The sequence below is a fragment of the Quercus robur genome, chromosome 5 (assembly GCF_932294415.1).
Source record: "Quercus robur chromosome 5, dhQueRobu3.1, whole genome shotgun sequence".
In the NCBI taxonomy this organism is placed as follows: domain Eukaryota; kingdom Viridiplantae; phylum Streptophyta; class Magnoliopsida; order Fagales; family Fagaceae; genus Quercus; species Quercus robur.
The window spans coordinates 88558039-88618170 of NC_065538.1; the positions used below are offsets into that span (position 1 = coordinate 88558039).

At 35.3% G+C, this 60132-nt stretch overlaps 6 protein-coding genes across 10 annotated transcripts; 1 reads left to right on the plus strand and 5 right to left on the minus strand.

Annotated features, from left to right (window-relative positions):
- Nucleotides 1–5571: 5571 nt before the first annotated feature.
- Nucleotides 5572–8964, minus strand: LOC126727660 (reticulon-like protein B22). Its single transcript, XM_050433584.1, has 4 exons — nt 8653–8964; nt 8432–8573; nt 7522–7591; nt 5572–6001 (listed from the first exon to the last, which is right to left on the minus strand). Exons 1-4 carry the CDS (start codon nt 8868–8870, stop codon nt 5892–5894), a joined length of 540 nt encoding a protein of 179 aa, XP_050289541.1. The 5' UTR covers nt 8871–8964; the 3' UTR covers nt 5572–5891.
- Nucleotides 8098–21793, minus strand: LOC126727659 (pumilio homolog 5). 2 transcript variants are annotated; one of them, XM_050433582.1, is made up of 10 exons: nt 21546–21784; nt 19430–20176; nt 16094–17544; nt 15825–15966; nt 15598–15705; nt 13405–13617; nt 13206–13316; nt 12917–13111; nt 11482–11653; nt 10259–10562 (listed from the first exon to the last, which is right to left on the minus strand). In XM_050433582.1, the coding sequence occupies exons 2-10, from the start codon at nt 20075–20077 to the stop codon at nt 10504–10506; spliced, it is 3099 nt and encodes a 1032-aa protein (XP_050289539.1). In that variant the 5' UTR covers nt 20078–20176; nt 21546–21784; the 3' UTR covers nt 10259–10503. The 2 variants fall into 2 exon arrangements, with proteins under 2 accessions (XP_050289540.1, XP_050289539.1); XM_050433583.1 differs by lacking the exons at nt 10259–10562; nt 11482–11653; nt 12917–13111 and adding an exon at nt 8098–8130 and having other exon boundaries at nt 21546–21793.
- A 1629-nt stretch (nt 21794–23422) lies between these two features.
- On the plus strand, nt 23423–29460 carry LOC126727661 (uncharacterized). Its single transcript, XM_050433585.1, has 2 exons — nt 23423–26641; nt 26990–29460. Exons 1-2 carry the CDS (start codon nt 25273–25275, stop codon nt 29383–29385), a joined length of 3765 nt encoding a protein of 1254 aa, XP_050289542.1. The 5' UTR covers nt 23423–25272; the 3' UTR covers nt 29386–29460.
- A 7189-nt stretch (nt 29461–36649) lies between these two features.
- LOC126727662 (uncharacterized) lies at nt 36650–41121 on the minus strand. Of its 2 annotated transcripts, none has more exons than XM_050433586.1 (5): nt 40659–41121; nt 39662–40135; nt 38326–38742; nt 37945–38150; nt 36650–37203 (listed from the first exon to the last, which is right to left on the minus strand). In XM_050433586.1, the coding sequence occupies exons 2-5, from the start codon at nt 40101–40103 to the stop codon at nt 36958–36960; spliced, it is 1311 nt and encodes a 436-aa protein (XP_050289543.1). In that variant the 5' UTR covers nt 40104–40135; nt 40659–41121; the 3' UTR covers nt 36650–36957. The 2 variants fall into 2 exon arrangements, with proteins under 2 accessions (XP_050289543.1, XP_050289544.1); XM_050433587.1 differs by having other exon boundaries at nt 38326–38730; nt 40659–41116.
- A 5642-nt stretch (nt 41122–46763) lies between these two features.
- LOC126727663 (uncharacterized) lies at nt 46764–50681 on the minus strand. The gene is made up of 5 exons (XM_050433588.1): nt 50550–50681; nt 49173–49433; nt 48077–48228; nt 47451–47587; nt 46764–47129 (listed from the first exon to the last, which is right to left on the minus strand). The coding sequence occupies exons 2-5, from the start codon at nt 49424–49426 to the stop codon at nt 46962–46964; spliced, it is 711 nt and encodes a 236-aa protein (XP_050289545.1). The 5' UTR covers nt 49427–49433; nt 50550–50681; the 3' UTR covers nt 46764–46961.
- Nucleotides 50682–54941: 4260 nt separating this feature from the next.
- Nucleotides 54942–59833, minus strand: LOC126727664 (uncharacterized). Of its 3 annotated transcripts, none has more exons than XM_050433590.1 (6): nt 59420–59833; nt 59183–59230; nt 57753–58669; nt 57200–57400; nt 56763–56958; nt 54942–55493 (listed from the first exon to the last, which is right to left on the minus strand). In XM_050433590.1, the coding sequence occupies exons 3-6, from the start codon at nt 58638–58640 to the stop codon at nt 55312–55314; spliced, it is 1467 nt and encodes a 488-aa protein (XP_050289547.1). In that variant the 5' UTR covers nt 58641–58669; nt 59183–59230; nt 59420–59833; the 3' UTR covers nt 54942–55311. The 3 variants fall into 3 exon arrangements, with proteins under 3 accessions (XP_050289547.1, XP_050289546.1, XP_050289548.1); XM_050433589.1 differs by having other exon boundaries at nt 57753–58730; XM_050433591.1 differs by lacking the exons at nt 59183–59230; nt 59420–59833 and having other exon boundaries at nt 57753–58757.
- Nucleotides 59834–60132: the final 299 nt, after the last annotated feature.

Sequence of the window (60132 nt, forward strand, 5' to 3'; positions counted from 1 at the left end):
AATAGACTCTCCTGCTAGTATGGAGGGCTTTCGAGCCAAATACCACATCCCCCAGGGAGTTGGTTTGAGATATTGTGCCCCAAACTAGATACATACCAATAGGCGAGAAGGTATAATTGTCTTCTTGAAATATTCAATTTTTACATTTAAGGTATAATTGTCTCCTCAAATCCCTCTTTTTAATTATGCCAGAAATGTACAATAAGTAGGAGTCCAAATCTTCTATCCCACTCTTTCTGCTCCACTATATACTCCACAAATAAAAACATGCCACATGTCCATCTATTTTATTAAATACTAAATTTATGCCTTCTATTATTTCAATTACCTAAATATGATAGGTTATTTATTTGTTTATTTTTGGAAATTGTAATAATAGAAGACATAAATTTAGCATTTAATAAAATAGATGGACATGTGGCATGTTTTTATTTGTGGAGTATATAGTAGAGCAGGAAGAGTGAGACAGAATATTTGAACTCAGTAAGTGGTGCTTAATTACTCTATTTGTTAGATTCTACTTTCATTTAAAAAAAGAAAAAGAAAAAAGAAGGAAATTTTAATCTCAATTGGTGATAGTTTGCTGACTAATTTTTTCAGCCATTGAGATTCCCTGTAGGCTCATAATAATGACTCTCTTGTCCACTTGGTTGGGATATTTACCATAGAATACATCCAATGCTAAAATGATAAATTACATCCAGCCGCCTTTCAAATGTTTTTCAAGTTATGAAACATCATACAATATGATCGATTGTTAATATATAATTTATTGATGAAAAATGCTAAAATTATTACCAATTTTATTGTGAAAAATTATTGACTTGACAAAAAATGTGATTAGAACCATATTTATTAATATACATATTTATAAATTTCTTAATTACTTTTCCTTTATAATATTTTCAAATTATGATTCGTTGCCAATAGAATTTTCTTTATTATTATTATTATTATTGTTGTTGTTGTTGTTGTTGTTGTTGTTGTTATTGTTGTTATTTTGAATTTACTGGTTACAATAAAAGATGGAGGATTTGAATGACTCCATTGAAAACACCAAGAAGTACTAGTGACAATAAAAACTTAATTTGTTGAATTATTCAAATTTACATATTATCTAAGTGGTTTTTGTTAACAAATCTATACATAATTTTTCGCTAAGTGTATAAATTATTAATATTTTTCATATGTTTAAATACAAGTGTAAGGACTCAATTTGTAACGATCCCAATCTGGTATTGGATTCGTACGTTAAAGGCCCAAACAATAAAATTTGTAGAGAATGGGCTGAAAGGCTAGGCCTTGGTCACCGGACAGAGATTAGTCATGGGGTACATGATGGACACATAGAGGTGAACTAAGTTTGTCCATGGACCTTGTCTGTTGAGCTTAATGTTCTTATTATTCCTTTCACTTTTTTGGGTACCATGGTCCTCCTTTTGGCGCATAAGCCCTTACATTATATAGCCTTTCTTAGTTGATCCTGACCTTCCATTTGTTGATCAAGCAGGTAACTACTCGAGTACCTATCCCATCAACCGTCTTCCCCCACTTTCTGTTAGTTGCAATAACCGAAACCACACTGTTCAGGAGTCTTTTCTCATCAATGTGACTAGGACGTTTGTTGGCGCATTCAATGCGGAGGTGACGTCTTTTCCTTGAACCATCCCCACACCGCACCCCCGTGCGAGTCCCATTCCACTCGCCTTTTCCTTTAGGAGCGCTTTGGAGGCTGCCTTTGATAACGTGCCGTTATTCCCTTTTAGTCCTCAGGATGCCGAGGACAGGATCATCCTCGGCTGCATCTCTGGGCCATTTGGACTTTCGCTACTTGTCCTCGGCAACTACTCTCCTCGGTGCGGGCCTTGGGCCCTAATGGAAAGTGGGCCGGGACCACAAATTCTCTGGCCCCACAACAAGTTTATGTACATATTTTTATTTTATAAAATTATTAGTTAAATTCAAGAAATATTTAAGATAAGAGTCTAATAGTAATATTATCATAAAATGATTCCATTCTTTTCTCTCGCTTCTGCTCCTGCATAAAGCTCACTGTGGATCAATATTGAGCTCCCATTGTAGCAATATGTCCTTTGTGGTGATTCTATTTTGAATAGCTAGCCACCCTATAAAAGCATGCTTAGGAATATGGCTAGGAAACCAAACCAATTTTCACATTAGCTTCTACACGAGAGTGATGATTAGATGTGGATGTGCTAAATAAAAAACTATGGGTCATATAGACACATACTTTCGGTGGAATGAATCACCAAATTGCCGAATCTTGTTCTTCACTTGCTTTACTAACTCCTCACAATCACTTCTCCTTTGTGGAACACCTTCAAGTCGCAGAAGAGGCTACGTCTCTCCTAATTTCCACGCTCCAAATTATAGGGAACAATAAATGTTGCCCCAGAGAGATGGCTTATTTTGAGAGAGTACTCAAAAAATATACAAATCTTCACTCATAGTAATTCACATCTGACTGCTATAGGAGTACTTTAAATACTAGTAGAGATTCAGATAAATGATCCCCAAAAGTACTCAACTGTTAAGTTTAAATTACTTCACTACTGATCTTGACAACTCATATCAATATCAGATAATTTAAATTCAAACTTACTTATCAGATAACCAATGTGGATGATCCTATGTTTATGGGTTGGGTCAAAACCTACCCAATTTCTAACAGGAGGGAATCCATATTGGCTTTTCTTCCTCTCCCAATACCACTAAACCAAGCTTGCTTTGTAGGTTCACTAAATTTTCTGATCTTGCAGGTTTCCAAATCCAACTCTTTCCTTGTAACTTGTAAGACACTTGAGAGTTGAGACATTGGCATTGAAGTTACTAGTAGCATCATATATAGCTCTATGTCCATATTTTTGATATAGAGTACTATCTGGATGCCACCAATCATGCCAAAGAAATATATTTTTAGCTGAACCTACTTCAAATTTAATGAGGGTTCTTACCTCTTCTCTAAGTTTTAAAATTTTCCTCCAACTCCATGTGTTATCTCCGCAATTTGAATCGAACCTAATTGTTGTGTTGTTTAAGATTATATATTAATAGGAGTGCTTAAATTGCTCCCAAAAAAAAAAAAAAAATGGTTACCGTTCTTATTGAATTTCTTTTTAATGGGACATGTTGCAGAATGTAAATAATTTTTTGAGAAACTTGGCTCCAAAAAACTAGAAATGCAAAATGCATTTCATTTTCTAGAAAGATGTGCGCAAATGCATCTTTGGTAGAGTTATAAAGATGAATTTCTGTTTAGGACAAAAATTGGAATCCACCAAGATTATTAGCAAAGAGATTTAATACTGAGTCCTTGAGTTGAGCCTTCCTTTTGTTGCTAGTGCCACTTGAGATTTTAGTTTTACTTCTCATTTGATATAAATTAAAATAACACCTTTTTGTCAATTTTGAGTTTTTACTTGGCTACCATGAATTATCCTATTCCGTTGGAAACGTCATCTAAAGTTGTTAAAGTCTTACCTTAATAGTTAATACCTTTCCAAGTATTTTCTGCATAAAACACAAGCTATGTCACCTTTGAGACCCTATTGCATAAGTTTCTCTTGTGGATAGATCATAGATGATTTCGTTTAACATTGTTAACCAAAACATGAATGCATATCTTCAAATAAAAATGGAAAACCTGACCAGTTTGGCAATTTAATGTCTTGCCTCTTGGGGTAAATCATAACTCTACCCCTTGTTGTAATGTTGTCTAATTAAGATTAAAAAAAAAAAATCTTATTTAATACAAGTTTTTGAAATATACAAAAGAACATAGACAATGATGAGATACAAAAGAATAAGATTAAAAGATATGAGTGAATATTTTTCACTTACCCATTTTGGTCTTTTGGTCTTTTGGTCTATTTCGGTCCATTGGTTTATTTAGTCCATTTCAATCCAATTTGATCCACTCAATCTATTTTGGTCCAATTCTGTTTTGGAGTGTAAAAATTATTAAATGAGTCTTTGAAGTACCATTAAAAAATAAACGCCAATAGGTATTGACAATTTAGGCTGTGTTTGTTTCGGTTATAAAGGAAATTGGGGAAAACATTTTACACCATTGAGGATGTTTGGGTACACATGAAAATATGGTTAAACTGGAAATAAATTTCAGATAACCGTAAACTAGAGCCTCTAGGAGTGTAAAACGGATTACATAGTCATTTTACCTTTAACCTATTTCCATCCCACTCACAACTCAGCCACCTGGAGAGAGAGAGAGAGAGAGAGAGAGCACAAAAAGCTTCGGACACCCGGTTCACCACACCACCGTCCCTTGTGCAAGCTCTGTTTGCCATCCCTCTGTCTTCCTCCTCTCTTCATCTCTCTTCCTCTTCTCTTCCTCCCTTTATCTCTCTCTTTCCCTCTAACCAACCAAATGCCAAATCTTGAACCGCATGTCACCAATCTACAACCTGCCACCCATCCATGCCATCTCTGTCGCCTTTAGATCGAACCACCAATCTTGTCACTGTCGCCTCAAGCTTGGCACCATCTTTCACAATCTTGCCACTGCCTTTACCTATCTCTTTCTCTCAATCTATCTCTCTCCCCCTCTCTCATTATCGATGTCCCGTTTAAGGAAGGACAATTTTTTTTCTTATATTTTTTGGTTCTTTGGTTTATATATTGAGATTTTCTATTATAATAATTGTCTGGAAGCTGAAAAAAATGTGAGAACTAGTAGAGAATGTGTTTTTTAGAGGATGTTCAAAAACACAACCAAACACATTAAAATATTTTCCAAAGCATTTTTTTGGGATGCAATTAAATACTTGAAAATATTTTCTTTTTAGAAAAATATTTTTACTTGAGAATATTTTACATAGTCAAACATAGCGTTAGAATTTAAAAATATCTTAAAATAAAAAGTGTCTTTTAAAGTACAATTAAAAGAAACATCGATAGGTCTACTATTTATATATTTTGCTTTCCCTTATAATAAGTGGCAGGAAATTCCAGCCTAATATCTCCCTACAAAGAGAACAGTCTGAAGCTAACATCACTGAGTTACAAGATATACATAAAATACTAACTGAATGTTTGATTTGTCACATTCATATGAATAAAATTAATTTTTTCAAATAAAGACTCAATTGGTTAAATTAATATTTTTGTCAAAATTCCAGGATGGTATTTACAGGATTTCATTTATGAAATACTAATAATTTTAAAGAAGACAGTGAAAGAAAGAGCATACTATAAAATGCAAAAAGAGCATATCATAAAAAGGACAAAGAATAAAAAAGGTCTTGTTAACAAGCACCTTAAAGGTGTAGGTTGAGAAATAATATATATTTAATAATGAGCCAAAATGTATATTTTTTGAAGATAAAAATTCACTTATCAATAATTAATTGATTTGCAAGTACAAATTCAATGTGATCTTTTAAGCTTTTCTGGAGATTCATATACTATTTAGTATATAGTTTGATTTTATTTTTATTTTTAAGAAAATATAAAAACATCATTAAATGAAGTGTCAAATGCACCTTAACTTGTGCTTGCAGGACACTCATTAACCAATACTTAAAAAGAAAAAGGGAGAACAGTAGCATCTCCATTGGGTATTAGGATCATCCACATTTAAAATAGCTACATTTCATTGCTAAGATTAGATATTACAAATATAACAATGTATCAAAGTACCACGTTATTTAAAATTTAAATAATGTGAGACTTTACCCATTGTTAGATCCAAAAAAATATCTTATAAAAAAAAATCCAAAAAAATAAAATCTTAAACCTGAAATTGGTTCTCTACAGCTAACTCTTTGTTAACACTTATCGAGTGAGACTGCCTACATGGTAAATTACAAATATAACAATGGCCATACATGATAAATTAAAAAACAAGCAGACTACATGATATCCTGCTCCGAAGTATCTGTATTGCCATTTCTTCCCCTCAGAAACTGAGACACTGATTGAGACGTCTCTGCTAACATGTACAGACAAAACAAGCACAACCCTGATGCAAGAAGAAAAAAAATATACAAATAAGTCGCTGGAATTTCAAGCGAGATTCAAAGATACATAAAAGCTTTGAGATCTATATATGTAACGTGGATATATCAGAAAAATAAGCCTCACTAAAATGGAAGACAATCCAAACAAATGAACTTTGAATATTTTAAGCAAGTTATAATATCTTCCCTAGTTTATGTATGATTCCTTTTTGAAGAGTTTTTTCTACACGTTTAAGAACCATAATAGGGCTTCGGAATTTTCCTTTAACCTACACAAATATTTTCCTTTAAAAAGACTGCCATAAGACCAACTATGCTCTATGATATTGAATATTGGTCTATTTAGAAACATGTTCTAAAATAAGTGTAGTTGAAATGAGTATTGAAATGAATAAGTGAAAATACAAGACAGAGATATTCAAAATGAAGAGATTTGCTTAAAGACAGCAATGACCCTTATTAATGAAAAGATGAGGAAGAGTCACTTAAGATGGTTTGGTCATGTGCAAAGAAGAGCAAAATATGCATCAAAGAAGAAGAGTGAGTTGATTCAAGTCGAGGAAATGTAAAAAGATGGGAGGATGACCTAAAATGATATTCATAGTAAAAAATGACGTGTCAGAGAAGGAGCTTACAAAAAGTGATTTTGCATAGGATAGAATGGCAGGAAAAAATAAATATGGCCATCTTTGATTAGCTTGTTGAAGAGCCATAGCTGACCCCAAAGTTTTAGGAGTATAGCATCCAAATTTTAACTGTTTTGTTAACTAGGCATTAGACATTACATGCACGACAGCATGGATGGTATAGAAATAAAATTCTTAAAGCTAACACGGACAGTTTGACATGGAAACTACAACAAAATTAGATAAGGCTTCAGAATTGGCAGTCATAATGATATCAGAAAAAGGGAGTATTTCATAAATGGTGAAATCTAAGTATGATTCCTACTCAGTAGGCACTCCATGAGTAGCAGATCAAATTGGCTAGCATCAATATTGATCTAGGACAGCAGGAGGTCTCAACTTTCTAACCTTATTTATTATGGCCAAACATTACCATGCAACATTACCCAAATATATGTATAATATAAAATTGCACTATGCACAGCATGTCCACATCCAGGAAGCCAGCTGCCTCTCAAGCATTTGAAAAAATGATTCTTCCTTTCATTACACGGTTCCTAGCAACAATGTAACATATTCTTCAAGAGAAAATGTACCAGAACCATTTCCCACTATTACAAGGTAGCAAAAATGATGGCATCATAAAATAATAAGAGTAGACAATCAGACTCACCACAGACATGTACAAACAGAGATTTAAACCACAAAAAGTAGAATGAGCTAGACAGATGAGTCTAGGGCATCAACCACAATGTATCTACAAATTAAAGACTTCATTGCATCTTTGTTGAAGAAAGTTATTAAAATCATGCGCCACCCATAAAAATTTGCTAACATTGATGTAAAACAATTCAGATTGTCATCAAGTTTTAATGCACATGTAAGCAGCAACATACCAGCATAGGCAACTGTAACACCTGAAACTAATCTTCCCAAAGCTGATAGTATGTAAAGACAAATCACCACCTGAAGAAAGAATTACATCATATATAAATTATCAGGTTAGCTATCCACAACAACCATAACTAAAAAGGAAAAAAAAGAAGTTATTTATTTCATTCTCTGATGACATTAACTACAATATTACTAGTATGAAATGCTAGGAAGCATAGACATAGGTGCAGGTACAGGTATGACATGAGCAATCTCTGAAAAATTATAACATGACATGGCGGGTACGACACCCAAAATGAAGTGTCCGTGCTTCCTAGATGAAATGAGCCACCTCCATACCTAATAAGAGAAGAAGAGGGGGAAAAATAAAGGGGGGGGGGGGGGGGATAGGGTTCCTAATAATTTTGTAGCAGGGTTTGAGTGCTTCACTAAAATTCCATCTTGCAAGTGGCACAAAATTCTCACAAATAAATTCCACCATTAAAGTTGATGTTTAGGTTCACGTTGTTGCTTACTAAATGATGATCAACAGGTGCACATGCAATCTAGGGAATCAACTATTCAGATGAAGAAGCTACCAAAGCCATAGCATTTTAGCATGCCAAAACATGCTTCAGTATGCTTAAACCTATTTCACCTGCAGCAATGTTATTGTCACATACACAGGAATACGGTGCGCAAATTAGAAGATCAACTTGGAAAGTCTCAATTAAAAATGAAAAATATTTAGTTGCAGGTTCTTCAATTAAGTTTTTAAAGTACAAAAATCTCCCCCCATCTGAGAAATCAATTATTTGCAAATGGTAATAAAAATAGAATGAAGTAGAAGGTGTTCCTTCCCCCAATTCCCTGCTGCTAATCTTACAAATCAACAATCATCATATAAACAAAGTAAAAGAAAGAGAGAGAGACCTTGAAAAAGAGGCGCTTGTCATGGCCAGTGGCAGCAACCCTAAGAACAGACTCGGCAGCACCAATGGTATTAGCTAACCAAGCCACTATGCTATTGGCTGTGTCCTGAGATATCTGCCACTCCAGTGGGTCTACGGGAACCCTATATATATATATCAATTAATAAATTATTCGTAAAAAATCATAGTAATTAATTAAGCAAAGAAAAAGAGAGGAAGTACTGGATGGTGAGTTGGCGGAAGAGGAGGCCGAGAATGGCGAGAGAGCAAAGGAGGACGATGAGTACGTCCGATATCAAAGAGACGACGCTGGCTCCTCGATAGGCGCAGTGATAGTAAACCAAACTACCGCTTACAATTACTCCAATCAATATCAACGCTCGAGATTTCTCACTCTGCCTCCTCCTCTTTTCTCTCTTTGCTGTGCTGCTATCCATCATCCTTTGACAGCTCTCTTTCTTTCTTTTCTTTCTGTTACTGTTACTTCTTCTTCATCTTCATCTTCATCTTCATCTTCCTTCCTTTCTTCTTCTTCTTCTTTCTATATCTGGACTTTGGACTCATTCAAACCCCAATATATATATATATATAAAATGCCGCAGTGGGTCGGGTCAAATAATCAAACTTTGACCCACCCACCTATGCAATAACATTGTCTACTTCTACTTTTATTATTCAGCCTATCTAATTTTTCATTCTAGAAAAAAATAAAAACCTATCTAATTTTTAGCTCTCGTTTTTTCATTTTTCACAATAGAGGGAGGGATTTAAACTTGGATGTCTCCAAATTTAAAAACATTAAGATGTTCCTATCACATTAGCCCAAATTTCAGCAACTTGTCATTCTTGGAGGGTGATTCTTTGGTGGTTTCTAATGCCAGTTATGTATGGAATTGTTTCTCCTTCTCATACTTTTCGTAGGTTTGAAGTTTCTCATGTTCATTGGAATAGCAATAGCCTTATTCGTTTGAGAGCAAAACATGCCCAGGGTGTTGAGCATTATGTTACCTAGATTAAAGTGAACTCTTGTTTTCTAGAACACACTCTCTCAAAACGATGTATACTCTTTCAATTAATTTTTAAAAGTTCCAATTTCCTATCCAAAAGAAAAAGAAAGAAAAAAAAAATCATACTTTTTCTCACACACACACACACACACATATATATATATATATATATAACATTAATTTTTTAAGATTTAGGCAGAGTTTGGATTCAACTTATTCTGCGTTTGCGTTTTTGTCTCTTCTTTTTTTTTTTTTTTTTTTTCCTGCCGTAGTTTTTGACTTTTCAACCTATTCACTGTACACTTTTCATCAACTCATGTACTGTTTACAACAAAATAAGCCGTGAAATGCACACCAGTGGGTCCCATTTATTGTTTACGGACCCACAAACTTCACTTTTCACCAACTTTTTCATTAAAAATGGGTCCCACGATACTATTCACACATTTAAAAATTATTTTGCTACAGTGTTTTCAGTTTTCAGTTTCAGCAAAATAAGTTCTATCCAAACAGACCCTTAGTATATTTTTAGAATCATAATTTTATATTACAAGAAATTCATACTTCATTCCATCTCGTCAACCATTACCAACATCATAAATTCATCAAATGTTTGTTCAGAGCCGAAATTGAACATTCCCTATTAATATAGTTTCTTTTTCTATATTTGATTTATATAAATAAAAGTCCAACTGACTGATCAACTCCCATATTCGTTTTTTTCCTCACTTCAATTACCTAGCAGCCACGCAATGACTTGCAAGAACAAGCTTTACTTTATAGCATAATAATTAACGGAAATTCAACAACAAGGATAAAGATTATTGCACAAGAAACCACATAATTTCCGGGCAGTGAGATTACTTTGATCATTGATTTATTGATAATTTCTATACATATATATACATAGACACACTTTGATGATATTTAATTACATAAATATACTTGGCAGCCAACAACAGCAGAAGCAGCAGCAATAATGGGATTACATTTGAAAAAAAGAATGAAATCAGTTTTTGCCCATCTTAAGTTTTTCTACTAACGACTATCTGCTTTCCACCGGCATTTAACTTGGAAGCAATGCTGTCCCATTCTGAGTACCATCAGATTCAGAGGCTTGACTTTCTGCATGTTACAAAATCAACAACAGAAGATATTTATAATCTGATCAAGAAAGCCACTGTTTAGGTGCAGCCCACCATCCAAGGCAAATATTCGTTTCATTTTTAACATAGAAAAAGAGCCTGTGCTTGTGGAGTGCATCAGAGAGAGAGAGAGAGATGCTGTTCTATTGAACTATCAATTTCAAAAGCCCAATTCAACAAGGTGATGTGTGCACAAGCCATTTACCAAAGTATAATGCTAAGATGAATAAGATCACAATGGCAATCAGTATTTACGAGACTTTCTACTAAATGGTAATCTATTATGTCTTCATGAATGATGGTAAGTTATATTGCGTACAACTAGATCAATTGATCAGCCTTTTGACAAAGAATTTTGAAAATATCACTACATCAATTTAAACAAACATTAAGGCTAACTGCAATAAGTCAGTTGAAATAAAAAGAGAACCAAGCTAGTGTTCCTTCTTGTTCAGTAACAAGCCTGTATTCTGACTGGTCAAAGGATAGACTGCAGTGTGGGGTTTGATATACAGCTTAAGCATTAAAATTAAAAATAAAATTTATAGCATTAACAATTATTCTGACTTTGTCAAAGAGGTGAGAGGACAAGCGGATGTAATGGTCAGAGATATGGAATCATACGTTAATTGGCCAATACCTTTCTATTGCAACTGATGTAGAACTCATAGTATGTTCAAAGAGGACTCATGATGACAACTATTTCGCATATTTGGACCCCTTTGGTCTGAATGTTAAATAAGCATTTCGCTCAAGCCATGCTTAATTGCGTGCAAATAAGTGTGTGTACATGTACAAAGCCAAGCTAAGCTTTAGTCCCATTTCCCTTATAGATAAAATGGACGCCAAATAATCATGGATTTATACATGCACATGGATTAAAGAGACAATTTTCACACCTTCACCAATGAGTTGTTCAAATCGAGCAACTATGTGTTTCCCGTAAGTGTATTTCTTCAATGCTTGTAGATGAACTCTTACACGATTTAGCAATATTTCCCGCTGTTTATCATTGCTCATTTCAAGAATCTTCTGGACCACATAATTTGCAAATTGGTCCTTCATCATTGCCTAGTAAATAAAAATTGAAACAACAAAAAGCTTTAGTAACTAGGAAAAAAAAAGTTCCGACTTCCAAGATGCAAAAAAGTTCCAACTAGCAAGCTATGAACAATGTCCAGAAATGTCCATATTTTACTTCACAACAAGCTCATTAAAGAGAGAAGAATATGCAATGACATTGAGTATTCCCTATTGGTAAGTTACACATGCACTCAAAGGATCTTAAACCCATGACCACACCATGTAAGGAGGAAGTAATATTTGAGCTAGAGCTCACTGGTGCATATCAAGTAAAACACAACGTTATTTCATTTTTTCAGCACTTTAAAGAGTTTACAACAAGTTAAGGGAAGAGAAAATGGGTTCACATTAACAATGAAAGTACAAATAAAGTATCATTAGGATATACGGGTAAAAGCATCTCAGCAGTGAAAAGACAAAAGAATTAAGTACTCAATGGAATCGGGAACGCATCAGTATTGAAAACTAAAAAAAAAAAAAAAATTAAAAGTTAATTAATTTAATGTCAAATTAGCCATATCTAATCTGTAGCTGGTGGAGACATGAGGAAAAGCACCAGAATGGTATATTTTATTTGCTACATTGTGAGACCTAAATTTCTTGGCAGTAGTTCTAAAAACTAATATGGAATTGGGTGGGCCAAGTTTGATTTTTTTTTTTTCCCAAGGGGGGGGGGGGGGGTTGGACCTTGGCAATTTTTCTTAACGAATTTGATTTCTTGTAACTTTTTTTTTTTTTTTAAATGTTAAGTTACACATGCACCCATTGGGTCTTTGATCTACGGCCTCACCCTATAGCTTGCTCATATAACTTTCTGTTAATGTTTATACATGATTCCTGGTAACAAAGAGCACGGCTTAAGAGTTGCCTAAGAAAAAAGGCATGATTTGATATATCTTCATAGGTAGCATCTAAAAGCAGCAGTTATAAACATGCCTGGTTTGGGGCCCATATATTTGCACTAATCCTGGATCCGGTTTCTATCAAAAAATAAAATAAAATAAAAAAAGCCTGGAATTAGATCCATACTTAACTGTTAAACCCTGGGAAACAGTTGAAGCCAATATAAACTGGCTTGGGTCAGCTGACCTCAGTGAGTCAAGCCCAATGATCAGGCCAAGCCAAAGCACTAGGTAAGATTATCAGGACTGAAGGTAATAATCAATCTTGAGATATCATGATATTAGCTTCCTATATCTGCTTTTAAGTTGATTTACCCTAGGCAAAAAAAATAAAAATAAAAAGGTTTACCAATAAAGTATCATTTTCCTCAGATTGCCCAATAATCTCCTCAATCAAGAGCTCTTGTTCAGCAGTATCTCCATGCTCCAAACATTTCTCAACAACATTTGAAGCATACTTATGCTGACTCATTTGTACAATTTTCCCAGACAACTTCTTGATAATTTGACTTCTTGCATGCAGCTTTCTCATCTCCAAAACATGCTGCAACCAGTATGATCCATCTTAGTTTCCAAGATTCACCGAGGGAAAGTTAATGCTATTAATATAATTTTTTTGAAAAGTAGATAAGACCAACCTGTGTGACATAATTGCCATACTGATCTTGAGCAAGGACATATGCTGACTCTAAGATTTCATCCACAATAGATTGAATATGCAGCTCATCTGAACAATGCTCCAAAACTCTCTATCACAAATCAAACATAAAAAATTCAATACCAAGATACAACACAGTATGATTAGAGCCTCTGCAACCAGCAAAATGTTTTATTTACCTGAATGACACGGCAACCATAAGGATGGGTAGAAAGTGTGGCAACTTGACCTCGAAAAGCAGAAATAATAAATCCAATTTTCTCTGTAGGGACACATTCTATACATTTCTGTATAACATGATTTCCATTTTGATCAAGTACACATTTCATAACATGTCCATCAAGCTCATGCACAAGTTGTATTTTCTGATCAAGCTCAATAACTTCAAGGGCCTAAAATAAAAATCCAGCACACGATCAAGAGTCAATGAGAATGCTATTGAAGTGGAGACAATTTTACAGTAGGATCAGTGAGGGCCATGGCCCCCAAAGGCCCCTAAATTTTATTTTTTAAGTAGTGAAACTTTATATTAATTTTATTTGAATCCCTTTATAATAATGTTTATACCCCCAAAATTTTGACATATTTCAATATATCCTAGCAACAAATCAATACATTCACTTTGGCACCCTTTGCTAGACCCATCCTTCGAAAAATAAGATTGAATAAATAATGGTAATGTTATATAGCATTCAAATTGATTCTTCAAATTCACTCTCAAACTAAAACAAAAACATTTTTGATAAGTAATAATGCTTCATTGAAAGAAAAACTAAGCTTTACAAAACCCAGAGCACACAGGCAGTGCACTATGGATATCAGAACAAAAGACTAAAATGCATAAAAATTACAAAAACATATGGTGTATAAAGCAAAAATTCTGTTTTTATCACTCCAAAAAGGTAAGCTCAAGAATATACTATACAACCAAGGATATAGATTACAGGAAAATATTTTCTTACACTTGTTTACATCCACTATTTTACATCAATATCCACAATTGATGCAGGGATGTCCACATTTTAGAACATGAAAACGGATGTTAAAAAATGAGTGTAAGAGTATCATTGCTCATTTATTACGATATACTAAATTATTCAAAAAGAAAAAAGAAAAGAAAAGAAAAGCATTGCAACTATCAAAGTAGTCCACCTCTTTTAAAATGTGATTCCTGAGAAGATTCCTAAGATCTATCTAAAAGATCAGCAACACAATCTATACATACAAAAGATCATGCATTTTTTCAGAAGACATCATGCACATGATAATTGTGACAAAAATGATTCTCTATTAATAATATTATATGATAGCAGAATTAATATATTCAAGGGGGGAAAATGCAGATTCAATTAAAATCCAAATATTAAATGTCTTAAATGTATCTCTCAAATTCAGCAATCAGGAACTCAAAGAAACTTCAGGAAAGATATAATGCACTTTTATTACTTCCCCAAAACAAGGTTTCAAGAAAGAAGGCTATTGATATAATTTAAAACTTCTTAATAAATTATTGATTCTCCCAATAGCTTAAATTGTTAGAAAATGATGAATTTAATCACATAACCATAATTCTAACATTCCCCCATATATGTGAACCCAAACTCCCCCTTAACAAGTGGACCCAACACATGGGATTTTTAACATTTCAAATGGGAGGTAAAGTGAAGACAAGGATCAAACTCAAACCTCTTGCTATGATATCATGATAAATTTCCGATTCTCCCAAAAGCTTAAGCTATTAAGAGATGATGAATTTAATCATAATTATAAAGCCTCTCAATCATTCAAGTGCACTCCGAGGATAGAAGCCATAAAACCAACCTTCCTAGTGAGAAACCAATGACTCATTAATCTATCATAGAGATAGTGAAAAGGGAAGATTAATTAGGTTGACCATTGTCAGACTGTGAATTCAACCAAATATGATTGTCTTTCCAGCAGAGAAACATTAAACAAACTCACTGTCAATCAAATACCTCTGTCCCAAGAAAATTCACTAGCCATTATACTAAGCAGCCATTCACAAAACACAAACTTGACAAAAATAAATTTCCATCCCAAATTTACAGCAAAATTAAATTTCTTTGACTACCATATCTCTTCTTCTAAATCCTTAAAGAAAATTCTGTCAGGAAGGAAACTTTAGTGATGCAATCTTGAAATCTACCACTGTTATGGACCCTACATGCTATCTCCATCCCTAAGCTTTTATGGAATCACATGGAGGTCAAAAAGCATCGACTTAGGATTCTTTTTCTTTTTTTGTTTTCTCTCTTTAAAATGTTAGTGCATAATCTTAAGATCCATCAGCAATGGGCAGCAAATTTGGTGGAATTATAAGCCTGCACATCTATCATCACATTCTAACATACCTTCTGGATTACACGACAACCATACATCTGCAAACTTAAAGACAACATCATTCCTGCAAGTTGATCTGCAAGTTCCTTTCTCTGCTCAAGACTTCCATGTTCAAAAAACTGTAAAATACCAACATGACTTAATAATCAAGCCAGCCATTCCAAAAGTTCACGTCAAGCAAAAACATACACGATTATAGAAATCTATAATTTGATGCACATGAATTTGGAAAGCATACCTTTTGGATAACGTAATTACCAAAAACATCTGTCATTAATTTTGAAGCATGTGGAAGAACTTCTTTGAAAACAGATGCCTTGTCTTCACCACTGCAATATTCCAGCTTCTGCTGAATAAATCGACTCCCATGTTGATCAACACTGATGTTAAACACAAATGAAAAATTATTATTTTTAGAATGGAAATGATACATGAATCACATTATTTAGATCAAGGGAAAGAAAAGAACAAAAAATATAATTTAAAATAGATACTACAGAACCTTGCCTGAATTCTACAATACGCCCTGCAATATCAGAGAGTTCAAACTTCCGTGCATTGCTGGACTTCAGCTCTTCAAGAAAAGAGTGCCTTTTGGGTTCCTCCAAGCTGTAGAGTCCTCTTTGCCCTTGCCATCCAGAATATACTCCTGCATTTCTAACTGAACCTTGTGGAAACCTCATTTCATTTCGCTGAGCTGGATGATTCATTCCTCCCACTGGAGATGATGGCAATAGTGGACTAGAAAGAGGTGATGCTGGAAATTGTGTCATGATACCCAAGTTAGGACTTCGTAAATAGCCACTATTAGTTGCTCCCATGTTTCTTGGACTCATTATGCTCAGACTTCCATTTGCTGTATGCTGAAGTTTCTGGTCACTCATATAAGAAGCAACATTTGACTCTTTTTGTAAAGCAAAAGGATCAAACTGGCCCTCTGTGACACCTGTTGATGCCAACCGAGAATGAAATGCAATGCTATATGCATTATCAAAAGGTTGCGGATAGTATTGCATATGATGCGCATCCACAAAAGAAGGTTGAAGCATTATCCCTTGCTGCCCATAAGGCCTATTCAGATGTTGCACATCACCCACAAGTGGGAAACCTTCCCCTGTTGAAGCACCAACAGTTCGACGACTAAAGCTTGGGCCAGAAGTGGCATCAAATGGTAGAGGAATGGCACCATTAGAAGTGTATCCAGCCATATATGGGGGAAGATGTGCTGGACTCACAGCATATCCACCCACACTGTATTGAGGAGTAAATAACCCTGGTGGATAAAAATTGGGGTAATATGGATTTCCTGACGTCATATAAGCTGCTGCTGTTGCATATAAGGGAGGTGTGAGTCCAGGAGAATGCAATGGAGGCTGTACCCCAAGAGAGGAGAAATGGGGATGACCATTTGGAACTTTTTCCATAACAACATGTGAACGATTCATTCCTGGAGAAATTACTTGAGCCTGGACCCCCTGAAATTGATATGGAGTACCGCGTTGTGAAGAAGGATGGTGGTGCAGCATATTCCTCCCATAAGATTGTGGCTCTTCCTGTTTGTTCCTGTTACTCTCTGCATTGGATGCTCTAGTTTCCTTTCTTGAAACATCTGGCCCAAGGGCTCCACTAATTGACGCATCATCCTTTGAAACAACATCTTTCCTGCTTGATTCATTGCTTTCTTGCATTGGTGAGTTCCCTATCCCATCAGGACTCGTCAAAGAGGTCACTAAAGGACTATTATCGGATATCAATCCAACAGCATGTGCATCCAGAGCACAAGACTCTGAACAAACATCAGTAGGGCCTGAATTTGTTTCTGGTAGCTTTGAAATATTAACAGAAGAAACATTCAATGAAATTGCAAGGACATCAGAATCAACTGGTTCCTCTGCTGTTGCATGGCCTGCTGAACGAGACAGATTATATACTGGAGAAGGAGTACGGGGAAAGTCTTCCTACAAATTCACCAAGAAAATGTAGAGGATAAGCTCAGACAGAAATAGGATATTGTCAGTAAATAAAAAGCAAATAGCAAACTATGAATCAAAGGGCTAGTATTCATCATGTAAAATCAGGCATTAAAATCCATTAGCAAGACATTGTTTAAATTGAAATTACAAATATATGTCACAAATGGAAAAGGCTACAATCGGGTGACAAGAACTGATAAAGATTTAAAGCACCAAATGCTAGAAGTCAAAGTAAACAGGCAATTTGACAAGCAAGCAACTAAAATTAATGAGGTAATGGTTGAATAATATAGAACTCGCCATCTTTTGGATGGTTAGTTGCCACCACAAGATCAAAAAACAGAAAACATCAATGAAGTTTTTGTGTTCTATCAATCTCACTCAATCAAAGATCCCAGAAAGTCAGAAACTAGCGATGCCAGTCTCTGAAAGATTATGATATGAAAAATTATATGTTCAATTTTATGTATTCTTTTATCTGTAGAGTACATTGAATGTACAGAAAAATCCCAAGAAATTTTTTTTATGGGAAACAAATTCCCAGACTATTTCTTTGTTTCACCCTTCCGCCATAAACAAATGTCAAACATAATTCTGTATTGATCAAAGTATATAAAACACATGGCTCAACACCAACAAAAGATCATTAGATCTTCTCAATCTTAATGTAGACTCTGACAATTTCCAATTTGTCGCAACTTGTGTTTCAATCCTAGCTAAGAGATTATCTGTGCCAAAAAAAAAAAACCCTACTTGGATCATCTTTTAAATGAAACCAATAGCATTGCACCACACCACACACAGAATGGCCCTCTCTCAATCTTTCTTTTATGTTGGTGTATGAATTAATTGGGACAAGAGAAGGAGTGAGTGATGTGGCTCGGGCTAGGAACTTTGGTTTTGAGGAATGGGATTAAGTTGCTTAGAGAATGTAAAGTGGAAACACAACTCTTCAAGAGGACACTCTTTGAAAGACTAGTTCTGGGCTGTACTTTTAAAACTCAGATCACAACTGATTACAAAATACAATAGCCTTGCCTACTTATAGTTGGAAAGAATGCATGCCATTGCCTAACCTTACAACATAGGCTCCTAGAATCTGGTTGACTAATTGTGTAACTAACTAGCTAACACTTTTTTTTTTAATGACATACGAGAACTTCACTCAGATCAGTTGCACGTCGCAAAGCATACTATACAACTAAATAGCTAACACTTATCTCGAACAACTTTGGTTACAATATGCACAAGACTTAAACCTGTTCCAAAAAATCAAGTACCAAGGAAACACAATGCAGCTGCAAGGATGCACTGCATCAGTTAGATATACTCCTAATGGGCATTCTTATTACTTTCCAATGATACCCTTCTATTTAAGTGCTTTTTAAGACAACTGATAGGATAGTTGTGGAAAGTGAAGCATGATGCCAAAGTCAACACCTTTTCTTTTTATAATACTAGAAAATTTAAATTCACATATATCCCAAAAGAACAACACAAATAGATTCTTTTTTTTTGGGGGGGGGGGGGGGGGGGGGGGGGAGAGTGGGTGGTTTGTTATGTATACCATCTATAAGAATAAATGCATTTCTAGCACTCAAATACAAGTTTTTTGAAATTCATGAGGTAATCCATATGAAAGCAAACTAATAATATTTTTCTTTTCCTATCTCCTTGTTAACTTTACCTACTTGAATTGTTGGATATTAGGAACTTTCTTTTGTGATATTCAAGATGGAAAAGAGGGGAAGGGGTTAAACACACTTAATCAAATATAAACAACAGAACATTCAAAAGCACTTTAAAGCTTAATGGTTGTTGATTGAAAATAATGCATATTAGAATCCAAAACACTTACTGAATTCTATACCTGTATCAGATCAACCAAACTTTTATGACGACTAGCCAAAGAAACTGTGTTCTGTCCAGGTATATATGCAGTACTACTTTCAGCCAAATTGTTGGAAGCTGGCCTTGGTGATCTATCATTCTCAGACTCCTCCGTGTGAGTAGAAAGGGAGACCTGAGACAAATGTAAGGATCCATTGCCACTGTCATCTACTGAAGTTGATCTCCAATTATTGCCAAAAACACCCATATGGCGCATCAGGCGTTGATTCTCTTGTGAGATAAGAGGTGGAGGAAGTCTTGGGTTTAAGTTGATGTTAGAGCTGTAGTATGCAACATATGCTGGATCAGAGCGCAGTTCTTCCTCAGACATGCAATTTTCAATTGCACTGCTTAAATTAGCCAAGCTTGAATTTGGATTAGAGTTCTGTTGCATTAAGATATTCTTAATAGCTGCAAGTGAACCTTCCATGCTTGGTGGAGCGCTACCACTTCTATTGGGTATTATGTCTGCTTGACCTCCATTAACTCTTTGCACCTTCGAGAGTAATCCCAACTGCTCTGCCACCATGTTTTTTGATGGAGATCCAAAAGTCGCAGCATCCTTAGAAGAGTGCCACTTTCTATCTCCGCTGCTTTCCACCATTCTCACAGGGCTCTCAGTTGTCATTTTGCTTTTTTGATTAAATATTCAGTTCACAGTTTACTTTGCACCGTAGTTGAGCAAACTCAATCCAATGCTCCATGTAACAATTTACAGTGTCTGGCTCTGGCCATATTTTAGCAAATTGACAATGAAAAAGAAAGTCAATTTGGTAATAAACTCACAGATTCGGACAGGAAAAATAGCTGCATATAAGGGTGCAAAAAGAACTATCTTAAGACATCACCAAAAGAGGACACATAACATATGCAAAGAAAGAAATGACATCATCAATTACAAGCCAGTTCATATCAAGCATACTTTGAAGACTTGATCAGAGATTATCATACTATTTCACGACTTTGTGGTGATACTGATGCAGAAATTTCAAAATGTTTATCCACATCTAATTTCCTGATGCATAAACTGGATGGCCAGTGTTCCACAGAGGCAAATTTGTATTACAACATCCACAGTAATTACATCACAATGAGTCTACTCGGGAAAAGACTATTACACATCTAGACAACAGTTACCTTAACAACAGCCATAAATTAATACAGCTTTAATGATAATACCCAATAGCACAAACAAAGAACACTAATGTTGAAACATAGCAGCAATCCATCTCAAATATGCCTTCTCCATAAAATTAAAAAAAAAAAAAAGTATCTTTCATAGCAAGCACTGAATGAACAATCACCCATGCAAATACTAGAATTCACCAGCTTTAGATAGAGTGGTCCACCTGTCAACATTATATTATAAACTCAGTTCCTACTTCATTATATTGTCCACTCTTGAGTTGAAATTCATATTTCTACATAATTTCTATGAAGGTCTAATGTGACAGGCAATGTCTCTTATCTTCCTTTTGTAGGTTACATTGATGATATTCAATAGTAATTTGATCACTAATAGTCCATAAGAAACAAGTTCATACATGTTGAATTGTCTCCATTACATAAGTCACTTCGGTTTTGACAACACTATTTCAGTAATGTTTTCACAATAATCATAATTGGGTCTTTCAACTTTGTTAAGTGTACAGCTATAAAAGCTCCTTAAAATCATTAGGAGCAACAAAAACTCAAGCGAATTTAGGTCAAACTTCATCAACATTTTAACACAAAATGGTCACATAACAGTTTTACATTACCCCACACATCAGTTATACACCAAAATTTAAAGCAGCCAACTTGAGAGGAAAGTTCATCAAAACAAAACAAAACCCATCAATCATACAGCTGAAAACATGAATCCCATGAAACTATTAATCAACAACTCAAACCCAAAAGAGGAAAAAAAAAATTCAAGAAACAGGAAATGAGACATAATTTGAAAATATTAGAGAAGAGAAGAAAACACTTTAACCCCCAAGAAGGCCGTAACTGGTTTGAACAAGAAGAACATCACAAAGAAGAAGAAGTACGAGGATTAAAAGACAAAAACCAGAACTTTATAAGACAATCTTAAAGCATTGAGAGAGTCTCACCAGGTAAAGAAGATACAATCCTCAAAGTCAGGAACAAAAACCCCCAAGTCTGTTAGAAGCTCTTTATCTGTATGAAGAAGAAGTAGGAACACGTTTAAGAATTAGAAAGACAAAAGTCTTTGAGAGAGAGAGAGTTTTTTGGGTTTGGAGAAAATAACATAACTTGCTTGCTAGAACCAGAACCATTTGCAGTTGAGGTTTAGCACAAGGCAAGGTGTGACTCTGAAATATGAATATCAAAACTTTTTAATTTATTTTATTACTTTTTCCTTTCTTTTTGGTGTTGCTATTAAAAAACACAAAGAGGAATAAATAAATGGAAGTAAATAATGGGTGCACAAGTTACGTGAAATGGCATTAATGCCATCCCACACATTTCATGGGTGGAATTGGAAATGGCAGCAAATTTGGGTATGGAGTTGGGGTGTTTTTCGTCATAAAGAAATGTAGACATGCGATCATTGATTCAGCTTTGTTCGATGTTTTTCAGTTTTCAAATGCTAGGTTCCAACACGTGTCTGTGTTGAGTCTATTCCTTTCCTGGCTGTGATCAGTAAGAATTGTTTGGAAGTAACCCTGTGCTTTTCGTATTGGACCTATTTAGAAATTGTTTGTTATTGAAAATTAAAAATTAAAAATTAAAAATATTATAATAAAATAATTTTAAAATGTGTGAATAGTATCTTGAGACCTAGTTTTAAAGTCGTTTTTATTAAAAAAAGTATTTACAGATTTCATGAACAATGCATAAAATCCGCATAAATTAAACACAAACGCGCAACATCTATTGAAAAACGCTATCCAAACTATGTCTTAATTGGTCCTTCAAGCCCAGAATTCCAAATAAGCTTCAAACAAAAGAGATTATGTTACGTGTACCTTTTTTTTTCTTTTTTTTTTTCTTTTTTTTTATGAACTGTTACGTGTACTTATAAGTTGTTATAATCATATAAATAATATATAAGCGTATAGAGAGAGAGAGAGAGAGAGAGAGAGAGAGAGAGAGAGGAATCATTGGAATCTCCCTAACCAACAGTGAGTTGGTCCAAAATGAAATAATGTTTCTCTTTCTTAATAGAGTACCCATATGTTTGTAACAATTTTCCTTTTGAAATTTTATTTACTTACAAATTACAATAAGTTAATGGATTATATGAATATGTATGAGCTGGCATATGTAATTTTAAATTAATTTGAAGAAAAAACTATCACAGCTCAAATTAATATTTTATCTTCTTGTAAATTTTGTTTTGGATATGCTAATTTTATGACATTTATATTATTTGGATATTGCTAATTTAGGTCAACCTAAGAAAAAAAAATCAAGAAATGAGAAATCAACCAATATAGGATTATGAGGATTCTATGGTTCATTTTTCGTTGTTTAGCATTTTGATGGTGCTAGGAATAGGATACATGTATACTTAGAAGAAGAAAAAAAAAATACAATATCCCATTTGATGTATATTATGATTACAAAATTTATCAACTCTAATAGAAACATATACTTTGACATGACTACTTCAAAGTTCAAATAAGAGCCCTCGACAATTAATATATCCATGAAGGCAGTTCATAAGTTTAAGCCTTGTAATTAATTTAAATTTAGATTTATGCTTCCTTCCTATATGAATTTAGATCATTCCCAGTTTCTTCCTAACTTATTGCCTTTGCACCCATTTGAAATGGTAAATTTATTTGGAGATTGCTTTGAAATAGCAAGGCAAACAGTCCCTAAAGGATGTAGATAATGCCCACCCAGTTGGGAATATATATATATGTAGGTAAGATTTTCATTCATTAAGTTGATACCAACATGTCAAATTAGCAAACCCCAGGTCTGAGATTAAGCAAAGCTGAAAAGTCGCCTTTCTCTCCCCTGTAGGAGCGTTTCTCTCTCTTCTGAGTGCTCTCTCTCTTTTTTTTGAGTCTTTCCTCCCATGAGTTTGCCTCTGGGTGTTTCTTCCTAGAGTTTGACTCTCTTTCTCTCTCGCCTGAACTTCTTTTCTCAACCGAGATCGACGGGTTTTCTCTCCTGCTCTTCATCGCCTAAGCTTCTTCCTGGTTTCGGTTGGGTTTTCTTTCTCATCAGCTGGGCTTCGCCGACTGGGTTTCTCTGCTCTTCATCTGGGTTTTGTTTTCTACCGATTGGGTTTCTCTGTTCATCATTTGGGTTTTGTTTCCTACCGATTGGGTTTTCTCTGCTTCTATCAGTTGGTTCCATTTGGCTGGTTGGGGTTACGTTGGTGAGTTCGGTGTCCTTCTCTTCCATCACTGTCATGGACCAAACGGTGGTGGAAGGGTTGCTTAATCTGCGACTCACTAAGGAAGAAGAAGAGGAAATTTCAATAAAGACAAGGTGTAAGTCCGATCTGCTTGAAGAATGCTCTCTTAGTCTCTTTGGTCGCCTCTTGACGGATAGACACCAAAATCAGAGGGCATTGAAGAACACAATGAGGGCGGCATGGAAGATGGGTTCGGACCTTCAAATTGTGGATGTGGGAAATAATATTCTGCAGTTCAAATTTGGGTCTGAGTATCAATTGAAATGGGTAGAACAAAATGGGCCTTGGAATTTTGATAATAACCTGTTGTTGTTGAGTAGATGGAGAAGAGGGCTTTCTGCTGCAAATATAAAGTTCACCCATTCTCCCTTCTGGGTCCAAATATGGGGTCTCCCTTTTGAGCTCATGTCAGAAGAGGTGGGTAGAGAGCTTGGTAACAGCATTGGGAGATTCATTGAAATGGATAGGCGAGCAAGGCAGACTGATCAGGCCAAATTTATGAGAATCAGGGTTGATCTTCAGCTGGACAAACCCTTGAGGAGAGGGGGCAAAGTGGCTAGTGTTGAAGGGGAAAAATGTTGGGTAAGCTTCAGGTATGAAAGACTCCCAGTTTTCTGTTTTCAGTGTGGTAAACTGGGACATGATGAGAAGCACTGTTTGGACCTCCCAGACCAACAAAACCCCAGACAATATGGTGATTGGCTCCGGGCCCAAGGTAATACAAGACTGGGATGGGAGAAATCCAAATCAACCAGCAGTGGAGAACGTGATGGAGGTAGTGAGGATAGGATTGATGGAAATACAGATGCCACAAGAAATTTCTCTGCTGGTTCAACTTTCATTGGAGGTGAAGGTCACTCCGGTAGTGCAGACAAAAGGAAAAATTCAAATTCAAAAGAAGGGAGCACAGAGTTGCATGACGTCAGAGGGAGTGATGGGTTTCAGAGTGAAGCAGGTGAACCTACTATTCTAGTGGGCCAGAGTGCTACAGGGATGTCAGGGCCACATGTGATGGGTACTTTCCCCACTTTCGGCGCTCCACGTGAATTTGGGGAATTTAAGGGCTTAGAGGATGCAAATTCGCTCGTGGGCCAACAAGCCCAATTAGCAAAGGAACAAATGGAAGTGACTAGCCCAATTAAGTTCAAGGCTGGGCTTAATGAAGAAAAAGATAATATGCCTGAGCCTACGGGAAAGGAGACAGTAAGGAAAACAAAGGCAGAGGCAAACTGGAAAAGAATTGCTAGAGAGAAAGGAAAGAAAAAAAGCCCAGGCTCAGACGTCCAGCCTGTAAGCATTGGTTCAAAGAGAATGGGGAAATTAGTTTTTGAAGGAGAAGATATTGATGATACGCATAAGAGGCAGTGTATGGAAATAACTACAACTCAAAATCATTATGATGAGGGATCGGCGGTGGCTGCAAGGCAGCACCGCCGGGAGCCATGAATCCCCTAAGTTGGAACTGCCGGGGACTTGGGAACCCCCGGTCAGTTCGAGCGTTGCACGATTTGGTGCGACGATGGAATCCCAAAGTAGTATTTCTTATGGAGACAAAAGCTAAAGTTCGTCGAATGGAGAGAATAAAATGCAGAATTGGTCTTGCTAATGGCCTCATTGTTCCCTGCGTAGGCAGAAAAGGTGGTCTGGCTTTGCTTTGGGCTAGAGAGGTAGACTTGGAAATAAAGAGCTACTCTCAGTACCATGTAGATGCAGTAATTAATGACATGGAGCACAGTTTCAAATGGAGACTAACGGGCTTCTACGGCCACCCGGAAACGCACAGAAGGTATGAATCTTGGCATCTCCTTGCCTTTTTAAATAATCAATTGCATCTCCCATGGTTATGCTTAGGAGACTTTAATGAGATACTGTCTAATACAGAAAAATTAGGGGGTGCTATTCGATCTCAGCAACAAATGGATAGTTTTAGAAAAGTTGTAGATTACTGTGCTTTCCAAGAATTGAGTTACTGTGGTTCTGACTTTACATGGTGTAATATGCAAGGGGGGGAAGACAGAATATACCTAAGATTAGATAGGGCCTTTGCCAACCTGGAATGGGTAGAAAAATTTAGGGAAATGAAAGTTCAGCATTTACCTGATTCTACTTCTGATCATAGTGCCTTGCTGGTTTCGGCCCCTGTTTTTCACCGTCTAGCCCGGGCAAAACGGTTCCATTTTGAAGCCATGTGGACAAAGAATGCAGACTGTAAATCTATTATTGAAAACTCTTGGGGAATGAACCTGGACCTTAGTACTCCGGAAGGGGTAATGGCTAATCTTAGTAATTGTGCTGCGGAGCTGTCGAAGTGGAGCTCTAGTGTATTTGGGCAAATTCCAAAGAAGATTCAAGAAAAAAGAAATGAGCTGAATTCTTTGACGCTCCAAGACAGAAATGGGGCCTTTAGTTCTGAAATTAGCCGGATAAGGAGAGAAATTAATGATCTCTTAGATGATGAAGAGATTTATTGGGGTCAAAGGGCTAAAGCACTTTGGCTTAAGGAGGGTGATAAGAACACAAAGTTTTTTCATGCTCAAGCCTCTGAAAGGCGTAAACAAAACACCATAACGGGGATATGGGATAGTCACGGCAATTGGTGTATTGAACGAGACAGTATTGCCCAAGTTGCCATTGAATATTTTGAGGATATATATAAGACGGTTTCCCCAACCAAGATCCTGGAGGTTACTGCTGCCATTCCTACAAGAGTGACTGGGGAGATGAATGAAAGCCTAAACAAGAACTTCACTAGTGAGGAGGTTGCCACCGCCCTCAAACAGATGCATCCCACAAAAGCTCCCGGCCCGGACGGTATGTCTGCCATCTTTTTTCAGAAATACTGGAATATAGTGGGTGTTAGCATTACTAATATGGCTTTGAATGTTCTTAATGATAATATATCTTTGTCTAGCCTAAATAGAACCAATATTGCTCTCATTCCAAAGACTAATAATCCCAAAAAGATGGCTGATTTTCGGCCCATAAGCCTGTGTAATGTTGTTTACAAGCTCATATCAAAAACCATTGCAAATAGATTTAAGGCCATACTTCCTCATATTATTTCTGAAAACCAAAGTGCTTTCACCTCTGACAGGCTTATTACTGACAATGTACTTGTGGCGTTTGAGTTAATGCACTTTCTAAACCACAAAAATGCAGGCAAAGAGGGCTATATGGCTGCCAAACTCGATATGAGTAAGGCGTTTGATAGAGTTGAGTGGGGCTTTATTAAGGCGGTTATGGAGAAACTAGGTTTCAGCTCCAAGTGGGTGGATCTTGTTATGAGGTGTATCACCTCGGTATCATATTCTGTTTTAATAAACGGGGCTGCTTGTGGGAACATTACCCCTTCTCGTGGGCTCAGACAAGGGGATCCTCTCTCCCCAACTCTCTTCCTTATATGTACTGAAGGGCTTTCTGCTCTTATTCATGAGGCAGCCCGAAACCATAGTTGGACAGGCATTTCTATATGTAGGGGCTGTCCAAGAGTCACTCATTTGTTATTTGCGGATGATAGCATCCTCTTCTGCAAAGCTAGTGTTGTGGAATGTCAAGCTTTGAAGCAAATACTCCAGAACTATGAGGAAGCCTCGGGCCAGAAAATTAATACCGAGAAATCCTCCATTTTCTTTAGCCCCAATACATCTCAAGAAGTCAAGGATGAGATCTTTGCTACTCTTGGCCCTATGCAAGACTCAAGACATACGAGATACTTGGGCCTCCCATCCCTCATTGGTAGATCGAAGAGACAAATCTTCTCTATTCTCAAAGAGAGGATTGGCCAAAAGTTAGCCGGGTGGAAGGGTAGACTTCTCTCTATGGGGGGTAAAGAAATCCTTATAAAAGCAGTTGCCCAAGCCATTCCCACATACACTATGGGGTGCTTCCTTCTTCCCCAAAGCCTATGTGAAGAAATTGAGAGTATGATGAGAAGTTTCTGGTGGGGCCAAAAGCAGCAAGAAACAAAGATGTGCTGGGTGAGCTGGAAAACTATGTGCAAACAGAAAGCAAGTGGTGGAATGGGATTCAGGGATCTACAAGCTTTTAACAAAGCAATGCTTGCTAAGCAAATATGGCGAATTCTACAAAACCCAAGCTCTCTTGTGGCTAGGATTCTCAAGTCAAGATATTTCCCTGCTGGAGATATCCTAAATGCTAAGCTTGGCAACTCCCCATCATATTCCTGGAGAAGCATTCACAGCAGCCTTGACATTATTAGAGAGGGAACTCGTTGGAGAGTGGGTAACGGGAAACTCATTCATATATGGGATGACAAATGGATGCCAAACCCGTCCACTTACAAGGTCATTTCCCCTCCAAATGTCATCCCCGAATTCCCAATGGTCTCTTCTCTCATAAACCCAATGACAAAATGGTGGAATGTGGATTTGGTTAGAGCAACCTTTCTCCCGTTCGAAGCAGAAACAATCTTGAAGATTCCTCTAAGCCGCACCCTTCCAGAAGACAAAATTATCTGGATTGGAAATAGGCGTGGAGAATTCTCAGTCAAAAGTGCCTATCATGTAGCCCACGGCCTGAGGAGAGCAAATGATCATGGTGAAAGTTCTATCGGGGATCCTTGTAAGCCTTTGTGGAAGCGGCTTTGGCACCTTCACTTGCCAACAAAAATAAAGGTGTTTGCTTGGAGAGCTTGTGTCAATGGTCTCCCTACGATGGAAGCCATCTCTAGAAGAGGGATTTCTCAAGATATGGTCTGCCCTGTTTGTGGAAATGATGCTGAATCTGTTGATCATGCTCTTCTTAGATGTGTTTTCTCTTCCTTGGTCTGGGACTTTTGGCTTGAAAATCCTCTGCACACTCAAGGATTTAAAAATTCCTTCCTTGACTCGGCTTTATCTATCCTCTCTCACTCAACTCTTCAAGATTTGGAGATCTTCTTTGCCACGGCTTGGGCCATTTGGTCTAACAGAAATAATATTCTGCATAGGGATGGTGGCCTTTCTCCTAGCCAAGTTTGGCATAAAGCAAGAAATGTAGTGGAAGAATTTACATGCTCTGCTAGTTGGGATTTTGACTTTGTAAGACCTGCCTCTTCTAGATGGAGCCCTCCTCCTCCTGGAGCTTTTAAAGTTAATGTTGATGGTGCTTCTTCAGAACAAGAAGGTTCTTCCAGTGTGGGTGTTGTTATTAGAGACTCAAATGGTCAAGTAGTGGCTGCTCTGTGCTTGCCGCTTCAGTCCTATTTTTCTGCAGAGCTTTCGGAAGTCTTTGCTTTGGAGCAAGGTGTCCTTCTTGCTCAAGAGCTTCAGCTGCCTCGGATTATTGTTGAATCTGATGCTCTGACAGTCATCCAAGCGGTTAATGATAAAGCTACAGGGAGCATTTTCGGCCACCTCATTCAGGGAATTCATCAAGTTTGTGAGTCTTTTGAATCTTGCCATTTCAAGTACTTGAGTAGAAGTTATAATTTAGTGGCCCATGAGCTCGCACAGCATGCTAGAAGAACTGGAAATTGTCAAATATGGAAGGGCGTTGCCCCTCCCTTTATTCTGTCTTTTCTGCAATCTGATATGCCATCTAATATGTGTAGCTAATGTCCTTTGTCCTGCTCTGCAGGCTCTTTGTATGTCTTCCTGGTTGGTTTAATGAATATATTTCCATTTCAAAAAAAAAAAAGAGATTAAGCAAAGCTTAATTGTTCATGCTTAGGGGCAATTTTGTACTTATGGAATATTAGATATTAATGGAGAATAAACTATTTTTAGATTATGAAAAACGTATCAATAAAGCAAAGGTCACCACAGATATCTCCACCGTCTGATCCTGTTTTTAGTCAAATGGTTGACTTACTTTGTTCTTGAGAGAGAATCAATGGCTGATGCTGCATTTAAGCAAAACAGTCCAAGTTCGTCATCGATATTCCATAATATTCCATACATGATACAACAACCTACAAACAAAACAAATCTCTAGGTCTAGGGTTGGTACTTTGGTTCCCCCTGTTTTTGATGTAGGAGGAATAACTTAACCAACACCGTTCACTACATCTTTTTATTTTTATTTTTTATATATATGATACTCCCTTCACCTTTATTTTTTAAACTACTCCTTTAACTTATTATCCTTCTTGTTTTCAAAACATTATCATTTTATTCTTTTAAATTAAAACCAATAAATTTTCAACTTCACCATTGGATGCGAGGAGGCAAAGAAAAGAGAAGAATCATGGGAACAAAGAGAGGTAAAAATATACTACTTAATTATTTGGTCATTTTCCCCTCTATTTTTCACCTATCTTTTCCTCTCATTTTCTCTTCATTCCAAACGTCTAGTTTTTGGTGTAGGGATTAAACTCCAGATTTTTTAACTTTATTATCAGACAAAGATACTAATTAGTTTTTGGTATAGGCAAATACTGAACCTTCTATCTGTTATTCAACCATCTAAAACTTTACCAGTTAAACTAACTGAAACCCACATATAATAAAGGGTTAATAAAAGATGAAAACAACGATTATGTTTTTATTTTTATTTTACTTTTACAATTTGTGTTTATTATATATAGTTATCTACCTTGAAGCTGTAACTTTTGATTATTTTATTGCCTTTCTTATATGAAGCTCAATTATTAGGCATGATCTTTTTAAAGTTAGAACTTGTCAAATAAGAAAAAAGAGAAAGTAGGGTTTTCATTATAAATGTCTAGCCAAGGTAAGAAACTTGAATTTTTTTTTAAAATAACAATAAATATTAAACTATTTAGTTAATTGTCATATTTCAAAACAATTTTGAAAAATAACATCTCGAGTATCTAAAACTCGAGTTCCATCTGGAACTCGAGTTTTTAAGTCTCGATTTGGAGAAAAAAAATTGCGCTGAAAATCGAGTTTTAGAGACTCGATTTTCATAAATTGCAAAAAACGCCGCTATAGGTCTATAAAACGTCACTATAGGGCTTAAAAACGCCACTATAGGACTCCTTAAACCTGTACTTATAAAAAAAAATTTTTGCAGGAAAACGTCGCTATAGGGTTTTAAAACGTCACTGTAAGTCTTAAAAACGCCACTATAGGTTAAATTTTTTTTGCATAAAACTCGAGTTTTAAAGACTCGAGATCTAAAGCGAGTCTTTAAGACTCGAGTTCTAATATGGATCTCGAGTTTCAAAAACTCGAGATGTTAGTTTTCTAAATTGTTTGAAAACGTGCCTAACTAACTAATTTGAATGGTTGAAGGAAGCTGATTTGCACAATACCTCAAGAAACTTTGGTACCAATAATTTCCATCAGAATTTTTTTTTTTTTTTTTTTTTTTTTTTGGATAGGAATTTTCATTAGAATTATTCAACTTATTTAGCAAATTAATCTTTTCAAATTATGTCAATTGTGCTAGTGATGACACTTCCTTTTCTATTAGTTATACTAAAGTTTTCAAATTCTAATATGACTCATTGGTTTGGTGATGAGTGTTAACACAATATAAGCGGACACCAGCATCAACTATAATTGAAACGTGTAACAGTCATAATAATGATTCCCAATTATATACTCCGTATATTGTACAACGTACGGACAATAATAGTAAAATGAGAGTGATGCCAAAATGCCATTTATTTTTAAACTGCACTCTCCACAAGTCCAAATTAAAGACAACTAATAACGATCGAACACTGAAGCAGGTCTATAATTAAAGGCCACCCTTAATTCCAATTTTCAACCATTAAATTAAATTAAAACTCATCATATTAAACTTGGTATGTTTTAGGTAAATCGTACGTACTGCCCCCAAAAAAAAAAAGGTAGAGCAGAACAGATGCCTCTTAACCATGAGCACAGATTAAAAAAAGAAGACCTTGGCACGCATATAAGTATATACATACCCTTGTCCTAGTAAGCTTTAGCTGGAGTATTGACAGATGTGAAATGATTCTTGGATGGGTCCAGTGGAAGGACAAAATGATGATGACCCAAATCTTTGTGTAGGGGAGGGCTCACTGCACTTGGGGTTGGTTTGCTAGGACATTGCATTAATTGCATGTGTGAATTGTGATGGGACTTGTCTGTCTTTTCCATAGGCAATGAGATACCTAGATGATGATCCTAAAGTAATTCCCCCCTATTCCCTTTGGCTAAAGCCTAGTACCAAAAACTTTCGGAAAGCTTGCTTAGATATCATAAGTATTGTAATATATGGGGTTTTTGGAAACGCAAACTTATTTTATTAAAATTAAAAATTTTTAGTTGAAAGTATATAAAAAAAAAAAAAAAAAAAAGTTAAAAATTAACTTTTAGAATTATTAGATCCATTTAATAGTGTAATAAGACTCATTTTAGGAGTAAAGATAAACTAAAAAAATAAAATAAGCTAACTCCTAGCGTGACCACAGGAAAAATTAAACTGTATTGAGATGAATGAATTCTAAACGAGATTTATGTAAGATTTTAGATATATAAGATATCTTCTAGTGTGAAAGGGTTTTGAAATATAACAAAATTAGAACATAGGTGTTACTTTACAAAGTAGAACATAGTTAAGTAGGTGAAAGTTCAAATCAATAAAGTGAATCTAGATCAGCGTAATTGGTTGACCAAATAAGACCATGATTACCACTATCTACTCTAAAATATGTCAGGTACCTTTGCATCGGTTACAGATGATTATATAGAGTATTCAGCAAAAAAAGATGATTATATAGAGAATATACAAATCGTGGAACAAACGTTCTCATACGCGACTCATACAATGTTAGTTTGGGAAGATTTTTTGAGTAATTAATATAACGTATAAAAATATATTTTAACCCAAAAGACCTAAGTCCTATAAGCATATGTTTAATTATATTATATTAACTATTCATACTTCTCATCATTATTCAATGTGGGTTTTCACTTACACGTGTAAATCTAACAATCTCCCCCTCACATGTGAGTTTCTGTCTCTCTGTAGGCCACCAACAAGTTCTATTCGCTCCCCCTTCCCTAATGGGCTTTTTCCTACCCTAGAGCATCATCCATAGGCCTCTACATGCCAACCCCGCACGTCTTTTATTCTCCAGGAGAACCTCGCACTTCACCATTGTTTAGCACCATTGGTAATAATATTCCTTTGTTGGACCTTTTTCCAAAATCGTTTGCATGGGCTTTATGGACTTGCTTAGTGCAATATACTATCCCCACTCCAACTACGAAAGGGACCTGTCTTACTTCATTTGCGAAAGGGTTTTAAGTACACACACTCCGTTCCCACTCCAACTGCAAAAGGAACTTCGTTAACCTTGCCTCCTTTGCCCCACATTACCATGAGCTCTGATACCATTTGTTGGGGAGATAAACATCTTGTAGAGCTTCCTTAAATAATTAATATAACATATAGAAACATACTTTAACCCAAAAGGCCAAAACTCTATGAGTATGTGCTCAGTTATGTTATATTAATCAATCATTCTTCTCATCATTATTCAACATAAGACTTCACTCATGTGTAAACCCAACATCATTGACACAACATAATTTGAAAGCCACTAATAGTTTGAAGTTTGAAGTTATAATAAATTGTTTATAGCCTTTTATTTCATTTCTCACTTGTTAGTGTTTTAAATGAAGGCATCCATAATTTGAATTCTTCCTCTTTCACTAAACATTGAATTATCAAATAATATTAAAAAAAAAGTCACAAGAAATTAGCCAAACAAGAATAAACTGATATTAAGGAATAAATTAATTGCATCCATATTAATGAGTAAGATGCAGATGAAGTCCAAAATCAAGCCAAAAATATTTTAGTAGTAGAAAATGTAAATATTATTTACAATATTGGCTCTAATACAACTATAAAAAGATTTTAAGTTTAGACCAGTGGTATCACATATTACACTTGGCATCATCACCATTATCACATATTACATTTGGCATCATCACCATTATCACATATTACACTTTATACTTTACCCTCTAAATAATGTCCCATTTTACACTTACCCCCCTAAACTATACCCTTTTTATACTTAGGGTGCATTTGTTTTGGCTTCAAACCACTTCTGGAAATACTTTTCTGTAAAAGTGGATGTTTGGTTGTTACTGAAAATTGGGTCAAACTGAAAATGTTTTTAGTGTTGACTATAAAATAAGGGCAACGAGGTGTAAAATATTTTCCATTGTTATTTTCACTTCAAACCATTTCCAAAGACACGCAAAGAGAGAAAGAGAGAGAGAAAGAAGGACTCACAAACGCGCAAATAGAGAGAGAGAGAGAGAGAGAGAGAGAGAGAGAGAGAGAGAGAGAGAGATAGATCGCGCCGTCGAACCCACGATCGCGCCGGTCAGATCGCCGTCCTCATACCCTTCACGTGACGGTGAGTGCTCTGTTCATCCCACTCTGGTGAAAAAAGACCTATCCCACTCCGCCGACCCATTCTTCATTGTCACTGACACAATGAACGACCCACCCCTGAGCCAATCGGACCGCTATGAGCAACCCACCCCTGAGCAACCCACCCCTAAGCTAACCCAGTGAACGACCCACTCTGCCGACCCATTCCTCATCGTCAGATAACACCGTTTGTTTCGATCTCTTTCTCTCTGTCACTTAAGTCCCTCTCTCACGATTGATCTTGGGATTTTGATTTTTTTGTTTTGATTTTTGTTTCTTTGATTGTTTATATATCTTGATTCTTTGTAATAATATTCGTTTGGATCTTAAGAAAATGTGAGAAACATGATAAAAATAGGTTTTTTAGAGCATTTTCAGGAACACAACCAATCACTAGAAAATATTTTCCAAAGCATTTTTTGAAATGCAACCAAACACTTGAAAATATTTTCCTTTCCCAAAAATATTTTATATTTAACCAAACGCAGCCTTAACCCCATAAACTATATCCCCTTCTACACTTACCCCCCTAGACTATGATAATACACACTTCTCTAAACAATTATCCATGGGATGGGGTGCAAAGTGTTACACAGGAAATAATTTAGGGAGGTAAGTGTACATTCTCATAGTTTAGAAGAGTAAGTGTAAAATGGGATATATTTTTAGGGGGGGAGGGGGGGTAAAGTGTAAAGTCTGAGTTTTGAACCTCGCTTACACAAAAAATTAATTGGTGTTTTGGCTTGATAATAAAAAAGTAATCATATCGAACGCCATAGACTGAAATTCTATTTTATGTATAAAAAGTCTCATTATTCAACAAAATGAGAGGGCAAACAAGTGGTACTCCCAACTAATACTATTAAAGAATTTTGGATCCTTTGAAATTAGCAGTCGATAAGAAATGTCTTCTTTTATTGGTCAGAGGACAACATGACTATTCTCTTGCTGTATTAAATAATTTCTCCTAAGGATGCACCATGAGTTAATCACCGCTCCCTCCCCCCTATCATTCTTTCCTACTACGAACATCGTAAGACTTAAAAGTGTTTTTTCAAATAATTTCTCCAAAGGGGAAAGGGTGCACCTTAAATCAATCACCATTCTCTTTTCTTATTATTCTTTCCTACTACCAAGACCCTAAGACTTATTAGAAGTTAAAACTTTATCCTGTTGTATTGAATAATTTCTTCCAAGGGTGCATCCTAAATCAATTAGCCCTCTCTCTTCCCCTATTATTTTTCCCTACTATCAAGACCCTAAGACTTAAAAAGTTAAAGTTCTTTTTTCTTTAATGGAGATTGATGCTTTTTTCCATTGTTTTTCTTTCCTTTCCCCCCCTTTCCCTTTCTTTGGTTTCTTTTTACTTCCAAAATTTCTTAAACGGACGTTAAACCCCCTTTAGCTAAATGTTGCTAGATTTGGTTTTGGGGTGTGTGGTGGCAAAGGAAATGACAAGGAAGAGGAAGAAGCTTTAAAGCCAAATTGTTGAGAGAACTTACAAAATAAGATGTTTAATTACCATCTTCTTGAGGCTTTGGACCATAATCATTATTAATTTAAAAATAGATCAAAAGTCTTGTGGCTTAATAATAATATCCGATTATCCGAGAACATATTTTCAAATCCCTCCAATTGTTGTAAGCCAAAAATAAAAAATAAAAAATTGTAAGAATTAGCAAATCAAAGGAAAAAAAAAAAATGCAAACAACATTCAAGTGAATTTTCACAGCTTACATAAGAAAACTACATGAAAAAAGAAGAAGAAAACACCACATTCCCAACCCCAAAAATAGAAAAATAATGCCATTTCCTGAAACCTAATTGAGATAAAAAAAAACTTGTATTTGAAGTTTGAACCTCATTTAAAGCCAAATAGGCTAGTTGGTGTTTTTCTTTCCTACACAGAAGCCCAATACCCTTTCCGCATGCAGTTGATGATACCAATGTAAGGTCACGAACAAAAAGCAAAAGCCCAAGATCCTTCTCGAAATTGATGCAACTAAGGTTAAAGCAAAAGTCAAGAGCAAGTTACAACAAACAAACAAACAAACATAAAAAAATACAGAAAGAAAAAAAGGTTAAATAAAAGTCTAGCTCTATTGGAAGTTGTAACTTGCAAGTGGGAACCAATAAAACCTGCAACTAAATGTAGATCTTCCTTGGTCAAAAAAGTATCAAAAGAAATTTCGTCACAAAAACTTGTGACGGCAAAACTATCATGGCATTCTTTTTTTTCATAAAAATATATTTAGTCTCTGGATGGTGAACATATCTCATGCATCAAACAGTTGCAAGTCTCACAAAAGCTCTACTAGGACCCGCCACATGTTATGAGAAGAATGTTATGTTACTTACACCTCTCGGATGCATGAGATAATTACTGCCACTAATGAAATCGAACCAATTGGGGAGTTGATTTTTTATATAATTTAGAAATTTGTTAGCAACCACCTAAAAAAAATTTTGAAAAAAAAAAAAGGCACTGAATTATACACTACAAGAAGAAATATCCATAACAATTATCTGCACTGCAACACCAACATGGTTATACAAAAGTTACATACTCTCTAAACAATTTAACGATTTTGTCAGATGATACACAGCAGAGAGCCCTTTCTGCAATTCTTATAACGAATCAGCAAAAACATTAGCCGTTCCTACTAGGAGGATATGAGAATTCCTTTGCAGCATTAACAAAAGGACCAAAATGGGGTTCACTTGCAGCTAACCATCCAACAAAAACAAAAACCCGCTTTCTCTACCCATCTTAACACCACAGCTAACAGCTACTATTATTAACAAGGGAAAAGGGTGGGAGAGGGGTCTCTCCTTAACTTCCCATCTGATAAATCAAGCTTTTTCATCTTTTCTTCACACCAAAATAACTGCTCTTTGGTGATCCTCACCATTCTGAGAACCCTATATAAGACTTTCACATCAACGAGGCTAAACAATAGCTGAATCTCTTCATGTGTCTGGGGCCAAGAGTTCTTCTTCCTGCCTTTCCTCTTTTTTCTCAGTTCCTTCAGTCTTATCCCTTTCTGCAGTTCAATGGGACACAATTATAGAAAATATTCCAGCCATCAAAAGTTTTTAAGTTAGTGAAGCAAGATGATTTTTAGCAAATTTTATTCAACGTGCAAAAAGTTAGTAGCATGGATAATGAACTTCAAGTTTGTTGCTTCATGTCAAAAAAGGAAGATGTTATTCATGCTCTAAGTTAGTGAAGCGAGATGATTTTTAGCAAATTTCATTCAATGAACTTTAAATTTGTTGCTTCATGTCAACAAAAGATGTTATTCATTGAATGTTCAATGACCAATGAATTTTTAATTAGTTTGTTTTTTATTATTATTATTATTATTATTTATACTCTTATCTTGGGAAATTTTACATCAATTGTTACCTCAGCTCAACCAAAAGCCAGTTGCACCATCATCCAAAATATGTTATAAGCACTGTAGAATGAACTTCAGTATATTCAAACATTGGTACAAGCATATGCAGAACTATTGTGTTGCTACATTGCATTTCACGCAAACCGAGAACAGGTTGTTGAAAGCAACCGTTCAAACAAGAATTAATGATTTGAACAAAGGGCAGTGTGACTCTCAAACAAACAGTGCATTTAATAATACTGATAGGATATTACATGATTGGGAAGGTTTAATGAGCAACAAGCATTTCCCACACTATACTCCTAAGAAGACTTGCTTATGGTTATATCAGATAAAGATGTTAGCATAGAAAGTTGAAATACAGGATATATAGTAGAACCTTACCTTCTCAAGAGCAGATTGAATCTGTTGAAGAGGGGTTGCAATCTGGTTCTGATTTCCAAACAGTTGAAGAACACCACTAGATTTTTTCTTGTCCATCTTCAGGAACAAGTGGAAAGTGAGGATTGAGCTCTCAAGGATTCTGATGAGATCTGGGGCAAGGACTGTCAGATCTGATTCTTCTTCATCCATTACTTTCTTATCTGAACCTGAACAGATAATTAAAGCAATTACTTAACAGCCCAGTTTGGCAAGTAAAGCATACTCATTTGCTAAATATGATCTAGTTACCGTACGCCAAGTGAAACAATAATCATGAAAGAGTCACATCATCATCTCGAATTGAAATGATCAAATTTTATGGATTAATTCACAAGAATTTACCTTTTATATTGGGAACCTGGAGCAGTTTAGGCAAAGTATTCCTTGATCGAGCATAAATTTCTGCCCTGAGACCTTCCTCAAAGGGTTCATTCTCAATAAACCTTTGTAATAGAACCTGGAATTGTTGAAACTGCTGAGCACTGTGAATATAACTGGTGGGATTATCAGGTTGGCATGTGATTTTCTGAATCAGTTGAGTATATTGGCAGTGAAGTGCTTCCCAAGTCAAGCAAATTTGAGCTACATATGCTGTTTCAATATCTTGGTATGGGTCATGACCTGGCTGCTGAAGATGCTCGGTTTCATCATCAGGTTCCTCAATCTTCTTCAAAGAAAGACAGCGAAGAGGTGACGTGAGCTTCTTAGATGCAGATCTTGGTGATGGAGTTGCAGGGGTCTGAGATCCTGGAAGACAACCTTTATTTGTGAAGAGGATTTAAAAAATCTGTCTTACAAAGTTACAATTACAAAGCAAATTTATAGGAAGCTGAAGAATAAATTAAATAAACTGGAGATGATTTATGACAAAAATTATATATATATATATATATATATATATTAGGTAAGTGACTCTACGGAGCATACAGTTGCAACCCAGGTATGAAAGCAAGCACCAGATAGACATGCTTGTTTGTTTGTCCCATGTTGCCAAGTGCAAATTTGGTCTCTATATCCCAGAAAAGGGCCAGGAAGCCAAAAAGGTGCTTCACTTCCAAAATGCGTTTTTAAAATTCTTTCAGATGTTTTAGCATGTCTTCCTGTCCCTCTTACAATGGCCTTCTACTCTTAAATCATAGCAAATCCATTTTTTTATATAAGTAAATAATGATAAAAAAATTAATAAAATCCAGCTTAAACATTAGAGCATAGAAAGGAGCATTTATACCTTTTTATGATTCAATTTTCAAACAATCTGATAGTGTTTTATTTGTGATTCCCATTTTGCACAAAATTGATGCCTTGGTGAAACAGCATAGCGAATTTAATAGGTTTTATAATGATTCTAAAATTGACTAAACAATATTTGAAACTGGAAGCTCAATTGGATTTCATCAAGTCCAACCCTGAGCCCACTCCAAACTCATGGGAGCTCAAATCGATTAAGTTTCTAGTATTCTGAAGCTTGTCTAGTCAGCTAAGTTTGATCAATTCCTTGAATACGATTACTATTATTTCATTGGGCATTAAATATTTAAAACTCACAGATAGCACATGTAAGAAAAGTATACGTTTTGCTAATTAGAAAATACAAATAAGTTAGTCACTTTTGAAACAAGAAATGCCACTCGTTAAAGAATTGATGTATTCAAAGACATCATCTATCAAAGCAAGCTACCTTTACAAACTTCGTTGAGCTGCTGCCTGCTCATCCGATCAAAGAACAACATCCGATCACAGTACTTGTCATACACAGCATCAAACCCACACCACCACTGCCGAGCTTCTGCTTCAACATCCCTCCACTCACTAGAGCTTGTCTCACCTTCCTCCTCCTCCTCATCCTCTTCCTCTTCTGCACATGACTCTTCTTCTGGAATCAACACCATGAAACTATTTCTTCTCAGTTCTTTTAACCTCCTCTTCACCTCATTTGTGATAAAATCATCATCATCGTCCTCAGCTTCAGCAACAGGATCAGCATTAGCTGATTTATTCAAATCATCACCAGCATTGTCATTCTTTGGTTCTTCAGACTCTGGCACTGGCTTATCCTCTAAATCTTTTTCTGGGACTGGTTTGTGAGCTTTTCTGAATTTTTTGACTTTAAAGAAATCCATGTTCAGCTACCGTTCTTCACTAATAAGCTTTTCTGTTGCCAAGAGTATCAATAAGATTCTTTCTTCAAAATCACAATTCAAATCCCCCAAAATCATACTAGTACTCAAAAGCAACTTTGTAGACACAAAACAATTTTCTTATTCTAGGAATAAAACCTCCTGTTTATGCCTAACAGCTAATAGACCAAATGTGATACCCTACAGTGAAAAATCTGCCTAATTAAATCATAAACAAACAAATCCCCAAGTTTTTTTAAAAAAATGGAAAATCCAGAATCTGATAAGCAAGAAGCCTTTCAAATCCAAATTCCTCTTAACAAGGAGTCAGTGATCAAATACCAAAAAAACAAAAGTACACTTACTTTGAAGCTGACATCAGATTCAAAATAAATTCTTTTGAGAAAGAAGGCAACTTTCCCAATTGTGATGCAACCTCAAAATACAAGTAGATTTTTATGGGTCACAAAACTGAACTAGAGCACAATTGGTTACAGAAAATACTAAGTACTCAATCCATTAAATGCTTGAAAGACACAGAATAGATGAAGCATTTACCTTTTGGTGAACAATGTGGGTGCACTTACAGAGACCATAACCCAAAGGACTTGTCAAAGGTTTGCAGATCCCTCCAGCATTTTATTGCTTAAAGGGGAACACTTTTTGTGAGCAACAGTACGCAACAAACCTCTACAATGATCGTCATTGACAATGATCAGAAACAAGATTTCCCAACTTCTTCACTGTTGAGTGCTGAAAAGGCACATCTTTGGGCAGCATTACACAGAAAAGCAAAAACCACAAGAAGAAGCCTCAATGCCTCTCACAAAATAAGTAAAACCCATTTTGTGAGAAGAGAGAAGTGAAGAAGGGCTTGAAAGAGAAACCCTAGAAGAAGAAGAAGAAGAAGAGTGATGAGTGAGTGAAGAGAGAACACAGTGAATGTGGAGGTGTTGTAATGTGTTGTGACAGTGAGCAATAAATTGAGTTGATTTGCATTTCCAATAAAAATTTTGGTTTTTTTAGTAAAAGAAGAAGTGTAAGTAATTGAGTTAAGTAGTAATTAAGAAGATAGTAATAAAAATTAAAGAGGTTGGATTTATTATTATTATTATGGTAAAATGGAGTGGAGTGAGATTGAAAACACATAACCCAAAGAAAACAGAACAGTGGACAGGACTGAGACAGAGTCCTCGTACAGAGAAAGAGAATATTGTCAGAAAAGGTCCACTACACTACACTACTCTACTTAATACTCTATCATTTCTTCTTATTTTATTATTATTTTGTTATAACGTCTCAAAAAAGCCGCGCTAATAAAGGACTTTTGATTTGTGTACGGATCCCGCCAATGACGCTTCTGCCCTTCCTCTATCTCCTCCAACCCAATCAAATTCATCCCCATTGCAATTTGCCATTGCCCAACTTGTTTTCGAATGAATTTAGATCATTTTCTGCTGTGCTTAATTTGTACTTTGCCTCTTTTTTTTCTTGTTTCTTTTTTTATCCATACCATCTATATTTGTAAGAGGATTCTCTTTTTTTTTGTTTAGATTTTTATGTGATTTAGAAATACTCATAAATCTTTAGGTTTAACAGAAAAAAAAATTTAAGGACAACTTAGTAAAAATAATTTTCCAACTCCATTTAAAATGCATATAAAATAAGACATTCTCTTATTAATTCATGTTTTCAAAACAAACTTTTTTAAAATTTCAAAAAGAAAAAGAAAATTATGACACTAAACAAAAAAAGCATCATCGGACACACAAAATATGTGTGATGAGGCTAGTATACATATAAATACATAACTTATTCATTTCAATGCTTAAAAATTTAATTTACCTCTGTATAAGAGGAAAAAGAAGAAAATGATAAAAGAGAGATATCACCTTATTGTACTTCAGAAGATGACAAGAAAACCCTACTTATTATTTATCTATCCTTTTCCAAAAAATTAAGGGTAACCATGTTGTAAAATAGCGGAATCTCAAATTTAGCAAGATTAATTGTGAAAATATTTTAGGCCTAAGAAAGATCTCCAAACAAATAATAGGAACAAAGAAAATTAATCTAAAAGAAAATAGACTCAAAATACCTTACATGGTTTAGCAATAGCCTACATCAATGGGCAACAACGAACAAATTTCACTATAACAAATTTGGAATAATACAAATTGGTATTGAGGCATTCTCATAAACCTAAATCCTAAATACACCCAAATAACTCTCTCACAAATACAAAACCAAAGAACCAAAGGTTCACAAATACTAAATATGAATTGCGCACAAACTAAAAAGAGAGCCACAAATCAATTCCAAAAGTTGCAACAAACCAAGAGAGAGCAAATCACCAAATCACAGAACCAAAACTAGGCGGCAACAAACCTCTCTCACTATTCCAAATCACAATCCACAAATATCAAAGAACCAAAACAAGAGAAAGCATTTTTATCTCACACACTCTTTACCATAGCAACACTATGTTTATATAGGAGACTTGAGTTGGCTAGCATATCTAAAACCAAAAAGAACTAAACTTATTTTCCACACACAAAAGGAGAATCACTCCTATTCCAAATAGAACTCAAAATCAAGTGGTAGACAAGACTCATAATAGAGCTTGATAACTTTAAACAACAGTAACCTAAAAGGAATAAAATTTCTTTCTTATCCAAATCCAACAAGGAGTTGAACTTCTAATTCAAGCCATATTCTACAAACCAAGTTGAGGTAGTCTCTCTTAAGACGATACACACCATTTACATAAGACTTTTTCCTCTTTTTTTTAATAAAAAAATACAGTAGAATATTTGGTAAGCCATTCCCAAATACTACAACAACTTGATTAATTTAACCATCATATTACAAGTCTACATTAGGAATACCAATAATAAGCTATAGCACACATTCCTTAATACCCAAGCTTGACCAGTTTAATTATCCTCTTCTAATTAGACTCAATAGATTTCCCAACTTCTTCACAACACAGCACAACACTTTTAAGATTTTGGGTTAGTTTATCTTTATCCAACAGCTCACAAGTCTCCTTTGTGAGGAAAAAATATTTTTTTGTATGTCTTCTATCTCTATCTAAAGCCACTATTACACTTTTCCGTTTAGTTTTAATTTCCTACGGGCATGGAACACATGATGGAATTAATCTTGGGCTTGTGCTCCGCGTGATAGTTTCATTTCATGACGAAGAATATGAGTATGAGCTATCCTATTCCTAACCAACTACACTACAATGGATTTGTGAAAATGGTTTTATACTATCCATTTCTATTTTTGAGTATCTGTAATGAACTTGCAAGTGTCAATTATAATTATTATTGGTAGCCTTTTAGTTTGTTTGACAAGTAAAGTCTTAACAATTACGGAGCAACATATTCACCATCATTTAATAGAACAAATAGGATAATTATAAGGAAGGCAAGGCTCATAGCTATTAGCTTGGGTGACCTGTCCTCCCCACAAAAGTAATTATAACTATGGGCTCCACAGCCCTAAAATAAAATACAAATTCTCCAAGGATCATGGCTTATCTTAGCATTTTAACTCTAGTTATCACATTTAATGTTATGTACATGTCCCGTTCTTCTGCATATTAGGTCTATTATTTAGATACACAAGAAAATACATTTTGTTTCGAGTGCATGTTTTCTCTCACTCACAGTTGGTGGGACCTACCTAGCTGTGAGTGGAAGTATACACCCGAAACAGGGTATACTTCCTCTTGATATACATTCATTTTATTGGCTTGACAGAACAATCAATTGACATGTCTACTGCCAAGATTTAGGTCAAATCAATGCCAAAAATATCTCTCTATACTCTATAAATATTCCCCCACTATTGAAATAGGCCTAAGAAGCTCTATGAATCGGAACTCTTCCATTTTTCATCTTCTCTACTAGTTTTTTGACTTAATCATCATAGCCTTTTTGGCCACCCGCCTTCAGGTGACCTAGGTTGGTCTAAGACCATCTCTTTTAGCAAATGATTGACTCTATTAGGAGTTCATCACAATTCAATTGTATTAGAAGTTCTTCCAGTTCCATTATGTCCCTCAAATTTCATCCACCCACAATAACAAACCTTTAGTCCCAAAATTTGAAATCATCTATATGAATGATCTGCAAACTTATCAATGTTACTTTAATGTATTCATTTATGCCATTATATCTTATCTAAAATTATACATTTTGCTATTTAATTAGTTATATTGTTCATTATTTTTATTGTACTAGTGTTATTTTAAATATTCTTATATCCCTTTCATCTTTGTGACTTGAATCAAATCACACTTCCTCACTAGTACATTGATTACTTTTATTTGCACATGACAAGTCAATTATGTGGGGGTCTCACTATTAAAAAAAAAAAAAAACAATTATAATCGCATATTCTCTATTCACCCACCACAACATATTCCCTTGAGCTCCTACAACCACAAATTCTCTACTCACCCACGACCACATATTCCTTTGGACTCCTATGGTCACACATCTCTCTATAAAGAGGAAGACCCATTTTCCAAAAAAGGGGGGGGGGGTTTCTCTCTCTCTCTCTCTCTCTCTCTTTAATTCTACTAGGACTCTAATCCTCTTAGGAACTATCTTTGACTTGCCCAAGGTGATCTTCCGGAGTATTCTCTTTAACCCTGTGAGATATATACTCTCTAACTTGGCCAAGGAAACTATCCCAAAGATTCCATTTGGCCGAGGAGACCTTCAGGGGTACTCTCTCTAACCCTTTTAGACACACTCTCTAACTTGGCCAAAGAGACTAGCCTAAGGACTCTCTTTGGCTGAGGAGACATTCTGGAGTACTCTCACTAATCCTCTCAAGTGCACACTCTCTCTGACTTTGCTGTGGAGACTAACCCGATGGCTCCCTTTGATTAAGGAGACCTTCTTAAGTACTCCCTCTGACTTTCTTAGATACACACTCCCTGACTTGGCCGAGGAGACTAGCCGAAGGACTTCATTTGGTCGAGGAGACCTTTTAGATTACTTTTTCTAACCTTCTCAAACACACTCTCTGATTTTGCCGCAAAGATTTGCCTAAGAACTCCCTTTGCCTGATGACATTTTCCCAAGGACTACCTTTGATGCTCTCAAGTACACACTCTTTGATCCTCTTAGGTATACTATCTTTGACCCTTTCAAGCACCTTCCCCCGAGGACACCCCCCCATGACTCATGATGTGCTGAGCTTCAGTAGACACTTCTTCAATTAATAAATTTATTGTAGGAAAGTCAACCGAACGAGATTTGAACCCACTACAATATATATATATATATATATATATATATATATTGGTACTTCCAATTATCGAATTTAATATTCTTATTTCAATTACATTCATTTTATGGACATAACTATTTAATAGCTCATCTTCTCAAAAAAAAAAAAAAAAAAAAAAAAAAAACCCTAATAGCCTAACATTTAGTATCATATAGCATAGCTAGTCTTGTAGCAATCACATGAAAAAAATTCTCTAGCTTAAAAAAAGTATTTTATGATCACATAATGCTCCTAATGCACTTTCTCACTATATCCACCATGCTCTTATCGTATGATTCATACAATTTTTAATCCCTCAATCCTTATGGATTATTGATCCAAGATATCGAAAACATTAATTCGTTGAATTCTCCTAATCAAGTTTTACAACATTTCTATCTTTCTTTTTCCTTGTACTAAACCTACATGAGGTTTTTTTCATGTACTCTGTTATAAATGTTCTTAACCTAAAAATTTTAGATTCTAAAACATTCATCCAAGTTTCCATCTTAAAATCTCTCAACTTACCCGTATTGCCTCGCCCTTAGGTGAAATTTCCCACAATCAATTTATAAAATTTGCTCCCATCCTACACCCTACCTAATACTCATGCACATGCATACACATGTTCCACCCTGCCTGACTTTGGATTACAGTTCTTTATATCATCTGTGTCTCCAGAACCGGCTCTATATTTTAGCCAACTTAGACAATTGCTTCAGACCCCAGGTGGAAGAAAATTCTAATGCCTGCCATATTTTTACCTTGATTTATTTTAGTAGAAACTTCGTCCATAGAAAACTACTATGGGATAAATATCCTAATTGGAATCATACTAGCTTACTAACAACACATTATACCTGCTTTATTCATCCAAAAAGAGGAGGAAAAAAGCGTTATATATTGATCATCCCACAATTGTTGATAGTTGCTAAAATGGTTAATATATATATATATATATATATATATATATATATTTTGATAATTTGATTGATACAATGAAGGAAGATTGATTTGAACTCTGAACGTCTCTATTAAGAACACTAGGAGGTGTTAGTTGAATTACGGGATTCTTAACAAAACATATATATATATATATATATATATATATATATTTTCCCGTTGAAAGTAACCAAAAGATGGTTATAACCTTAGACCTTTGAATATTTTCCGTACAAAAAACTTAGGAAGACACTGAAGTAGCAACTACAACTGATGGCACCTATTCTCTTTATCACAGAAGCCTATTGAGGAACTTGTCGAACAAGATTGTTGAACGTGTTCCACAAAACTAACTAATGTGCAAACGCTTTAGCTAAAATAGGGGCTCAACAATCTTGTAATTTTGTTGTTTATGATAACCCACCACACTTAGAGAATTTAATATCCTTTGATAGGCTAAACTTGTTTGTGTTTAATACATTTCGAGTCTGTTAACCAAAAAAAGTAGCAACTGCAACCGATATACAGTTTCTCTTTTCTCTATACATTCATTGTATAGGGATAAGCAAGAGTTATATTCATATGTACAATTATGTGCGTGATCCAGGAATATGCACTTGAAGTGGGCTAGTAACCTAACCAAGCAGATGGTATAAGCTGAAACTTGTTCTTGGCACATGCCAATACATCATAGTAATCTACATGACTAAAGCAGTCTCGGAAATCGGTGAAGAGCTTTTCAAACACCCTCCATTGGACTTTGGTTGATCTTGAGTACGGGTATGGGAGAAAAACCTGCAAGTGATAGAGGCAGGGTAATCAACATCTATATGGATTTAATAGTTACAGAAAGAAAATACGTGGGACACATTAAATTATTGTGATTGTAGCAAATAGCAACAACAATGTGCACATATTTATCTTTGCAGCACAATTTGTCCTTGCAGCACAATTTGTCCATCACCTTCTCAAGGGAGAATCCTCTCTCTCTCTCCACATATATATATGTACAGTGTTTCATTATTCTACTCAAGAAATCTTAGTATCTCTAAAATGGTTTTGTAGCTACTAGTATGTGACAGAAAGACAAACAAATTTCTGAAAGGTATAGCTTACATCATCCTCTTGTGCAAAACTTTTAAGCAAGCAAAATGTGTTCTCGTTTTCATCCAAACTGTCAAGAACAGCAAGCCAGATTTGTGAAGCAAGCTCATGGGCCATGTCATTTGATTTCCCACAAGCAATAAATTGATCTGCCAAAACACAATGAGATCCAGTCAGTGCATATTGAGCACTCAGGGTTCTGGGCACCCCACTGAGAAACTAATGACTGTTAAGTCACTGATGCAATGACTTGAGATGACAAATTACATGAAGCCTAGTAAAGGCTTGTTGATGAGTGATGACTGGATTTCACTTACAGATTTGGTCCAAATTGTCTTTGTTAAAACAGACATTATCACTACATGGAACATTCAAGGATGATGGGCTTGATAAGAGACGGAGATACAAAGCAATAAACTTCATAAATTTGGACATTGACAATACAAGTACATCATGGCAAATGAGTGGAAGGCAGAAGCAAGGACCTTCAAAATCACATTAAACAAAAAATGTTGACATGCAACCATAAGGAACAAGCAAGTGCCGGCTTATAAGATGTTTATCTGACCTACAACTGATGAAATGCAAGAAAGGAATTGACACTTAGCTCAACTCATAAATAAAAATAGAAGACACACCAATTATGGTTCCATGAAGGATTGCTGACAGAGGTGCCATTGAGGCAAGTTCAAGTTGCTCTTTCAAAAACAAATAAGTGTGTCCAACAAGCTCGTCTATGTCACCATCAAGAGCAAAGCTGTGTTTACTAATGTATAAAGCTGTGAATCTCCTGAAGAAATTTAGTGAGACTGTTAAAATGCTAGTAAAGCTAATAATAAAATTTTGGTGCCTGAAAGCAACTATTTCCTGTTATTGAAACAAATATAAGAGAGAACGTAGATATTTTTCATTCTCTGTTAGTCTATTTCTTTAGCATCTTTCATTAGTTTTCATTATGAGTGGTGCTTTGCTTCGGGGGTTACAGATAGTACTTATGTTCAAAAAATTTCATAGAGTCAATTCATATGAAGATATTTTTTTCCATTTGTAATTCTTTAGGCTACTTCGTGTCATTATTCATGAAGTAATCTCTTTTAAATAAAATTATTCTTACCAATTAAAAAAAAAACAAAAATTATAATCAGTGGCAAAGCTAGAATAATTCTCCAAAGAGAGGCCAAGGTTATACATTGACATAACAAATGTTAGTTGACATTGATAATAATGTGACAAGGTGACAGGCGTTACAAGCTGATCCACCCTAATGTATATCTTGCATAAGTTTGAAATTGATGAACACTACTTATTCAAAAGGGTAGCAATTAACTATCACTTCCTTAAATGACCTTTCACAGAAACAAATGAGGTCCAAGGAGAGAGGCAAATTTTAGTTTTGGAAGAAAAGGAAAATCCAAGATACACACAATATATCCATTACTGTTACGACACTGCATCTTCATTTTTATCATCTACAGATAATCAAAATTTAACCAATCATGCTCTATCAAATACATTAAGATAATCAAGCTAAGCCTAAAGGCCCTAAACCATCACCCAAAATAATTCCTAGCTGCATGTTAGAATATTGGAAGCTCATGTTCCCGAGAAGGCAATCCATATTCTATCAATTTTAGTCTTTCTCCAAGCCATTAAAATAAAAACTAAATATTGCAACAAGAATTTCTGAGAAATGATTTGTCATATGAAGAACACTAACAAGCGACTCAACTTTACCTTCTGCTCAACCCTCGAGGGATAGGTCCAGGCCACCTTTTAGCTTGGCCAGCCAATGGATAAGTCTTGATTAGAGCAGCTTGCCACAAGCATTCTCCACGAAACAGATTAGCCCATTGCTTTTTCACACAAGATATTTGTGCCCAATCTGAGATAGGAACTCGAATGAAAATTTCTATCAGGAGATGATCAGGAAGCTTTTCAACTGAATTATCAACTGATGTTTTCGTGTCATCGTCTATGTTATCTGTCATTAGAATTCTGCAAAACATGAGCCAAAGTCAAAAGTATATATATACAAAAGAATTAATGTGCCACTCGAAAAGTTTTTACTGCAAGTTCAGATTGAGAAAAAAAAAAGGGAAAAACATTGCTATCCAAATAGGCCGTTATAAATGATGTGAAAGAAGAAGTTTAAGATAATTATTTTTTCTTTTTTAAGTAAGAAAGTAGAGTTTCCATGTTTACCAAAATGGGGATAAAATTTCCATGAAAATGACTAACAAGAAAAGGAAGGAAAAAAAATCATGGGTTTTTTGGAGTTCCACAAAAATGACTATATATTTAAATTTCCTTTTGAAAGTCATAAGGCCCCAATTGTATCATGAAATGACATTTCAAGCTGCTGTCAGTACAAAGCCTTAATCTGAAATTCTGAATCTGAACTGATTGGGTAAAAGCACCCCAGAGATGGCTCCAACCCCCCCCCCCCCCCCTCCCCCCAAAAAAAAAAAAAAAAGACAGAGAAATCAATTCCCAACTAAAGATTATGTTTCAAGTTTTTCATTTGCAAGACATCAAATACTGCACTATTAAAATCTTTTTATTTAATCTCCAATTGTCAATTTATTGGTTTCTTTTCATTTCAAGCAGAGGGGATTAACAAATCATATGAAGACTCATGAACTCACTTCTATAAAAGATCTCAAATTTAGCTCCTAGAAATAAGAATATGGAAAAATAAATCAACTGAAAGCTGGACACATACCCTCCTGACATTTAAACTGAATTACAAAGAACCCATATTTTGTTTGATCAAATCAATCCAAATTTTGCTACTTTTCCAAAAAAAGCACCAAATAGTTCGCAAGAAAAACGTAAGAAAGAAAACCCATTAAACAGAACAGAGGGATAACTATTGTAATCACATGGGAAAGTGGAAATATTCAAAAACTATATACAGGAAATGAATCTTAAGTACCCACAAAAGAAAAGTTTAGACCACCCAAATGAAAAAAAAAAAAGAGATGAAAGTTCTTATGATTTTCATAGAATTATGATGAATCAATGGCATAAGTTGAATAAAACAACTGGGAAAGCGAATTATTGAAAGCAAAAACCAAATTGAAAATGAACATTAAAACCATGTACATGTACCTGAGAGAAATAGGCAAAAAGCTTTTGAGTTTTCAGCTGAGAGTATGTAAAGCGGAAGGCATGAGACAAAGAGTGGAAGCGCAGGTTTTCTGACGTGAGTTGTGTTGGTGTGGCTTGTGTTTTTTTTTTTTTAATTATATTTTCTCAATTTTAAATGGACTCCTATTTTTTGTTGCTCAGATTTTTTTTATTGAATTGATTAGTTTTTTTTATTCATTTATTTTCTCTTTTTGTATCACTACTCACTAGTCAAATGTCATTTTTTTTTTTTTTTTTTTGAGAAAGTAGTCAAATGTCAATTTGGTCATCAGAAAGTGAAAGGTGTTACGTGCATATCAATTTTAATCGATAAATTAACCCAAATTTAAAAAACCTTTTAATATAAACAATGACATGCAGCACTCACACCAATGGTGCTATATTGCTATATTTTAACTGCTTAAACACCAAAAACTTATTGCAGTAGTAGAGTTAAATCTAAAAATTTTAGTTCCATTGCCACAGTGCACATCTATAGATAGATGTGCACTGTTCATATCAGGTGCATATCAATTTTAATCGATAAATTAACCCAAATTTAAAAAACCTTTTAATATAAACAATGACACGCAGCACTCACAACAGTGGTGCTATATTGTTATATTTTAGCTCCTCAAACACCAAAAACTTGTTGCAACATTGGAGCTAAATCTAAAAATTTTAGTTTCATTGCTACAGTGCACATCTATAGATAGATGTGCACTGTTCATGAGAGCTAAAAAAAAAAAAAAAAATTTTTTATTTTGCGTTCACATTACCTTTTTATTTTTTATTCTTTCTGCATTTCATTCTCCGTGTCTCTCCTCACTACCTCTCCATCTCTTCTTTCTTCCTCCATTGACCCTTTTCTCCATCGCCGATCTCACAAGCCCAGCCGCCACAGACCCTTTTCTCCATCCCCGATCTCACAAGCCCAGTCACCACAGACCCTTCCGTTTCGCTTTGCACTCATTCCATTTCGATTGAGAAGGACCAAGCCACGCCGTTGGCGGTGAAATCGAGCGATCAATATTAGTTAGGGCTCGATTCGTCGGTGAAGACCGTGAAACCATGCCCCTTGGCGCAGGTCTCGTTGGTCGGTACTGAAATGGACAAGGTATCGGGCAGGGGTTTCGATTTAGTTGTGTTGATTTTTTTGGGTTTTTGTTTTGTTCTTCTTCACTGGTTTTGATGGGCACGACAGAGTTGTGGTTGTGCAGTGATTTTTATGGGTTTGATGGTGGTTGTGGCTGTGTGTCGGTGGTTGAATGAAATATTATTTTATTATAGTGTTTATATTATTTTATTGTGTTAAAAGCTAAAATAGATCCACTGCTGTAGCATGTGTGTAGGTAAAATAGATAAAATGACTTTTTGTGTAGCTAAATAGCTAAAATTTTAGATCCACTGCTGTGGATGCTCTAAAGAGAACTCCTTTATGTCAAGCTATAAATTTTGCAAAAGACAGGTTCCAAGTTTCAAAATAATAAAAGCCTCCACGTTTTGGGAAGCTTAAAAACCTTTAAGCCCTTTTATCATCCATTTATTTGGCAAATTTGTTAAAAAAAAAAAAACTTTGATAATTGATTAGTTTGTACAAGTAGATGAATCAACAATTTATTGGATATGGGATCACAAATTATCCTTTTCATCACTTTCTCAAAAGAAAAAAAAAAAATCCTTTTCATCCATATTATAAGTCGATTAGAGCATCCACAGCAGTGGAGCTAAAAATTTAGTTATTTAACTCCACCAAAAGTTACTTTATCTATTTTACTTACACATATGCTGCAGTAGTGGATTTATTTTAGCTTTCAACACAATAAAATAATATAAACATCACAATAAAATAATTTTAACTTTTAACACAATAAAATAATATAAATGTCACAATAAAATAATATATCTACTACAATAAAATAATCTATCTCACTACAATAAAAACACCATAAACCGATCCACCACCATGGCCAACCAAGAACAACCGCCCATAGCCACCATGAAATCCAGCCAAACTGCCACCACGAAATCCAGCCGCAGCCACAAAATCTAACCACAAAATTCGCAGCGCTCTTGAGTTCGATGAAGGCAGTGCTGGTGGAGCTTGGATCGACGATAAAGCTTAGGTCAGCAATGGAGTTTGGATCGGTGGTGAGATGGAGGACTGGGCGAGATGGGTTGGCGGTGTGAGACGGCGACATGGGACGGCAATGAAGATGAACCCAGAACAGATCAGCGAAGCAAAGAGTAGATGAGGGAGAGAAAAAAAAAATGAAAAGGAAAAAGGAAGAAAGAAGAGAAGCCAGAGAGAGAAAAAGAAAGAAAGAGAAAATATTTTTTAAATGAAAGAGGAGAGAAAAATTTATTAAATTTTTTTTTTTTTAGCTCTCAGCTACAGTGCACATTTATATATAGATGTGCACTGTAGTAATGAAGCTAAAAAAAATAGCTATAGCTCTATTGCTGGATGTTGGTTTTTTGTGTTTTGGTGGAGCTAAAATAGCTATATAGCTATTTAGCTTCACTGCTATGAGTGCTCTTATAAACAAATTTGTTACTTCTTCAAATCTCTTGATGTAGAACAAACAGCACATGTCTTCTTGGAGCAGCAGGGGCACAAGAAGTCACAACGCAAGATCAAAGGAGAGGGCCAGTAGAGGCCATCAAGGTGACAGTGTCGAAATTGCATGAAAATTAGCAGATTGAAGGGAAACGGCGTTCTAATCCAAATTCATGATGCCATGATCGTTGCCAAAATTTAGGCGAATTCCTTCATTAAGGTTTCGAAAACAATGTTTTTGCTATTTATAGTAATATTTGTTTTTCATTAATAACTTTTAGTTTAAAAGTCAGAATAAGGTCCCGTCTGTTTTAAGACAACTTTAAGGTCAATAGTTTATAATTCTGCATTTAACTCAATTTTGCCATTTCTAGTAAATTTCGGTATTTTGTCACCTAATCGCATAATTAGTGCGAATTAGGGTTTTAAATGTTTTTTTTTTCAATATTTATATATTTTGTAGCTGTTAGAGGCAAATCAGACTATTATCAATAAACACAGACTTTGTCAAATTATTTTTCTAGTAGTTTACTACTGAGAACTAATAGTTTAGTTTCTGTCCTATCAAGAGAGTATCGTGTGTGCTTTCTTTAATTTTCTGCGACATCATCACGTCAATATTTTTTCAATTAATGAAATAAGTTGGGACTTAGGAATGCATTTGCCTAGGATCAGTATTCCCATAGAGAAATGATATGTCTACAACATTTTTATAACATTTTTACAACAAATCCTAAATGGCAAGTTGTTACTAGTTGTTATTGTTGGGGCAAAAAAGTAATTTTAGTGTTAATTTGAAATTTGAACCAATAACAACTAACCACCTGTGATTTATTGTAAAAATATTGTAGACGTAGCATTTCTCATTTTCATATATTTAAGAAAAGTATGATTTATCCTAAATCAAAGATAACTAAACAATTTACTCAAAAAAAAAAACAAAGATAGCTGAACAATATTATAAAAAGATAATGTTGCTCGTATTACACAGGTCATAGGAGATTATATCAAAGGTGACAGAGCCAAAATTATACATTAAAAAAATGTGAAACAGCCAAACACATTTCACTGAAATTCACACACTCCAAAAGATGAAAAGAACGGTATTATGGTAACATTGATGTCAAATGGATAGGATCCAATGACAAAGTCGGTGGATTTATTCCCTACAAAATTACCAATTATAAAATTTAAGAATGTGATGTGTATAACATTTAGAATGCATCAACTCAAACATCATTCACCACGAATAATAAATTTAAGCTCGAGGCTAGATACTTATGAAGTGGACAGGGGTGACTCAAGGCCTAAGCCACTTAAGCTTAGGCCTTAGACCCCCTATTTGTCCCAATTTTATAAAAGGGTTTTAAGACCCCCGTTAAATAAATAAAACGTAATATTCGTGTAAATAAAACAAATTGTGGAATAAAACGTAATATTTTTTGAAATGCAAATTAAGCTATTAGGAAATCTCCATTTATTAACCCAAAAAAAAAAAACCTACTCGTGTGGGACCTTTTTTTAACTTAAAGGTGACTTCTTAAGCTTAAAACTAAAGCAAATATTTGAGCCAAACACATTGTTAGGTAAGTCGAGATAAATAGAAAATAAGAAATGAGATATGGGTTATTAGAGTTTTGAGTGATAGGTATTGAATTTGAAAAACTGAGTTTTGAGCAATGCTCAAACCAAACACCCCTAAGCATCTCCACACTCTTTATGTCATTAGTAGACAGCTCTACTTTTACACAAATTATTTTTTAAACAAAACAGACAGATGAAAATGAACTCATCCAAATACACTTGACAAACCATTTGATAAGTACTAAGTAATATTTGATTCATGCCAACTAAATTTAATTTTTATTATTCTGTTGCATATATACATGTAGAAGTCCCAATGAATCTTAGTATATTTACATCATATTATACTTAACCGGTTTGACAATCACAGATGTATAGGATTAAGATAGAAACAATAGACTAAGTTGCCTGTGGCATTAAGTATATCCCTTTATACAGATAGAAGACGAAACAATCCCAAATAACTTTTTTACAGTTATAAATCTAAAATGAGGAATCTGTATCAGAATCCAGACATGTCTGAAAAGTGATCTACACCAATGCTCATGGGGATGCTTCATATGCATCAGAAAGATGCCAAATTGCAGACAACTGGAATTATCACCGTAGACTGGAGAATAGGTCTTCAAGTGCGGCATACAAGGGCTCAGCAGCCTTTGGTCTGCTCACCATCCCAAGAAGAATGTCTGATGTGGTGAGATAAGGATCACCATAAAAACGTAAATTGGTATCCATCCTTGTTGCAACAACATTCCCTTCCAATGACACTCCCACAAATGCGCCTGCCATAGTTTGCAAGTGTCAGCAGTTATCAACTTTCAGGCTATCGCAAAATTACTTTAAAATGCACAAATCATACTAGAATGGGGAAAAGTACAGAAAACAACATCCTTGAGTAGCACTACCTTGCAAAAATGAATATTTATTTATTTTAGGCTGATCTCTAAAACTAAAGATTTTGGTATCTTCCTCTAGTCTCTTCACTATTTGCATTTATTTTAGGCTCTCAATCTTTAAAAAATCCTTACGCTTCCAATTTACTTCAAAACTTTAAGATGTTGACTACTATTAAAACTATCAAGAAGATTTAATCTTAAAAGAATCAAAGATATAAAGCAAACATGAAAACAACAAGAATAAATTAAGTAATGTTGTTATGGTCACATAGGAGAATACAAGATAACCCACAATCTATTGAAATTATAAATATGATATATATCTTGCCTCCCTCACTTGAAAGAAACTGTCCTAACAGAACCATGCCTTCCCCCACCCACTCCACTACCAAATGCCAGCACAGAAACATGTGGACATCTAACTGTTGTAATTCTACCATAAATCACTGGAATACAGGTAGATTAGTATCGACTAATGTGCTAGCATCCACTTAAGATATTTTTCACAACAATTTCCTTTAGTTTTATGTCCAACAATTCATGGAGCCAATGCCCAACCTTAATCAACTGGATTAAGGTTTAGTAAAGTCACTAATTGATACGAAGCCATAAACAGGAACCATGTGAGGAAGCAAGTTCCAATGTTCCCACAATTTTTCTCCCTTTACAAGAGATTGCAAAATCAACAAATAGCAGAAAATGATTGAACAAAAGAAGCCTACGGCATGCTTTCAATAGCCCAAAGAAAGCCATTTGGATGTCAACTGTCAGTAGATTCCAAAGATTTGAACAAGATTTTAGGAACATTCAGTGCTGCTTTTCACTCTCCCCCTTGTTTTTCTCTCTTACACTTGTTTGATCATGGTATTTTGAATTGATTGTACTTCTCTCTTAGTACACCACCGGTGTACTAAGTTTGCTTTTTTCTAATAAAATTTTTTGTTTATCAAAAAAAAAAAGATTTTAGGAACATTGAGATCACGGCCAATGATACTATAATAAAAGGTTCGCAGTTTGTAACCTCTAGAGATCTTCATTTTTTCTTTTTATGTTAAGCCATCATACACATTAGCACGTTAAATACATGTATGATTCTAATTATTCATATAACCAAAAGTTACAGACACACACAAAGCTTAAATCATGACACAATACCTTTGCTACAACTGTATGTATAGCACATTCCAGAACCTCTATCTCCAGCACGAAGATCTGCTTCCAGCACTCTCCCTACAGGTCCAGCTGCAGCACTACAACCAGCACCAAGAGAAAAATGCATGCGACTACAAAATGTCTTCACAGCTTTTGAATCATGAAGCACAATTATGAAGTCCATGAGCTCTCCTCCAATCTGGGAACACATAATAAGTACAATTATTAGCTGTAACATAAATTGAGGAAGTCTTGATAAACAATTAGAATTTCACAAATAGTTAAAAGGAACTCTTGCCAAACTTGTGCATATCCTAGATTTTTTTTATTTTTTTATATTTTCAGGCCTTCTACCTAAGATTGACACTTACAGACATTAAAGTAGTAATAATAACAAAAAGAAATGAACACTAGAAGTAACATGACAATTTTGTTGTTACCTGAGCACCCCATCCTAAACCAACAGAGAATATGGCCGATGGGGCAGACCATGATCCATCTGACCTTCGAGAAATGACCAAGCCTGTGCCAAGTTTGTAAGCAAGTAGAACACCAGCTTTAGCTACAGTTAAAATTGCCAGGCCTTTTGCTCCTTTCAAAATTGCTAAGGGTATCGACTTGTCAGGATTCAACCTAGCAACCTGTCAATTCCAATCAAAACTATAAAGTCAGGAAAAAAATGAGAAAAAAAGAAAAAAAAGAAAAGAAGAGAAGGAAAACCACTTTACAAAGGACTGCATATTTAGAATGTTGATGCAAAGTATGAATTTCTAAAATACCATTATAGTCCAGTTGACAAGTAGGTGAAAAGAAGCAAAGAGTAAACATAGAAACAAAGCTCCAAAATAGAATCTATGACCTAGCAAGAACTACCCATTAGAATTTTACAATCCTATCTCTTTGACATTACAAAGCAGGAAAGAGATGTTAGTTTTACAAAGATAAAACAAGTTGACATGTAAAATTAAGTTGAGATGCAAATGAAAATCAAACCTGGCAATAGCTTCTCAAAGTATTGGAGGCCTTGTATATCTCATGTTCCATAGACAAACCAAGTGGAAGATTCAACCATCCTCTTGTGCAAGTCCAATCTATCACATCATGCTTTGCTACTTGCGCGGCATTGCTGATGCTGTTAATAAGAACACCCTGTAATGGATCAAGCCTATCATAGCAGGCATCACAGACCCTCTGGGGATCCCTCTCCCTGAACTTAACAGGTAACAAACACCTCCCCTTGGTACATACTCTGCAGAAAACTCCTCCACAAAACCGACAATGATGTCTGCCACGAGTAAGTGCAGTGAAAGGAGCAGTGCACTGCATGCAAACTGTTGTAGAACTATCTGGCAGCCAGTCAGGAGGCTCAGCCTCCAATACATCCTTGTAAACACTATAATTAACCCCACTTGATCCACTGGGCTCAAGGAGTGGTGGGGCACTAGGTATGTAAACGGAGGAGTTCAAGAAGGAATCACCATCCTTTGCGGACCCAAGAAATGAAACATTTGAAGTAGGGAGTAGCGACTGCTGATTTGAAATGAAACTCGGAAGTTTGCTCCGGCCAGTCACAATGGAAAATATACCATTGAGCACATTCTTCAAGTTAACCTCAGGATGATGCATGCTATTATTATTATTATTATTATAAGGTTGCACTGAATTATGAGTGTCATCGCTTGAATCATATCCTTCTTCTCCATCAACAGCAAAATCATCCTCATAAAACGCGTGATCCGGTGGAGAGGACTTTTTTGAGTTTGAGTCCCATGGAGAGTCAGTGTAGTCATCAACATAGTGGAATTGGGCATTATTATTATCCTTTTCAACAACCTTAGAAAGTGAAGAATAAGAAACCCTGGTTGAATCAAAGTTTGCCATGGCCCATACACACGGTTTTCTTTCTTTTTCTACAATAAAAAGAAAAGGCAACCCCACCAGACAGAGCACAGCAAAGGCCTAAGCAAAGCACTGAAATTTGAACATAGATGCCCCTCTCAGCTCAGCAACAAATATAATAAGACAAAAATTATACAACAATAATTAACAATAAAACAAAGCAAACCCATTAAATTCATTAACCAAATTATTCACTTCAGATGGGGTCCTAGCCTAGGATTGGAATTATAAATTAAAATAAATTTCCATAACATTGGTGCCCATCTCATCTACAAATACAAGACAAGACAGATTCAATAATAAACAAACCCCCCCATTTTTAGATAGAAGCCTGTCAATACAATTCATAATAAAGCTTAGTATTCAATCCAATTCAATTGAAATGAGGTTGGCAATCATGTTAAGGTCCTAGAACAAGAAGAACATAGAAAGAATTAGGGTTTTGAAAACGGTAGAGACATCACATCATGTTCTATAGACTGACTGGGGTTACCTTAATTTCAAGGAAATTAAAAAAACGATACCTTATTATTAGACTTGGAATTCGATGAATATCCGTTTTCTAATTCTCACTGCAAAAGCAAAACACAAATAGAAATATATATATAAATATAATCAAGAAGGATCAAATAAAATAAATTAAGATCTAAGATCCGCCGAATAAGAATGAGAAATTAGAAAATACGAACGAAGGGAGAGGAGACAGCAAAGCAAAATCGGAATCAAAGAGATAGTTTGTGAATTTAATAAAGAGGAAGTACCTGAATGAATGATTTGGTTAAGGCCAGCCAGCTACAGCAGAATATTTGATTGAGGTTAAAATTAGAGTCCGTGAGGGCTTTCTCGCAGTTGGAGTTGGGGGAAAGAAAGAACATAAAACTACTGAGAGGAAGAAACAAACAAACAAATACAAATTATGATACGAAGAATATAATAGAATAGTTACGTGAGCGAGTGATCCTATTTTCTAAACAGTGTTTTAAAAAAAATCCGGTCCAAACGAAGAATGAACAACAAACAAGGAGGAAGGGGAAGGATTTTAAGATTTGGATTATGTTGACCACGTTCTCACAAATCCTTTTTGTCGTGTTTTTTTCTTCCTCCTCTTTTAGAAAAGATAATTGCCAGCCAAACACTATTAAAAGTCTATCCAAGGTAGATAACTTTACGATTTCTTCCCATCCAAAAAAAAAAAAAAAAAACATTACGATTTCTTTCGTTCTACACTTTCTAAAGTACTATTTTGGTTCCTCACACGCTAAGCCTAAGTCCTTGGTTCTTGGTCCTAGGTCTAGGCCCACTATAACGGTTATTGGGCTACACTTTAAGGGCCCATTCAAAAAGTTAAACCCAAACCCAAACCTTTATAAGTCCATCCAATCTTCCCCACTCTCTCTTTCTAAAAATATTTGTTTATTTCATGCTCGTTGGCTTTGCTTCTTTTTGTTGATTCCTGGACTGAATTACTATTGTT

Excerpts from the sequence above, each read along its gene's own strand:
- LOC126727659 (XM_050433582.1), bottom strand. The coding sequence starts at position 20,077 with ATGACAACTGAGAGCCCTGTGAGAATGGTGGAAAGCAGCGGAGATAGA. Across the intron at positions 17,545-19,429 it reads GTTTGGTTGATCTGATACAG|GAAGACTTTCCCCGTACTCC; the intron begins GTATAGAATTCA and ends GTGAATTTGTAG. Across the intron at positions 15,706-15,824 it reads GTAATTACGTTATCCAAAAG|TTTTTTGAACATGGAAGTCT; the intron begins GTATGCTTTCCA and ends GGTATTTTACAG.
- LOC126727663 (XM_050433588.1), bottom strand. The coding sequence starts at position 49,426 with ATGACAGATAACATAGACGATGACACGAAAACATCAGTTGATAATTCA. Across the intron at positions 48,229-49,172 it reads CCTCGAGGGTTGAGCAGAAG|GAGATTCACAGCTTTATACA; the intron begins GTAAAGTTGAGT and ends AAATTTCTTCAG. Across the intron at positions 47,588-48,076 it reads CCTTCATGGAACCATAATTG|ATCAATTTATTGCTTGTGGG; the intron begins GTGTGTCTTCTA and ends GTGTTTTGGCAG.
- LOC126727662 (XM_050433586.1), bottom strand. The coding sequence starts at position 40,103 with ATGGATTTCTTTAAAGTCAAAAAATTCAGAAAAGCTCACAAACCAGTC. Across the intron at positions 38,743-39,661 it reads GCTCAACGAAGTTTGTAAAG|GTTGTCTTCCAGGATCTCAG; the intron begins GTAGCTTGCTTT and ends TCACAAATAAAG. Across the intron at positions 38,151-38,325 it reads CCAGGTTCCCAATATAAAAG|GTTCAGATAAGAAAGTAATG; the intron begins GTAAATTCTTGT and ends TTATCTGTTCAG.
- LOC126727661 (XM_050433585.1), top strand. The coding sequence starts at position 25,273 with ATGAATCCCCTAAGTTGGAACTGCCGGGGACTTGGGAACCCCCGGTCA. Across the intron at positions 26,642-26,989 it reads AAAAGCTCCCGGCCCGGACG|GCAAAGAGGGCTATATGGCT; the intron begins GTATGTCTGCCA and ends ACAAAAATGCAG.
- LOC126727664 (XM_050433590.1), bottom strand. The coding sequence starts at position 58,640 with ATGGCAAACTTTGATTCAACCAGGGTTTCTTATTCTTCACTTTCTAAG. Across the intron at positions 57,401-57,752 it reads CTTTGAGAAGCTATTGCCAG|GTTGCTAGGTTGAATCCTGA; the intron begins GTTTGATTTTCA and ends TGGAATTGACAG. Across the intron at positions 56,959-57,199 it reads GTTTAGGATGGGGTGCTCAG|ATTGGAGGAGAGCTCATGGA; the intron begins GTAACAACAAAA and ends ATGTGTTCCCAG.
- LOC126727660 (XM_050433584.1), bottom strand. The coding sequence starts at position 8,870 with ATGATGGATAGCAGCACAGCAAAGAGAGAAAAGAGGAGGAGGCAGAGT. Across the intron at positions 7,592-8,431 it reads ACAAGCGCCTCTTTTTCAAG|GTGGTGATTTGTCTTTACAT; the intron begins GTCTCTCTCTCT and ends TTCTTTCTTCAG. Across the intron at positions 6,002-7,521 it reads TGTTACAGTTGCCTATGCTG|GGTTGTGCTTGTTTTGTCTG; the intron begins GTATGTTGCTGC and ends TTCTTGCATCAG.